Source organism: Tauraco erythrolophus, chromosome 6 (assembly GCF_009769465.1).
Source record: "Tauraco erythrolophus isolate bTauEry1 chromosome 6, bTauEry1.pri, whole genome shotgun sequence".
Classification (NCBI taxonomy): Eukaryota; Metazoa; Chordata; class Aves; order Musophagiformes; family Musophagidae; genus Tauraco; species Tauraco erythrolophus.
In genome coordinates, this window is record NC_141470.1 from 70,356,349 (window position 1) to 70,426,529 (window position 70,181).

Consider the following 70,181-nt stretch of genomic DNA (forward strand, 5'->3'; position numbering starts at 1 on the left):
CACCCGCAGCCTGGCAAATTCATCGTTCCTTGGAAAGGTTTTTTCCATCCAGATAACTTCTCTGGTCTGGTTTAGACACCCACTGCTACGAAATCCACATGCAGAAAGGTTTCTGTCCTCAAGCCAAGCTGGAGTCAGTACCTGCGGTGGTAAACAGGACAAAGCTGGTCTCCAGGACTAACAAAAACTGGTCCTGCTGGGGGTTTAAACAAACCAAAGGATTTTTTCACCGTTCTACGACATTACACTGCGGCACAGTGGGAGGAAGCTGAGATACACACATGGAGGATAGCACTGTTCAGCTGTTGAATACGACAGCCTGGATGTACCTTCTGGGTCAGGATGTCCCTACACAGCTGATGGCCGGAAACTGGGAGGATGTATCTGGACAAGGCTTGTCCAAAACCTGCCGTATTCCCTGTGCAGGTCCAGGACCTCTGCTCCGAGCTCACTGGGGAGAGCTGGGCTGACCCCATGTGGTCACGGCCTTGTCATGGCATGATTTTGGTTTTTAGAAAGCCATAACTTTTCACAGTTACTTGGGAAAAACGCAAACTCTACTTCACATCCGTAAAATCTTCCCATCAAGGAAACAGCACTGTGGAGAGAGTTAAGCTAAACTCCCATCAGTCATTTTTCAAGAAGTGGAAATGTGTCTGTGCTCCCAGTTTCTCCGTTTAACCAGCCAAAGTAGCGCTTCCCTGTTTCTCTTAGTGCATAGTGTCCGTTTTTTAGCACAGATGGGACCTTCCCACTCCACTTAATCCCTCAAAACAAAGGAAATAGAGAAGGGACAGGAGGGGGAAGCTCACAGCCACCGTGCTCCTCTCCCTTGCAACAAAAGGTTAACAGTCGTGGTGATTCACTCACACAGCCCCCAGCCCTGGACAAGCTTGAGGGAAGCATGGCCCCCAGACTTTGGGTGTGCCTGAGCCCAGGGAGGCTGGTGTGTGTCATCTGGTCACTCTGGGCCTGAAGAAGTGAAAAACTAAGTAATGTTGATTGTTTCCATGGTTACAGAGAGTGATTCATTCTGAGGGTAAAGTAACAGGGGAAGAAAGATGGAAAACGAAAATCATGTCTCCGAGCACGTTGTGCAATTCTCTTGGTCAGCAGGCCCAGAGCTCCACGCATCTGCCTTGATCTCAGCTGTTTATAAAACAGCCTCTCAGGATGATCTCCCAGTTGATGTTTTTAACCGAAAAGGAAGAAAAGCCCTGACTCATGCCCCCTGCCAGCCTGGGAGGCTGAACGACGCCCATCCCAGCACAGGACTGCAGGTCTTGTCCAAGGGGAGTGACGGAGCCTTCAAAAACAATCCCCCAGAGATGAAAATCATCAAAGCGAGTGATGCTTTCGTGATGAAAGCTGCTGCCACCTGCAATCCCTCAGGAGAAAGAGGAACCTTTGTTTTGCTATTTCATCCGAGCCATCCCTCCACGGGTACCTCTGAGCCTCTCTCGAGCTGTGGCCAGCTCCGGATTAAAGACAGCAGCCCTCCAAAGCCACCAGGCAGCTTCCCAGAGGAACTCCAGAGGCTAAACCCCAGTGAAAACACAGGGAAACATATGGGGAGCACCCAGCGATTACACCATGCGTGGTGATCTGTTGCTTCTGCAAAGCATCACACAGACCTTCGCTGACCTCAGGTGGTCCGGGCCTCAGTTTTATCCTCCCCCTAGAAGAAAGTCCTGCCATCGGTCAAAACGAATACCAGGATCTTTACAGGAAAAACTGCTAAAACCAAAAAAACAAACCACCAAGTTGTAAAGAGCAAGCAGGTGAGAGGAAGGCGTGAGGCAGCACAGACACCAGACACACCGCGCCGCAGAGTTCTCCCCACACACCCCTGCAGGAGCCATCACCCCCACGCTGAGGGTCACCGCCTGCTTCCCGCCACCCGCCTCGCTCCTGGGGGGACGGCTGGCTCAGGGAGACGGCGGGATTTTCTCCCAGCTTTCCAAAACCCTGTCAGGGAACGGCAAACGCCTCAGGCTCTGCGGCTCTGCGGCCCTGAGGCGGAGTGGGGCGGTGGGGCAGCTCGTGGTCAGCCTCGCCGCCCTCAGCCTTCCTCCCGCCGAGCCCACCGCAAGCGCCGTCGGGGCGAAACATCCCCGATCACAAGCGCCGCCATTTTGTGGCGGGGCTGGAGCGGGGGGCGGGGCCTCTGTCAGAGAGGGGGCGTGGCCTCCCCGCCCACCGTCCAATCCGCGCGCGGGGGCGGGGCTACCCCGGAGGTCGCCAGGCCGGCGCGGGGGCGGTGCGGCGTTGCGGGCGCGCGAAGCCGGGGCGGGGCCGGCCAGCGCGGCGATTGGCTGCGCTCCGGCGTGCGTGCGTGGCGGGCCCCGCCCCCTCTGCCACGTCCGTGCGGCGCCTGCGGCGGAGCCGGTGCGGGCGGCGCGCGCGGCCTCGTGCGCGGGTGAGTGCGGGCGGGGGGACCCCCTGGAGGGGTTTTGCGGGGGGTCGTGCGTGGGGGTGTTGCGGTCTTCCCCCCCCCCCCCCCCCCCCCCCCCCTCCGGCCGGACCGTGGGGAGCCGGTGGCGGGGCCGTGCGGGCGGTCTCTTGCTCCGCCACCCCGTCCTCCGCAGCTGCGGGGCCGGCGGAAGTCCGGCCGAGCACCCGCCGGCCCCTCCGGCCGGGGGACTGTGTGCCCCGCGGGCGGGCAGCTCGTCCCGGGGGGACCCCGCGCGTGCGGTGCTGCCTCCCCGCCGGCATCCCGGGACGGAGCGGAGGGAGGTGGGATGGGCGAGAGGGGCCGAGCGTGGCCCGTGGGCGCTGCCACGGCCCCGTCCCGCTCCCGACGCGGGTGGGGAGCACGAGGTGCTCCGGGGGGCGACTTCGGGACCAGCGCCTGGTCTAGGAGAGAGCCCGGCAGGCCCGGAGGGGGAAGGAGCCGTCGGAACAGGCCGGAGCGCTTCCTTCCCGTGCATCGATCCTGTTCCGACTTGGCCAAGGCGTGTCTATTGAGCAAGTCGTATTCCTGACTCCAGGAAACGCGTGAAGCTTCAGACTTCTTCCTGCTCCAGCGGTGCCAGATGTAGGTGGCAAAATAACTCTTAGTTTGTCACTAACTGCTCGAAAAGCATCCTAAATGTTATTTCCGTCATGTGCTTTTCTGCCGCTGTGTGTGCTTGGTATTCAGTAACTCTGAGCCGAGATTAATTAGATTGGGGTTATTCTGTACAGGGGCACTGTTTGAATGTTGTTATGAACGGTCATGCATTCCAGGAAGGCTTTGTGACAGGACAGGGTGACAGCAACGTTGGAATAATCAAGATCCAGGAGCAGAGATGCCAAATGTATTGCTGGAACCAGGCAGGCTTCAGTTTTTCTAGCAGTGCCATAATTAATGTGCCGGCGATGGGCTCGCAGTCCTTCGCGTGTATCAGCGCGATCCCATCGCTAAAGCTCAGGATTGGGACTCGGAAAACCTCGATTCTCACTTCTGACTCTCCCCATCTATGGAAATGTTTTTCCCTGCGCTTCGTTTTTCCCGCTGTTCCATTTTGAAAATTCGTGTGAGATGAGAATTTCTATTGCTGTTTAATTGCTATAACAGCGTTTTTTTCTCTTTTATATGCGAGATTGAGATGAAAATGGGGATTTAAAGGCCAGTATATAACAGCAGGTGGCATAAAAAGAGATTTTTGTGCTTGGATTTTGTTTTTTTTTTTTAAAGAAGCTTTTTCAGTTGGGTTTCCAGAGCTACCATCAGTTTTGAGGCTCGCGTGCCGTGGTTACACTGAGGTGCTTCATAGCTAACATCCTCTCTGGGCAGCTTAGCAGGACTGTAAGATGTCTTATTTTAAAAAATATTCATCCCAAACGCATTTTCTGACGTTCGTTTGGCTGCTCAACAGCGTGCAACCACTGTATCTTTTATGGTGCAGCCAAGTTAATTGGAAGATATGTAAAGAACTTAGTCTCAGGAGAAGTTCCCATGAGATGCTCTGCTCATACCGGAAACCTGACCAGGTATTCCACAGGTGACAAAGTAAGGATTATTTTCCTTTATCTAGCAGTTAGGAAAACACACCCCTTGGCTTCCTCTTACTCTGTATAATATACAGTTCCCAAATATCTCTTTAATGATTAACAGGCATCTCATCATCACCTTGGCAGTTCTGTTTTACCTGTTAATGGACAACGAGGAGCTGTGCCGTACAGCTGAGGTGGCATTAGATGTTGTAAATACACCGAGCAAACATGACCACGGGAGAACTGCGCTGCGGGCTGTAAGCGTGCGTGCAGGCTGTCGTATCATCTGTGATGTAGTGCTGCCAGTTTAAAATGGGAAAATTTACATTAGTATTTCCTCTATAAAACTGTATTTTCGGGAGGCTTCTTGAGAGCGTGAGATGCTTTCTTTCCTTTTCCAAGGGCTACAGAGGTTAAATATCCTAGTCAATGTCTTATCTGTTGTTTTGTTGGGTTTTTTTTCCAAGAGAAAAAACTTCCCAGATGAACACCAAAGTGCCACACATGTTGATTTTAGATAACGTGCACGGTGTCAGTGTGTGTGCTCTTTGTTTAACCAGCTGGGTGAAGGTTGAGGACCTTAAATTGCAGATAAAGTGAAGAGCAGTTTCACTCACCTTTCTTTACATCCCTAAGGAACATGACATGACAGTGTGATATAACCAGGGGAAATAGGATATTTAAAAATTAAAACAAGAGCAAACCAACATGTTCCTTACCCGTGTGCATTCTGTTCCAGAACACCTGTTGCAGCCATGATGCCTGTTGCAACCGTGATGCCCGATGACACACCGATGTTTGACCCAAGTATTCTGCATGAACTTGACTGGAGTGAGAACACGACGACGTTTTCTCCTGCTATTTCTCCTCTAGATCCAGGAGATGGCCTAGTTCTGAGACCACTTTGCACAGCTGATTTAAATCGAGGTAGAATCCTGTTTAATGATCACAGCAAAAGAAAGCTGGGTGCTGTACTAGATAATCTGTATTTCTGCATGATCTCTCAATAGATTAGGATCGCTCATTTTATCTGATTTGGGTTATTTTTGTGGGAGTGGAGCATCTCCCTTATGAGGAAAGGCTGAGGGAGCTGGGTCTCTTTAGCTTGGAGAAGAGGAGACTGAGGGGGGACCTCATTCATGTTTGTAAATATGGAAAGGGTGACTGTCATGAGGATGGAGCCAGGCTCTTCTCACTGGCATCCAATGATAGGATAAGGGGAAATGCATATAAGCTGGAACATAGGAGGTTCTGCTTAAACATGAGGAAGAACTTCTTCCCAGTAAGGGTAACAGAACACTGGAACAGGCTGCCCAGAGAGGTTGTCGAGTCTCCTTCTCTGGAGATGTTCCAAACCCGCCTGGACGTGTTCTTGTGTGATCTGATCTAGGTGGTCCTGCTCCAGCAGGGGGATTGGACTAGATGATCCTTTGAGGTCCCTTCCAATTCCTAACATTCTGTGATTTTTATCAGTTAGGAATTCGAGCACTTGGTACCATGGATTAGGTGTTGGGTGACCCTCAAAATTGGCTTCACTGCTTTAACCTCAAAAACAATCTTAAAATTCAAGTCAAGTCTTTCAAATAATCCACAGCTTCCTATTCACCCCACCTTTAGAGAGGGAGTACAGTTGTTCACACTGTTCCCTTTTACATTAAAGTAATGAGAACCCACGTATTCTTAGTGCGTGGAGATTTCTTCAATTCTGTAACTTGGCCAAAAAGTTTGTTCTGAACATACAGCTTAATATCGCATAATTTCAGGCTCATGCTTTCCTTGGTAGGACGTACGCATCGTCTGCACTCGATCTGCAGTGTGCTGCTGCTGCATTAGCTGATCCTTCAGCATTGCTGGAGGTGGGAGTTTGATTTTAAGATTAAGGTCTAGTTCTATGACATGCAGAGCAGAGGCTTTTACATACAACTGAACTGGATGGTGCTATGGGGATGTTAACTCTCCAAACAGCTGTGTCGAGTTGTTCTGTGCTATTAGGAGCTAATTGTTTGTCTCTGTCCCTCACTGAGGATTTGTGTTGTTTTTTTTTTTTTTTTCCTTCTTTTATAACAGGCTTTTTTAAGGTTCTGGGTCAGCTGACTGAAACTGGAGTTGCAAGCCCAGAGCAGTTTATCAGTGAGTATATCATTGTTTCTTGGCACTTCCACAGAGTTTGCTGGGAACCAGAGGATACTGATGCTGACAGCAAAGCTGCTTGAGTGCGAGGCTCCCGACCGCCTGATGCCAGAGGGATTTATTAGCTCAGCTCCCGAGGCAGCCTTTGGCAATAGGATCCAGTTGCAGCTATCCCAAAGGGCTTCTTGGCTAGGACAGGCCTAAATCGTATACCTGCTTTTGAGAGTGAGCTTTAGACACCTGGTGGAAGGGACTGCTGGGTGGTGGCTGGTTTTGGCTGAATTATTGCAGCACCGGTAGTGAGGCAGAGGCTCAACAGCATCCTGAGCTTGCTTCGCTGGTTTAATTGAGATATAAGAAGGCTTAGAAGTACTGCCACCTTCATCGTAGTGCCCATCTGCAGAGACACTGGGGAAGGAGGGTTCTCTTGGCAGCTAAGGAAAAGGCATTTGTTTCATTTCTGCTTTTTCCTGGTTCCGTCTCTGGGTTAGTCTGACTCTGGGGCTTTCAGGTTGTAGGGTCTTGGACGCATCTTCCTGGTGATCCTGAACCCTGCAGTGATCTGCATTCAGAATCCGTTGCAGGTGTTAGGCTTCGAAGCAATTTAATCCGAGATTAACGGTGACTGTTCCACTGTCTGTCCACTTCCACAGAAACCTTTGAGCACATGAAGAGATCTGGAGATTACTACGTTACCGTCGTAGAAGACACAAATCTTGGACAGATTGTTGCTACGGCAACGCTCGTGATAGAACATAAGTTCACTCACTCCTGTGCAAAGGTATGTTCTCTCGCTGCAGCTGTAAAGTGAGGAAAAAGATCCTGTCCCCAGATCCTGCGTGGTTTATTTTTATGGTGCTACTGTATGATGATGTACCTTCTGCTGAGTCAGTGACAAAGGCATTTTAAAAATATCTCCCATCCTTGGGCGCTCAGCTAAATAGTAAAAGGAAGCTTTGGCTTTTCCTAAGGAAAAAGAGCAGTGATGTCTGTCCTGTTCTGCCTCCCAGTGAGCTTTTGAACTAGTCAGACGTGGTTCTGACGGAGCAGATGGCTGAGGGTCTCACTGCTGTGGAGTCCCAGCTAGACGTGTGACAACAGGGAGCTGCAGAGATAGAAATTCCCCAGCGGGGAGAGGCTGTGGTGGGACTGCAGCTCCTGCTGGGTGCTGGAAGGGGTGTTACGAGCGTGTCAACTGCTGGAGGAGTTGTATCGAACTAGAGAGCAGAAAATCCAAGCATGAAACGTAGCGCGGTAGGAAAACTCACACCACGGTGTCCTCATCAACTAACGCTTGCCTGTGTTTTCACAGCGAGGAAGGATAGAAGATGTAGTAGTGAGCGGGGAGTGCAGAGGAAAGCAGCTTGGTAAACTGTAAGTATTTCACCACCTCTGCCATTCAACACCAGGCAGGCAGCGAGCCCTTACCCAGCTGGTTTATGTCCTCCCCTACCTTACCACGCTGATGGGTGCCAGCAAAAAAGCTGGCAAAGATCACTCACCAGACCTTGGAGAGCAGGAGTTGAGCTCTGCGGGTGAGCTGCAGGGCACGTCCTCCCCAGCCAGCCAGGTTAAAAGAATTTAGCCAGAAGGTATCACCAGCTGAGGTTCTTACAACAGCGATCCAAAATCGTCTGCCAGACGCTGGTGATTTCAAACTTTAGCATTATAGGTCTGATAACTCCAGCTAATTAAATGTTAATTGACCCAACACGTTCAGGGCAGTTTCATTTAACTGCTGGTTTTCTGTCTTTTTTCAGATTAACGTCCACCCTGACGTTGCTAAGTAAGAGACTGAACTGTTACAAAATTACGCTCGAGTGTCTGCCAAAAAACGTGGATTTCTATAAGAAGTTTGGTTATTTGGTATCTGAAGAAAACTACATGTTTCAACGGTTCTTTAATTAAGAACTTCTAGTCGTTTTTTTGTAAAGACTGTTGGTGGAGGAGCTTGTGCTACAAACATTCTCTTCGTGGAAAATTTATATAGTTTATTGCTGCAGATATAATGATCCCTATAAATTAATGAACATGAAATGTGTAAATCCTGAAAAAAAAACAATGTTACTGACATTTTAGAAGGGTCCTTTGGGTTAGGAAATAAGCGCCTCGAACTAATTTTTACTACTGTTCAGTCTTAAGTGAAGCTTTTTTGTTCTAGCTGAGTTACAAAGGACTCTCGTTAAAGGGATGGTTTTTAACCAAAGGTATATATTTTTATCTCAAATTTTTTCTTGCATTGTATTTTTCTAAAGGTTCGCGCTTCTTTTCTTGGTAGCCGGAGTACAGCTCGCGGGATCGCTCTCCTGTCTGTACTTCAGGGAAGGATGACGTAGCTCGGGTGGGGATGCTTCCCGTGTGGAATTAGCGATACAGAACGAGCGTTTGTTCCGTTCTTTCCATGAAAGCTCACTGAAGTGTTGTTGATGTTAAGCGTACCTAAAGTTTTATAGGCACTATTTTCCAAAACTGAGTTTGTTACTGTTCGTGCAGGTAGGGGAGAATCCTTACGGGCTATGCTAAAGCTGATGTTCTGAGTCTAAAAATGGATGTGTGCTTCTCACTGCAGGGGTCCTGCACTTTAGCTGATAACTTACTTTGTTTTCAGGATAATTACTTGTTTTTCTGACAAAAAAAAACCCAAACAAAACCAAACAAGCTAATGGCTTGCGACAGGGCAAAGGTAACTGGGAACTGGAATGTCTGACAGGCAGAATATAGCCCATCTTTAGTGGGACTCCGGCTCGTACTCAATGGGAATGTGATTTGGGATTGGCAGTAACGCATTCAGCGTCACCGAGCGCGCCCAGCCGACTCGCTGCACTTGAACTCCTGAGGGCGAGGCTGTGGTTTTACTGGTAATGGCTTATGCCTACGGCATAGCAATCCCCCATCCTGGTCCCGAGGGATCCTTGCTGCTGTGGAGCATCCCTCCTGCTGTAAGATTGGATAAATGATTTTAGCACTTTTGCCAGTGATGGCAAGCAAATGACGTACAGAGCCCTGGTTTCCACAGTGGTGTTTTGTGCGAAGGGAGTGACAAATCCTACATCTGTGAATAGGGCATTATAAATACGCGGAGGTTCGTACAGAACAGCCAGTCTCGTTCCTGAACAGTCAGGCCTTACAAAACGTTCTTTCATTGTGGTGTGGAGAGCTACTTTAAGCTGTGGTGGGGGTTCTATTTAATGTTCCTGATGGTACTCCACTCAATACAGTGTTTCCTTGGTGATGTCTGTTTTATTTATTGATTATTTTTAAGAAAAAAAAAATAATCTTTGTTTAAGTTGAATAAATGAAGACTGCCAGAGGTATCTGGTCTGGTTTCTGTATTGCTGTGTTGTGCCTAGCAGTGGGTAAGCATGGACCTCTTGTCTTTCAGAACAGTCCCACCTGCTGGAAATACCTTTGTTTTCCTTTCCCTAGACTGAAAAGAACACTTTTTGAGACTCCATGTTGACTTTAAGCATGGGTCTGATGCCCATTTGAATCTTTACAAGTATGACTCTTATGAAGCAGGTCTCCAAAGGACATTCTCAGCTTGTTCTGGTGGTGGGGCCTTTGCCTGCAGGCACCAGCCCCAGCCTGAGTATCTCTCCTGCAACCAGAGCTGTGCATCCAAACAGCTTGATTGCTTACAGACATGGACACAAGCCCAGGGCTACCAGGACTACTGAGAAGACACATCTCAGAGCCAGGCTGAAGTTTCTAACCCATTCATACCCCTGCTCTCCACAGCACATCTGCAGTTAGGCCTGGGCACCCTATTTTCTTAGGGGTGTTTGCCCCTGAGGTAGAACTGGGCTTCTCCCAGGTGTGCTCTGCTAACAGAGCATCCAAGCGGCTTGAGCCCCAACTCTGAACTAATTGTATAAAATCAGCCACTGATTTATGCTGAGCTCCAATGACAGAGGTGGATTTTCTTGCCTTTCACAGTTTTAATTTATTCTGAATTTCCATTAATTTAAAGTGGATTATTTGAATTCCATGATATCTACACCATCTAAATGGCTCCAGGCCCTTATTAAGACTTAATGAAAAGATTAGTACAAGTGAGGAGCAGGTGATTGTGTACCCAGCTTAGATCATTGTAAAACAAATGAATTAAGTTGAAAGCTTGGTTTTGTGGCTGCATGACAATGCCTCTGCTGGGACGGAATCCAGCTCATCAGCATCCCTTTAGCTTTGAAGAGCTCTTTGTTCAGTACCAGAGGTGACATTCCCAACCTTGGCAGACTACCACCCCTCTGGAAACAGCAGTTACAGCAGGGCTGTGTTGAGAGGAGACAGCAGTTACAGCTGTCACCTCCTGTGCCACACTGGGTTAACTGCTGGGCTGCCAGCAATTCCGGTGGAGGAAGAGTGGGCTCAGTGTACAGGTTTTTTACAGGAGGAGAGGGTTGGGGGTGGGAGCTGTAGGGCAGAAGCTGGTCCATTACCAGCAGGGGCCCTGAAGTGTCAGCTGGCAAACACCCTACAAACTGCAGGCAGGTGCTGTAGAGCTGGTACTACCCAGACTGAGGACTTAAAAAAATGCCCCCAGCCAGCTGGAAGAACACCTAGTACACAGGTGTATGTATTTTAAACTGTTACAGGAACCAGGAAAATGCCACAAATAACAGCATTTAACAGCAACAGGTGGTATCAAAATATATTACACATCTCCTAAACTGAAGAAGCCCTGTTAATTTATCTACAGTACAATGGGCTCAACAGGAAAGAGCAAGACCTCCTCCTCCTCTCAGGGAACAAAGGAATCAAGGATCTTGTCAGAAATAACCACAACATAACTACCAGTTTCTCCAGAGGTTTAATGTTACCTCCTCCTTGGGATTTCATATTTTGGGTAACAGCTCTCCTCTCACAAGGAAAAGATCTCAAGCTCCTAAATTCTGCTTCCCCTAAGCTGGAAAAGGGAACTTTAGCACCTTAATATACAGGTGTGAATCCCAAAGATCTGGGTACTGCAGCTGTGTCTGACCTGGAGAAGGGGGAAAAAAAAAAATTCAACCTCCAAGGCCACAGTGAGGGACTCCTGCTGCCAATTACCACCTTTGATTTATGCCCAGAAAGCAAACACTAATTGAAATACCTACTGGCCATAAGCTAAAAGAGACAGATGTCAAGAAGTTTTAAATAAAAGGATTAACAATAGATATGAGAACAACTAATGTCAGAATCCCTTAGGATAAGAGAGGCCGTTATCTGCAAGGCAGCAGACAGACCAGAAGAATGACTGTAGAAGGAAGCAGTAGGAGGTAATGGCATAAAAAAAAAAAAAATTGGTGGAAAATCCTTAGTCATGAAGCTTGTTAGTTTGTGAAACAGTCTCCCCAGGGAAGCATCAGGACCCCAGTGAGGTAGCAGAACCAGACTACACATGAACAAGCCTTTCTGGCAGGCAATAGTTGGATGAATCAATAGCGTTTTTCCATCTCTACCCCTTCCCAAGGGAGCTGAAATAGAAAGCAATTTTATGCAGAAAGTCTGGTTCCCCTTCTTGTTTCGTCAGAAGCTCGTAGCTGGCAGAGAGGGACATCCACAAACCCCACTGCAGCCATGTCACAGACTCGTGGGGTAAGTGGTGAAACATCCGAGAATGTATTTCCCAACAGCCCCAGAAGCATTCTTCTGAAGAGAGTCAGTTAACAGCACATCATGAACCCTGCAACTGCAAAACCAGCACTGCATGCTTAGCCAGTCACCTGAACACTGGTGACTTGTAGTTCTTAAGGAGGTAACAGTAACACCATCTTTTTTCAAGCTGAAAATTCCCTAACGAAAGCATCATACATTTCTTTTCTTTCCTGAAGGATTTGCACGGCTCCATCCCCAACGTAGGTGGCAGAGGACAGGGAAAGTGCTGAAAATGGCTGAACACTGGTTCAGCTGCACTGAAGCTGTGAACCCTCCCCATCCACAGCACTCCAGGGCCTTCACATTCCACATGAGAAGAGGTTATTAGGCTGTAAAGCCTCACCCAGGTGTCCTGGCTCAGCTAAAAGCCCTGACTTACTGCAGGATTTCCTCCTCAGGTGTCACCAACATCTCTTGTAGCAGCACACTTTCACCCAGGCAGTAGTTTTCAAACCAGAATCTGCTAACTATTTGTAAGAGGTTGCTAAGTAGCCTTGACACAGGCCAAGAGGGCTCAGACTTGCCCTGGAAGGACTGCCCCTCAGCAAGCCTTCCGAGGAGCTGCAAGACAAGGCAGAGGATCAGTGACTAAGTAAAGATGAGCAAGTCACAGGCGTGGTCAGCTTGCCTTGAACACGCAAAGTGAGGCAGAACTCCTACAAAGTAAACAAGCTGCTGGACATCCTCCAGCACAAGGCAGCATCAGAAGAGATCCTCACAGTAGAAAACAGCTTCACTCTTTAGATTCATGCCTTCAAATTCAAAGACATCTGCCTTCAGAAAGTGTCCCTCAGAGCAGGTTGTTCATTCTGAGGCCAACTGAGGACATTGGCCACTCGCACACAGCCACATCGAAGCACAGGGAGATCACTGGATGCTCAGATCCCCAAATGTCTTTTATACTGATTCAACTCTTGAGCCCACCTGTTCCTTGTTAAATAGTCTAATTCCGAGCTCAGATTTCCCAAATGCACAAGTTCTTCTCACAGTTGTGTAATTTACTCAGTCACCACGGTGCTCCAAAGGAGCCACCATTTCATTCACATCTTGTATGCAACTGGCTGATTTGGCAAATAAAGCAGAGATGCAGAGCTGAGACTGTACTTGCACAGCCCGTGGTTATCACCATGCTTCTGAGAAGGGAGAAGAGTTAAAGCTGTGCAAACCGCCTCGGCAATTCCCAGTTTGAAAACTTTAAAGCACTGGTACGTGCGTGGACTTAGTTGAGTCTAATGCTTTAGAAGAGTGAGGTGAATCCTTTAGGTCTTGATGCTATTATGGCCAGTGCTTTGGGCCTCAGTTTTTAAACACAACCCAAATGATGCAACTATCGTCTTACAAAGGGAACTACTCCTTCAATACTAGTTTGAAGATGCACTGTTGTAGTAGACAGATGGATCATACTGGCTTGTTCAACCAAAATCAACCTATACGTAATTTAACAAGCAGCTTTTTCATGCTAGCTCAAAGAATTCAGTCTTGATGTGTCTCGAATTGGTAGCTGCCCTCTATAATTAATTCAGCACATGACTGTTTTATTAAGTAATTAATCAGTACTCTGCTTAACTTGCATAAAACAAGGTAAGATTTTTAGAACAGTACTTTGTCTTAAATTGGTCTCAGTGCCAGTCTCAAAATAATTCAGTATATAATGAGGTTTTATAACAAATAAAAGAGTTAAATACTGATTAGATCACTGCTGTGGCTCAGCTGCCAGTAGCAGTGCATAGTGCAGTTCATAAAGCACGTTTCTACAAGTGTAGCCATAATATATACTGAGAACAAGGTGAGTTTTAGCAAACTTTTTCTTTACTAAAGTCTCTTGTTATAAATTACACAAATAACTTTATAAACAAATCCCCCCAACTTGCATTTTGTTTAAAGTAATAACTTTATATCATACAAATAAAGAAATTTCAAGTATGAAAAGTGCATTATTGCAATAATACCTCTTTGCAAGTCCAAAAATCTTGGTTTAGAATAAAACTGTAAAGTGTAAAAAAGGAGTAAAACAATCAGTGCCATCTATTCATTCAAGAAGTCCAACATCTTAAAAATGATGCTTAGTGTGTTGCAGAGGCAGATTTACATCTGAAAGCAACATGTAATTGAAAAGAAGCTATGTGTGTTCATTGTTTTGCATTATTAATTCTTTTTTTCCCTAGTTTTCTTCACCTTTCTTGGCAGGAATTCACAATACAAACAGTGCTTGTCCTCAGGTATCATCCGTTCTGTGCTGCCGCCACTTGCATGGTTCCAAGTTCTTCATCCTCTTCATGCATTCGCTTTAAACTTCCTGCAAAAGGCAAGAGGAAGGAGGATACATCTGAAAAGATCAGCTCTAACAACATACAGGTGTCAGTAGGACTACAGGGCAGTTATTGTCTTCTGGCAGGGACTCTACCCTTTGAAGACATTCAGCTTTTGGACAGCCAGTTGCTGACAGCACACTTCTTCCTTCGCATTTCTCCATATGGAAGAGAAGTTTCCTACAATCCACTGGTTTTTGCAGTCCCTTTACACATCCCCCCAGACTCCATTTTCACTGACTCCATTTTCCCTGACCTTTAGCAGGGGTTGCTCCTGGCACTCCTCTATATGATTAAGGTAACATTTTTTACATGCCTTAATCCTGTTATCTGTTTAAAGACACAGCAAAACATTTTTTCAGAGCAACTGCCTTAAAATTAAGGGCAGCAATTATGTCATGAACATTGGCTGCCCTCAGCCTGTAACTCTTGATTCTTCTAGGGAACTCAGGGGGTTTTTAAGGACCAGGAGAGGCAGGGTCCTTCTCCAGTATGGTATGGAAGTGCAGACAATATCACAGGAAAGTTAAATATTCTGTTCTCCTGTGATTGCAGTACTGCATACTGAAGTTTGAACATAGCTTGCACACCAACTGCAGCCATCCCTTTCCCGAAAGTTTGAGATTTGCTGCTGCTGGAGGTTTACTCAGAGACTACAAAAGTCACCTCACAACACCAGGTAAGATAGGAGGCATCACACCCAACAGGAGGGGCTTCTGACCTGTAGTACCAGGTGGAACTGAGAGGGATCTCTCCAGCTGCAGTGGTGACATCATCTGGATGGTTAATTTTGCTAGATAGATGGCTTCATATTCCTGAAAAAGTTTAATAGTACATATTGCTATTAATGTGGCATAACGCTTTGTAAGGACGAGAAGGACTAATTCAGAGTTCACTAGCACGAACTAGAGAGTATCTTATAGTAAGGCAGAGATTTTAGAGGAGGAGAGTTCTTTTTTGCTTTGACATGAATGACAAAAACTGCCAGGAATACAGAGCAAAAGAAATCTTAAAAGATGACAAGAAATGGCTTTAAGGAAGAGAGTAAAATTTAATTAAAAAAAAAATAATCTGTGAGAATGTTCAGAGAACTCATTGTTGCTCCCAGAAGGCCATTCAGATAGTAGAAACAAACTAAACTTAGAATACAGTGCTTCAGAGATTTGTTACAAGGACAAACTGTACATGGCCTTCGAGTTGCATTCTAGTGACCTGTTGTGCTTTCTGTGCTACACAAGAACTCCTCACAGGAGTTACTTTAAAAAGGAAAAGCAAACAACAAGCTCAGGAGATAATCATCTTGCTACCAGCCAGCTAAGTAATAGCAGAGACCCTGCACATCTGTTTCAACATACTGTCCTGATGTTTGCCCACCATTCACCCAATAGATTGCTGGAATATGATAAAGCAATGTCATGATACAGCTGTTTGCTGTTTCAGACTTGTGACTGACTCGTCACCTATAAAAGCAAGTGTCAAGAAGCATCACTGAGTGTGCCACAATACTCACTTTGCAGTTTCCTTAGGTACCAGTTAAGCAGCTTCAGAGCCTCTTAATCACTGCACAAACCAGGATTTTTATCTCTTCTCCATTCCTGGATTTGCTCAGTCTAAAGCTTAAGCCTGATCAACTAAGGTACCCACTCCTCTTCCTCTACTATAGCTTCTGACATTACTTGAAGCATACCTTACAGTAATGTTAAGCCTAGCTAGAAACAGCTGTTTTGCAGGAAGATGATTCATCAAATGGCTTTTGAGCTACTACTAGGAAAAAAAAATTACCTGAAGTTGATGGACAAATCCAGCATTAGGATTAATACAGAATCTTCTTTCTTGAACATAAGTAAATGCGTCCTTAAGAAGAGAAGGGAAGAGAAAAATATTTCAGTGGAAAACAGACTATGACAAAAGTCTTTTCTCTGTGGTTTCAGGAGCCTTCCTTCCAATTTTCCTTTCTGAGGAAACATACAGCCTCTAAACGCTCCTGAGAACGGTTGGTATAACTGAAATTGTTTGGGCAAAGTAGGCAGCAGTAGCTGCAAAATACTATTTGCCCACCTACAGCTTGCTGGTCTGTTTTCAACACACTACTTACAACAACCTCTTGGGGCCTCTTCTATAGTTTTACAGCAAGGCATCAACCTATGTAGGCTGGTATCCTGCTTCCATCAGCAGCAGGTACCTACTCCTTCTTAAAGAAAGGATGTAAATGACCTGCAGTGAAGTGAAACGGAACAATCTGCCCCATGTAAAGTCTTCACTCAGTCTCAGTAGGCAACAACTGGCTTATGCGTCAATACACAACTGCGTATGTTTCCTCCAAAATTATTACTCATTTACACCACTTGAATTAAAAAATTAGTACCTCAAGATGTATCTGACTTCTTATCTGTACTAGATACTCTCTCACTTCAGCCTTTTCAAGACAAATGGTTAATTACATAACCAGGCTCTGTTCTTACCTATACTTCACTCCAAACGTTTCCATTATGTACGCAATAACTAAGGCAGCACTAAAAAGAAACAAAAAAATTAGTAAAATATATTGCCATTGCTTAAAAAAATTAGTAAAATATATTGCTGTTGTTTAAAAACAATTAACAAGCAGGATGGATAGTTTCTTACCTTCTAGAAATCCCTGCATTTCCATGGACAAGAACTTTTCCTGAGAAGGAAAAAAGAAAACAAACAAAACCACCAACCATACTTATATAGTCTGAAGAAGATTCTTTGAAGTGTAGTTTTCAACTAGTAGTCCTTGTTATGGAGGAGAACACAGGAGCAAGGTACATCCTAAGAGTAACAGGTGTCTTACTTCACTCTGGATTACTAACTGCACTCTGTCCCTCACTGCCCTGGGATACAGAAGCATGGATTCCAGCTCCTCTGAGGATTTTGAGTAACAGAATCTGCGTTTCAGGACCACAATGCAGATTTAAGGCCCTACATTAGAGAAGGGACAAAAAAAACCCCAAAACCCCACAACCTTCATGCACAGTACACAGTTGTGTTAAAGTGGAACAAAACCCCAGATACACAAAAAGGTTTGTTTTCCAGTTGGAGGCAAAAGGAAATAAGAACTCTTTGCTCTGAACTTCCATAATATAGTCCAAATCAAGCACAATAAACCCCTAAATTTAAGAAAATCTCATACTTAAGAGCCTCTAATACATACCACTAAGTTTTAAAGCTTAACAACAATGTATTAGTAAACGAAGGAAAAACAATATGACATTACCTCCACTTTGTAAACTTCCATCAATAAATTCTTTAGTCTAGAAAGAAAAAAAAATTACAAGACTCAAAGTTTTAGATTAGTTTAGATGTTACTGCTACTTGGATTTAAATTTGGTAGATTTTTTTTGATCAGTCTTTATATACAGTGACAATAATGCACAGACTTAGATACCATTTCGACTGGACGTTTATATTTCTTTGGTACTTTTAACTAACCATAAAATAGTCAGTGAAAAACTAGTGCAAAGCCAGAAAGAAAAATACATAGAAATCCAGTATATGTGCCTTTTACAATCATTATGTCACACATTATGCCACTATAGTAAAAAGTAACTTCCAAACAACTTTTCATTAACAGCTGGGGGAAAAAAACCCAAAAACAAACCCAAAATGAAGCCACAAACAAAAACCCACAGGCATTAACAGCAATACACGCCTGGACCACTTCACTGACATCTGTGTATTCCTTCCTTTTCCTCAAAAAATAAGTTCTACAGGCCAAGTTCTCCAGCATTCTCCCACAACCTGATTTCTTTGTTTCAAGACTAGACTTTTCTCTTTTTTTTATATGATAATAAGATACAAATCTTACGACTCTGCCTCAGTTTCTGTATTTGTTAAAAGGAGTTAATTACACCTACTGAAGTGGCAATAATAAAGTCACTTAAGAGTTCACACCCCTTCCAGGTGCCTCAGCTGAGTATCCCAAATTTGAAACTGGTATCTGTTCATTCAGAAAACTCTTACTGGGCAACTCCATTCCCAACCCATTCACATCAACACACAAATACTTACCATAGGGAAAATCGTATTATATTCTCAACTGGATTATCTGCAATATCCAAGACTAAATACCTACAACAAAAACAGTTGCTATGAGTACACGATAACACCAAGTTGCTGCCACCAGGATGTGTACAGCTAACCCAACCCCATTATGATACTCATCTACTGGATACTCACACCGCTCCCCATCAGTTCGTAAATACAGACCAGCGTACTTTCCTGGGGCTCTACACAACTTGTTCAGAGGTACACATGTTCTGATTAAGTTACCTCGAATGTTTTATGAGCAGGACAAGCCGTACTCAAAACTATACTTTAAAACTGAAGACAGTTACTGTAAACTAATGGATACTTCTCATTTGCAGACTTGCCTACGTCGAGAGTTTAGCAGGATGAATAGAATCATAGAATCACAGAATGGTTTGGGTTGGAAGGGACCTCAAAGATCATAGAATCATAGAATGGTTAGGGCTGGAAGGGACCTTCAAAGGTCATCTAGTCCAACCCCCCTGCAAGGAACAGGGACATCTCCAACTAGATCAGGTTGCTCAGGGCCTCGTCCAACCTGGCCTTGAACGTCCTCCAGGGATGGAGCATCCACCATCTCTCTGGCAACCTGTTCCAGTGTTCTACAACTCTCATGGTAAAAAATTTTTTCCTAATATCCAACCTGAATCTACCTCCCTCTATTTTAAAACCATTACCCCTTGTCCTATCACAACAGGCCCTCCTGAACAGCCTCTCCCCATCTTTCTTGTTCCAACCCCCCTGCCACGGGCAGGGACACCCTCCACTACACCAGGTTGCCCAAAGCTTCATCCAACCTGGCCTTGACACTTCCAAGGATGGGGCAGCCACAACTTCTCTGGGCAACCTGTCCCAGTGCCTCACCACCCTCAGAGTGAAGAACAAACTTCATGGTTTTGATTTAGAGGCTTTCTGTGCCTTCGCACATTTTTCAAGTAGTTTGACAATGTGAAAGTATTTGGAAAGGACACTAACACCAAAAAAATGTTGTTAACACAGAATAAGTTATTTAAAAGTAAGACCTTTCATTCTTTGCAGGTCTGCATATTACGATCATTTCTCACCTAAACAACTGTTGGAAGTTTGGTTAATAAAATTTGCTTCAATGTTTTGCCGTATGCATACGACATGGGTTATTCCATGTTTCTGAAGTATAGGTAGCTGTGGAAAAAGAAAACAGATTTTTTTTTTAATTACTGAATCAATCTACTGCACAATAATAAATGAAAAGTTATACTTAAATACATAATAGGGCTATAGGACATCCTCGAGGAAAATCGGAGCTAGTTTTCTAATATTAAAAGCACAGTACGAAAAATTTTGTCTTTCAAATAGAGAAACCTAACTATTAGGAGCTGCAAGAAAAAACATTCCTAACTGATAAAGAGAACAGGCAGTAAAGAAATCATTCAATGAACTTGTTTGTCTCTGCCCACATTTCCCCTTGCCCGAAACTGCAAGTCCCTACATGATGTAGCAATTTCCTGCTAGCACTGGAGTCTTGCTGGAATCAGACCATTTAAAGACCATTTAAACTGAGGTAAGTTTGCAGATACAACTTTGTCTTTGCATCTCCGACCAAGAACAGCTATTTACCTTATTCTCCTGCCTATGAGCGAGTTCCCAGTTCTGATTTGTGTTGCAACACTTTAGCAAAGTAAATAAGACTGCCTGATTAGTAATGTGCAAGTCTCAAATGGTTTACCTTTCTAAGAAATCTATATGTGAGCTTAACCATAAGACTCAATTTTAACAGAAAAAGCTCACACATGGATGGTCACCGCAATTAATGTGCAAGTCACTTCAAACTTTTCTCTGGTTTGTAAGGAACAAACTGTAAAGGTAAAGCTGACTGGCTCAACTGAGAGAGCACACGGCTGTGTGAACGCATGCAGAACTTCGAGGCATGTGAAAAATTAATCATGGCTCTTTTTTTTCACTTTTCTCCTGAAGTAACCCTTTAGCTTACAAAATTGTTAAGGAAAAGGCAGTCTTGCAAGCGTCAGCTGCCCCAGCAGATGCCTCAGGTGGCCGTTCAGATTTGCTCTGGAAAGGGGAGGCACCAACAGCAGCCCCAGCCAGATACTCCTGCAGGCCAAAAGGACCATCTCATAAATGCACCGTGTATTACTGCTACTCTGGCATCTCTCATGTTCCAGTTCGGGGTAACGCTTGAACGTACCGCCACAGTAACAAATCAGCACAGCAGAGTTTCCTTCTGAGGCACTATTCTGAAAATCATACCTTGCTTTTCATAGCTGAAGAATACGGGCCTAAAAATAACCCAGGTAAAATTTCCTAGGGGAAAGAAAAACAGATATTTAACACCAACTCAAAATTATCTGAAATCATACATCGCACTCAACTTAGGCTACAGCCATGGAACAAATAATTTACATATTAGTGAGAGATGTGTCATTTATAACAGGACAGGGGAAAAAAATTGGTTTGGCAAAATAAAAGAAACATGATCTTTGCACAGCAGATCTTGTTTTGGAACAGGAATCAAGTCCTTATTTGGACTAAGTTCCAGTTTGATTACCGCATCTTACCCAGCCCCAGATCAAATGAAGGGAACTCTAACTTTGTATAGAATCATGTCTTGTAATTAATTCCAAATTGCTCTCATGGAAAAAGATACATGCATGGTAAGTCTTCTAGCTTTGTCCTAGTAGTAGGAAAATATCAATTTTAACCATTTATCTCTCCACCAATAAAGACATGTAGGTCTATAGATCTTATCTTGTGCAGAGGTTTGGCTGACACCATGGTAGGAAAATTTTATTTGTTCATCCTTCTCAAGAACACTTATTTCTGACCAAATTTAAGTTAAAAAGCAAAGCTCCAACACATTTTAGCAATCACTTCCTAAAACATTCACAAAGACAAAAATGTAGTATTTTGGGGATTCTGAAGAAAAGGACAAGATTACCTTTTTTTTTTTACTTTTTTTTTTTTACTCCCCACAACAGAGATTCAAGCACATCTGCACTCTCAACTGGCAATCCTCACACATTTCTCCCATGGTGCTGCCTGACGCTTTCCCCTAAAGACTCATTGTGATATCAGCTCTTTCGTGGGGCAAAAGACTTTTTCTTACTGAGCACACCATGGGTTTTGACTCAAATGGTAAACGAAAGTGTGTCGTACCTGCATCTCTCTCCTCATGGGATAGGTCCAATCCTTAAAAACAAAATAAAAAAATCATTACACATACAGAAAAAGGGAAAAACACATTCAGGAAGAGATCTATATGTGTGTGTTATAAAGAAGGATCAAAAGCTATTCCCTGCAGATTGTACAAGCTACCTGCTACCCAACAGCACACTGCTTACACCGCTAACTCTCCGTGTGGATACCAGTGACACTCAAACATATGCTACTTTGAAAGCTAACGTGAAGAAACCTCAAGTACTCTTCACCATCAACGATGAAACCTGTGCAGAATGGCCAGTGTGTTGCACATTCACACCTCAGTGCTCTGCTTAGAAACTTCCCTCTAGAGTGGGGAGGGGGAAAAAAAAGAAAAAGGAAAAGAGCTTTAGAACATTCTGTACTAAGCACAGAAGAAAAAAAAAAAAATCAAAATCCTTTGGTACATTCCTACAGCCATTGAAAAAACAGTTAGAAGATAACAAGTACAGCAGGTAACTCCCTTAAAATCTACACTGCCTCACCCAATACACTCAAACTAACCTTATTTTTAATATTCAGGATTTAGCTTTAACAATTCTAGAAACTTATGTTCTCCATGAACACAGCAAGGCATTAAAGTGAATTTCCACTCTTCTCCATCCTAGACAGGAAGGATCCTCACACAGTAACACATACACTTGGGTTCAACCACAAGGACAGGATACTCCTCATCAGTTAATTTACAGCTGGCACATGGCACCCTTCCACAGAACCTCAGACCCACAAGTTTGTGAAGCTCCACCGCTCGGGAACCACCCCTTCCCAGCTGACTATTTACTACCATCCAACTCGATCCATCAGAACCATCCAGAGCAAATGCCAGGATCAACATTTTCATCCTTTGCTCTGTTTTACAGAGCTGCCAAAGCTGAACAGAAAAATGCTCAGGCAGACTCTGTTCCTGTCTCTCCTTCTTTACAACTCCCACTGTCCTCTATTAACAGGCTCTTACTCATTCTTTGACCCTCACACTCAAGGAGTCGTATCTAAGATCACAGTTACCAGCTGGAGGAAAAAAAAAAAAGGGAAATAGTCAAACATATCAAACCAACTAGAGTGCATACATTTATTTACATAACTTTGTCAGTCGCTCCACACACAGCACAGCTAAGAAAAAACTTTGCCATATGTCATTTCTGTTATGTTCCAGTCTCCTCAAAACTAGGAGAAAGTTAAACTCCAAATATTCCACCCCTGAAGGGAGGTCAGGATTGCACCAAGAAAGATCCAGGCGCTCCAACTGCAGCATTGTCCAGCTTAGCACTCCAAGTTGTACCAGTGGCATCAACCTCACGTTAACCCTGTTTTTGCCAAGGCATACAAGAAAAACCCCAATGATTCCCTCAGACACACACACACAGCCGCACAGTGAGGTTTCACTAGCTCTTAGTAGTGGAATTAGAAAGGATTTTAGTATCAGTAAAGTTATTCTGGAAACCACTTGAATTGAATCTGGGACGCATTTCTGAGAAAGCAAACAACATTAAGCCACTCAAAACAATTCTTTGAATACTACCTAAAATGGTAGTACAAAAAGGGAAATAAACCATACTGAAATGGTCTTTGCTAAAGATCCAGAGAAGTAGCTCAGTTATTTCTGCATGTTCCAGCTATAATCGTAAAAGCTCCTGGAAGCACAAAGTAGAAATCCTGTGACAAAGGATGATATTATGGAACTGTATCCTTTGAAGGTAGACCTAAGAGTGGTTTAGCATAATCCTGTTGCCCTCGCTGCATATACAAAAGCTTAATTCACTCAAAAAGCAAGAAAAACAGTTTAGGTCCAAGTATAAAAACAATATTACAAGTAACAACTCTGAAAAGGTTAAGTTACACTCCAGGAGTATACAAGCGCTTAAGTGGGCTTATTACTCCATTTATGTACTTGCAGAATTTAAAAGTTAATCTGGACCATAATGAAAACACAAATTCATCAGTACTTTGGTCAAGGGGACTTAACAATTCATTACAAATATTCCTTTCAAATGCATTAGAAGCAGAAAATTGTGACAGTCCCAACAGCTGTAATCTGCACAAAACACGAAGGCAAGACTTTAGCAATATACAGTCCAAAGGAAACTAAAACCCAAAAGGCAACAGATGCCACAGGTGTTCTGAACAAGAAAAAATGTCAGTATTGGTCCAGATATTAGTCTTCAGTGTTCTTCAAAAAGCCAAAAAAGGTACAGTTTCCACTGGGATTTAGTCTGCAAAATAAATCTCTAAAGACGATGTCTCAGATTAAATGTTTTCTTTATACAAGTATACGAACAACTGAGACAGGGATTCTGGTGATTTCCTGACAGCCCTTCAAGGTTTTAAAGCAAACAATGCAAGATTATTCGAGTGTTATGCAAAATTATGTTAAAAATAACTATTAAGGTAGACTGAATGCAAGCAGAAGTCTCATTTTAGAGAATTCATTCATCGACCATGTTTTTTCCACAGTTTGCAGCACTCAGCAGACAAACGATACCTGAAAGTGTTTTTTTATCAGATCAAACACAGGAATTTTGCCAAGAAAACGACTGATGATGCTAGAGTTGGACAGAGAAACAGCACTCCTTGCTGCTAAGTATTTGGTACTTTCTACAGAATAAGTGACAACTCACTGGAAGAAGTGATCTTCAATACTCACAAGACAAAAAGTAAAGAGAAGGAATGCAAAACGCCCCCACAATCCCAAAATTTTGAAGAGAAGCTACTCACCTCTGACAGATCTTCCCAAACTAGACTGTGATTCATGGAAAAACAAGTTTAAAAAGATACCTCAGCTGTTTTGCTGAGGGTGTTCACAGCACACAGCTGCTGTGTTTCGTATTTGAACAATGAAATGCCAGCAACTATCCAAGCACTTCAGCTACTGCCCCACAACGAAGTGACTGTCAAGAGAAAAGGGAATAAAACACATTTCCCTTCCCCACCCTACAGCCCATCTCTAGGTGAAATAAATTGAAGGTATGAAGGAATAGGCGAGACATGTCTATGCTACAAAGAACTTCTTGATAACCAATATCCAAACTGCATCAAGAGTTACTTGATGCCAATGGTTACTGTGATTTTGTTAATATTTTTGCCATAGATACACCTGTTTCTTCTTTAGAAGAGGAGTTTAAACGGCAAAAAACCTGACACCTTACATTTATGTGTGCAAACGCACATACACGTGGACTTTTTCCTGAAAGAGTGACCTTGGCTAGGACTTAATATAAAATTCATATTATGAATTTTGTAATTAGTTCAACAGCCCTGACGTGGAGACTCATCTATGCTCGAGGTCTGCACAAAAGCCAAGACTGTGGTTTCCAAACGCAGCACCACAACGTACCTCATGCAACCTGCGTACGCCTCACCAGAGGGATGCAGTGAAATGGATACACGTGACATCCCTCAACTGGTCGCTAACCGACAGCTTAAGTCTGAAGACCCATCTAATTTTCACGTATAAAAGGTATATCCTAGTCAGTCTTTGCTGAAGCTCAGCTTTGATTGAAAGGCAATCCGCAGTACTGCACTTCCATTACTATGGTTAAACTCCTGCTGTCTCATAATTAGTAGAGCCTGCAAACCACAGACTGCTCTAGATGAAGGGAGAAGCTCTCAAAAGGTGCTGAAAAAAGACACGGGTAAAATAAATCAAAGCAGTAGTTTAAAGAAGGATAAATCCAACATCAAGAAGTATATTTTCTAGATTTTAGCTGCTGCCCCTTGTCTGCTCAGCATCACCGGGCATCAGCCACCGTTTGCAATGACTCTCTCCCTGCTTTCGAGACTATCGCTCAAGCCCTTTTGAAAAGCTGCACACAACTCCCAGTAAAACCTTCCTGACCACTCCAGGTTTCTGACCCTCTTCCAACACTCAGACAGCTCTTTTCTTGTTGATTAATAGCAGCGCTTATCTCTCTGTACAGATTTCTCTTCCCATCGCCATCCATCACAGCAAGACTTCTGCACGATTGATCGTTCCTCATGTACCTCAAGAACCCAGGGCTGTCAGGATCCTCTTGCCTAAATTTGTTTCCCTGTCTAGTGGAATATTCATGCAGGCTGTAACGCTCTAAGTCTCTCCTCCAAACCTGGTACAACATTCTTCCCCAAGCTGTGAAATCAAAGCTGAAGACAACTGCTACGGCAGCGACAGCCGCATGTCCTGCTGACCCGCTTCAGTTCCTTCCTCTCCTCCAGCCAACTGGTCTCTTGGCTATAACTGTGCACCACTCTGTATAGGAAATTGAAATTACAGCTAAACAGTGTTATATCAGAACAGCCAGAGGATGTGATCATATTAACTGACAACACCACTATCAGGCTCCCTTAGCAGGCTCCAGCTTGGATTGTGGATGGGTCCTGATCCCTCAACAATTACCTTGACACAAAAGTGTTATGCTTAATTCTGAGGCAGTTTTAAGTCTAATTTACACAACAAAATGAGATCACTTCTCAGTTTTGAAAGTATTTTAGACAATATTTTGGAAAAAAAAACACAAGAAAAACAACCTCCCGGCTGATACAGCCCAACAAAACGGGGTGAAAGGGGACGTTATCATTAAAGAGCTGCACAAAAATAAAGCTAGTTACACCAAAGGACTTTGTAAGATGGAACAAACAATTGCGAAAAGAAATCATGAAATACTAAAGTAGTAACAGAGCACAGTCATTTGCCATCTTTTAATAAGAAAACAGATAAACGCAGTGCTGAAAGCGTTCAAGAAAAAAATATTTGCATCTTACTGCAACCTGTCATGTCTATCACTGTGAAGCACGTTAAAGGGACTCAAAATTAGCTACAAACAAGAAAAAAATGAAAGGCTGTGTCTTCAGTTTCAGTCATGCTTCATGTTCTTGGACAGTTATTCCAGTTAGAAGCATTTTTTTATACATATGTATTTTTTTATATATATAGATAGATAGAATAGAATTATTTCAGTTGGAAGGGACCTACAAAGACCACTCAGTCCAACTGAGGCTATATATATTTCCCCCCCCCCCCCCCCCCCCCAGTAGAAGCCCTAGGGCAAGTATATAAAATATAAAAAAATAAAGCCAGTCTTTCTGTTCACCTCAAGATGTGGGCATGCCACTAACAAGAACAGAGCTGTACTAACAAGGTTAAGGAAGTTAACCCTGGTTAAGGTTAACCTTAAGGTTAAGGTTGGACAGTACTGCTAACCCCAAGCAGCAGCTGGTTAAAGGGAGAGGTTACATTCCCACCCAGCAGAGCTCTCTCGTCCCGCGGTGATCACGCTCAGGAATCTGTAATGGTCCAAAACTAAGAGCTTTTTTAGCAAAGCTGGTTGTCTACCGAGTAAGCTCCCGGCTCCAGGTCACCAGAGGTCAGATAAGCACTGGGACAAAACCGGTGACAGCACTGGGCGGTTGGCAGGACGGGTGAAGCCACTTTTTAGCAAAGGCAGCTATTCGATGGGCTTTGCTGTAACGACAAGTCCCCCCTCGGCCACAGATCCCGCTTCGGCCGGTCTCCACAACAGTAAACACGGGCTGGGAAGCAGCGTTCAACAGCCTTTTCTGTGTATTTGTAAAGAGCACTCGGATAACGGGATGTTCCCCTCATGCAGACAGTATCGCTTTTGAAAATACAAAGGAATACAAAAGCGCGAAGGTGGAGAGGAAAGAAAACAGCAGGTGGGGATGACAGAGCACACAGAGGAAGGAAGAAGCGTTCAACAGGAAAAGAAAGGTTCTTTTGGCAAAGAGAAACACGAGCTATGGAAAAGGATAAAAGGTAGACTAAGGAATCAAAATGGAAGGCAGAAACATAATAGAAATAAGAAACAAATGTTCTGTAACATGGGTCCAAAAGCAACCTCTACTAGCTTGTTAAAGATCTGTTAGCACACGGGATCATCAGCGTTGGCTTTTAATCATAGAATCCTGGAATGGTTTGGGTTGGAAGGGACCTCAAAGATCATCTAGTTCTACACCCCCTGCCATGGGCAGGGACACCCTCCACTACACCAGGTTGCCCAAAGCCTCATCCAACCTGGCCTTGAACACCTCCAGGGATGGGGCATCTACAACTTTTATTTTTTTATTTAAAGCACGATAAAGCAGCGAAGGCAGAACTTCAGCCGATACGAAGCACGTAGCTAAATGGCAAGACTGCCACGCTTTTTGTATCGTTTTCTTTTCAAATAGGCTTGCACAGAAGCTGAGACTCATCCAAATTTTTCCGAGTAGTATTTCTCCTGCGTTCACCCCACGGCAATCCTACGCACTACAGTAAAAGGTCCTGATCCACTTTTTACGAAGAATCTGTAGAATGAGCACTATGAACAAGTTTTACTGCTAACCAGTAAAGGAAAAAAATTGTATTCAGATTATTATTAGAATTGTTTATAATGGTGTAAATATATCCTTTTACATGCCTTTTTTTTTTTAACTACAGCCTAGTGAGCCGGGCTATAGAGACAGCCAAGGACCATACAGGTCTCCTTACAATCCTCGTTTAGATATAAAACCCACACTTGAAGTCACCACTTCTACAAACTGCTCCAGCTGTGAGCCACCTTCACATCTGTGCGGATGCCTATGGACTTCCACAGGCTTCTCACGGATGCAAGGCACAAGTTAGTCACCACTGACAATAAATCCTGCAACTTCAGCAGCCACAGTGCGCTTTTGGCGTATGCAAAGTAGTCTGATAGTATCCCACAGAGTTAGGATCAAAATCTGTCACCTGATTTACATTTCCCAGCATGACATCGCATTTCTTTTAAATGTCTTTTGCTCTTATGATGTGGGCAGGTAAAATAAATAGTATAATACAGGTTTCCAACTTATTTTAGAGAGTCTGCAGAGGAAGGGAATCAATTTCTATTTAAGGGGGTTATTTATGTATCCTATCAAAAGGAAGAGTAAAAAAGCTTAAGAAATGCGTTCCACCTTTAGACAGACTGCACTACTGCATGGTTTTAAAAAAAAAGTAGTCAAAAATATGTTAGCATTTCAGACTAAATATAGCTCAAGAAATGTAAATTTCTTCAAAAAAAAATCATGTGCTAGAGAGCTCAGTTTTTACACACATAATAAAAAGGCAAACATGACTGCTTAGTCAATAGCTGATAATTCTATTACGAAACCATGGAGAGTCTTTAAAAAAATCTAAATACATCATGGATACTCGTTTACCTCAGCCTGCTCGCAAGTAAATATGCTAACGTTTTAACAAAGGATTGAACTGGTAATTATTGCTGTGTTCCTGTTATATATATCCTAATACTTTTTTTTTGTTTAAAATTTCATGGGAAAAGAATTTCCATTAATTTTCTTGAATTATTCCAGTTCTTATTTACCATCTTTCCAAAAGCAGTAGGCTGAAAGAGCTGGGGCTGTTCAGCCTGGAGAAGAGGAGGCTCCAGGGTGACCTTATAGCGGTCTTCCAGTACCTCAAGGGGGCCTACAAGAAAGATGGGGAGAGGCTGTTCAGGAGGGCCTGTTGTGATAGGACAAGGGGTAATGGTTTTAAAATAGAGGGAGGTAGATTCAGATTGGATATCGGAAAAAATTTTTTACCATGAGAGTTGTAGAACACTGGAACAGGTTGACCAGAGAGGTGGTGGATGCTCCATCCCTGGAGATGCTCAAGGCCAGGTTGGACGAGGCCCTGAGCAACCTGATCTAGTTGGAGATATCCCTGTTCCTTGCAGGGGGTTGGACTAGATGACCTTTGAAGGTCCCTTCCAGCCCTAACCATTCTATGATTCTATGTCTCAGTACTAACGCACCAGCATGCACTAACTGTTGTTAACTGGACTCTCTCTGTAACAGGTCTTTAGCCATACGTGTTCATACTGGGGAAAAAAAAAACCAAGACAGCACTTAGAATCATAGAATCCCGGAATGGTTTGGGTTGGAAGGGACCTTCAAGATCATCCAGTTCCAACCCCCCTGCCATGGGCAGGGACACCTTCCACTACACCAGGTGCTCAAAGCCCCATCCAACCTGGCCTTGAACACTTCCAGGCATGGGCCAGCCACAACTTCTCTGGGCAACCTGTTCCAGTGCCTCATCATCCTCAGAGTGAAAAATTTCTTCCTTATATCTTCTTTGAATTTACGGAATTTTTAGACCTCATCTTGGAAAACGTGCAATTTTAGAAAATGACATATAAATCTAAGCTTAGACATGGTTTCCGTGCTGTGTACAATCATTATTACTCATAAGACTTTGACATATTCCCTATCACCAATCTGTGAAAGAACACACAGAGGTTTACAGGCATTCATGGCATCTACCTGAAAAGCTTCACGAGAGCGATGAGTTATGTGTTGAATATTCAAAAATTAAAATCAGATAACGCTCAGACGGCGCAAGGACCTGTAAAAAGGAGTTCAGCTTCTAACTGCCAAGGACTCGCCAGTGAAAGATGGAAGCTGGTTTATCCCAGACTTCATTAGCTCCTCTTGCAGAGCTGGACAACTCACCCAGACTGCAGCCACAGAAGAACAGACTGGAGGAACGACCACAACTGACACACGCTTGTGAATACCTGCCTGTGCTTGACCTACAACAAACACGGTTTCACCACCTGCATGAACCTGAAGGACACAAAGTGCAGGAATAAAGCCTGACACGTCACTAAGAACTCAGAAGAACAAACTTCTGGTCTGACACTTGCTGAGATGATATCAGATGAGGAATGCAAAGAAGGTGCAACTGTCTCCAGCAGGTAAATATCACCAGCGTTTCTTGGCATAGCATTTCACAAGCTCCAAAAAATACCAATAGTCAAACAGTTTAAAAATCCAGCTGTTTGTAATACTATGTATGGATTAGGGACATAGTAAACGATCTACAGACCAGAAAACTGACTTCTTTATCTAGAGTACATTTCTGCAGTCTGCCCAAGTCAACCCAACCGCAGGCTGCTGTCACCCCCCTCAACAGATAGCCTTGCCCGCTCTGACTCTTCCTCGTGCCAGCACTAGGGAGTGGGAAGGTGAGCAAGTCAACCAGCTCTCTAGTTTGGCTTTTTTTTTAAAAAAATTATTATTTAAGCTGTCATCAGTCACCACCGTCAGCCCAGAGAAGGGAGCTGGGGAGTGACAGATCGCCTTAAAACCACCACAGAGTCGCACTTACTCGCCAGCAGCTTACATCAGGAAGTAAACCAGAAATTCCCCAAGTTCTCTGTCCTTCCCTTCCCCTCAGCAATGTGTTGAAATCAAACCTACCAAGACAGCATTAAACCATACACAACCAACTTCCTGAAATAATATTAGAGAGCACTCCTCGTTAAAGAACCTCCTCACAACAAGAGATGTTCTTCAGCTTTCTATGAATAACTGCATTTTGGAGGCAGGATGATTTTAGTTTCCTTACGTTGTTTTTCCAGAGCATCTTCTTACAGATTGAGCTGCAAAGCCCAAGGCTGAAGCCTCTTACGCTTTGCTTCATAACTCAGCTCCACAAGAACTTTGACATTCTCACGCTGGCTTTAACTTTTCTGTTTCTACTCCAACTGAAGTGTGTTTAGATCAATGTAAGATGTTGAAAAAAAAAAAATTAACCTACAGTTTTTTAAAACAGGCCTTGAAATGCTCCATTATGATCTTGCTGGATGTGAAGTTCCAACATTCTATACATTGGACTATTGAGAGATAGAGCATAGGGAAAAAAAAAAATAAAATCCACTCTGAAGGACTGCCCTGGGTTTGGCTGGGAACCGGCCGGGCTAAACCACGACAAGGACACTGTATTACAGTTTCAGTTTTCACCAGCTAAGAGTTGTTAGACTGGCAGTAACCTCTGTTTTTTAAAACTATTTTAACCTTTTAGCCACTCTAGTTACAAACAGGTTCGAAAAGCCATCTAATCTAATTTTACTATTTTCAGAGGAAAGTGTAGATACTATGATTGGTTTCTCCAGAAAGAAATCTTAAAATAAACATATTATAAACCTCAAAGGGGAGTATATAATTCGTGTTCAGATACAAACTAAATACAACTTTCTGAAAACAGCCAAGATGACTTGTAAAGACCTCCATAGCTCTGAAGATGGTATTAAATCTTGACAACAAAACCAAATAAGAAAAAAACACAGTAACTTCCATATTTCATCAGGTAACTTAGCACAATAAGAGCATTCAACAATAACTCCACTAAAACACAAATAATGCTGATGTTTACGAAACATGCAACGATTTACAGACTTCTGAGGAGCTCAGATACTATCAGCTTCCCGCATGAACACCGTGACATTTTGCATTAAATATTTTTACGCTATGGAAGCGGGACAGTTCGGGCCGTTCATGACACATGAAACACACCACCAGCACCCAGAGTGAGAAGCCAAGTCCAGAAACCAGACACCACACCGACCCGACTCCTCTGACGCCGCGCAGCGTAGCCTCAGCAGATATTGCCACCTGTCTTAGTTTGCAGAGAAGCTTTGGCTCTCCAACACCATAAAAAACGCCTCCCCAGTAGACTCACCAGAGCGCCAAATTGTTTCTGGAGTATCTAAGAGCTCGTAGACACCAACTACTTGGAAGGGGACATGCAGGTACTCACTGCTAGCAGCTCATGCCCTTCTGCACGCACGAAAAAGGGGCAAGCAGGCAGCCAGCAGCAGATGGAGGACTGGTGACCATACAAAGGGAGAGGAAAGCAAAAGGGTGGCTGACAGGGACATGCCGAAGCCACCACCGTGAGCCCACGCCACACCGAAGCACACAAGAGGGGACACCAGAGGCAGCGACCAGAGCGGGGGTCACTACAGGGGGGGAAAAGCCGAGCGAGCGGCGGGCAGGAGAGACGGACGGCGGGGGGCTCCTGCGAAAACAGGCACAGCCCCGGGAGCGGGCCGGCGGAGAACGGCCGGAGGCGCCCGAAAGGGGAGAAGCAGGAGGGAAGGGGGTCTGCGAGGGCGATGGAGACGGCGAGGAGCAGAGGACGAACAGGCGGGACCGGAGGATGCGGCCGGTGGTCCCCGAGGGGTGCGGACGGGGGTGTCACCGGCGCGGGGGAGGACAAGGGGGACCCGCGGGGGCGGCCAGCGAGGCCCGGGCCCCCGGGGGAAGCGGGTGGGAGATACCCCACGGCGGGAGGGCGGTTAGCGGGGACCCGCCGCGGGGGGACAGGGCCCCACAGCCCGGGGCGGGGGGAGCGGGGGCGGACCGGGACCATCCGGGCCACGCGGGGCCGGGCGCGCACGAGGCCGGCGCGGCAGCTGCCCCCGCGGCCGGCGGCTCCCCTCAGGCAGCGACCGGAGCGGCGGGGCCGAGCGGCGGCCCCCGGCAGCTCCCCTCCGCCGCTCACCTCGGAGTCCTCTTTGGCCTGCGGCAGCGCGGGGAAGGCCGGCTTGGCGAGCTCCATGGCCGGGCGCTCTCCGGGCGGGGCAGGACCGGGCAGGGCGGCTATTTGGGCAGCGGGCCCGCGGGCTCCGGCTCGGGAGCGGCAACGGAGGAGGAGGCGGCGGCGGCGGGAGGAGGCGGAGGAGGCGGCGGCGGCGCGCTCAGCCGCTCGCGCCCGGCCGCCATGCTGCTGCTACTGCTGCTACCGCCGCCTCTTCCCTCCTCCTCCTCCTCCGGCTGCTACCGCCGCCACCGCCGCCGCTCCCCCCTCCCTTCCGCCCGCCCCCGGGCTCCGCTCCAGCGGCGCCACCTCCGCCCCCGCCCACAACGGCTGCCTCGCGCGGGGGCGGTGCCGCCACCGGCCCGAGGGGCGGGGCCCGGCGCGCCGTCCCCCTCACGGTGCGTCCGCCGGCGGAGCGCGGGGGGCGCCGTTATCTCCCCGAAATTCGGTGATTAACTCCTCGCTGAGAACTTCTCCCACAGCCCCTTTTCCCGCCCCTGGCGGCCGGCCATGGAGGTCCGGCTCTCCGGGCCGACTCGCGGGCCCGAAGCCCACCGCCGCGCCTCGGGCGCGCTCCCCGCCGCGGCGCGGCCGTTACCGCTTCTCCTCGCCTTCTCCTCGCCTTCTCCTCGCCTTCTCCTCGCCTTCTCCTCGCCTTCTCCTCGCCCTGCCGTTGCCTGCGGTCCCTCTCTTCTCGCGCGCAGATCAAACCGCTTCCATTTCGGCCGGCAGGTGCTCGTTCTATCCGCCATCACGAAGATGGTGCCTGCCTCAAGTTCTAGCCGATGCCACAAACGGGGTCGTTTTCAAATGGGTCCTCTTTGTGCACGGGAGATGCCCTCTGACACACCAGTCTTGGGACAGGAACCGATTTTCCTCCTTTTTGAGATTCCCTGTCCCATGCTCTCCTGGACTGTAAGATGACAGGCTGAGAGAGCTGGGGCCGTTCAGCCTGGAGAAGAGAAGGCTCCAAGGAGACCTTCCAGCAACCTTCCAGTACCTAAAGGGGGCCTACAGGAAAGCTGGAGAGGGACTTTTTACAAGGGTGTGTAGTGATAAGACAAGGGGCAATGGCTTTAAACTGAAAGAGGGGAGATTTCGATTGGATACAAGGAAGAAATTTTTCACTCAGAGGGTGGTGAGGCACTGGCACAGGTTGCCCAGAGAAGCTGTGGCTGCCCCATCCCTGAAAGTGTTCAAGGCCAGGTTGGATGAGGCTTTGAGCAACCTGATGTAGTGGAGGGTTTCCGTGCCCATGGCTGGGGGGTTGGAACTGGATGATCTTTGAGGTCTCTTCCAACCCAAACCATTCTATGATTCTGTATCACCCCAAAACGTTTTGCCTTGTTTGCTCATTTCCCCCTTGAGAAACCTCCAACAACATTTCAGCAACCGTTCTTCCAGCACTGCAATTTCCTTACAGCGAAAGATGAAAAATGAAACAGCAAAAGGAGAAAGCAACAGTAAGATTGCAGCCCCCACTTCCAGCTGGCGCCTGGAATAGGAACAGGGATGGGTGTCAGTAGCCTTCACTTACAGCCTCAACTTCAAAAATGAGCTCTAACCACTCCCAGGGCTTCAGGAAACAGTTTGCCATCTTTTACCCTTCTCCAAGGTAATGCCAGAAGCTCAGCTAGCTGTTTAGATCGCTGTAGTGATCAGAAACTGACTTTTATTGAATTTTCTAACTGTTCCAAACATGCTGGCTGTAGCACCCAGACCTAGCAGCTCTGTATGAGCTGCACTCAAAAGGGCGTTATGGTAAACTAAAACTAAAACTGAGATTTGCATCTTTACACTCCTGTCACAATCACAAAAGGAAGTTTCCATACTAACCAGTAAAAAGGTCCATAACAACCATTAGTTGTATAAACGTGAAAATATTGTTGCCTGTCCTGTTGTAACTGGTTTACGCCATATGCTACCTGTTTTGTCTCACAGTGATGGAGAAAAAAAACACAACTGTGGCTATTAAAACTGCCAGGGAGATGCTGTTAAGTGGTGTGTTTCCTGGTGAGTCTAGAGTTAATCTCATGTACTTGTCTGTAAGCTGAGCATGTCCAGAGTAATCCAATTAGGATAATTAGAAGTAGCTAGAAGTACAGTCTAGTACACTACTGTTCCAGTCCAACATTTAGGTGAGTTGCACAGTGCAGTCAGTCAGTCTGCACCCACAGATGACTACATTCCAGCCTCGTTAAGGTGCACATCAAAGCCCTGTTCAGAGCTCCAGAAGTATTAGGTACGTCACTTGACATGCCTAAAGCAGCTCAGGTTCAAAGCATATTGCAGAGTTCATGTCTATATACAGCAGCCGAAATGGGAATTTGGAGAGGAAATCCATCTCGCCTATCTCCCTCACCCTCCCAAAAGCTGTAATCAAAACTTTTACATATCAAACCGCTATCAGTTTCTCCACCTCCACTTAGATGCTTTTGTCTATAAACTGGCACTCAGGATAGGATTTATCCCAGCGTAAGAGAAGACAGAAAACATTTTAAAAGACTTGTTTACTTCTTGCAACAATTAAATGGTAACACAGCTAAATAGTCTTCCTGGACTTCAACAGCAAAGGAGTAAATAACACTTGTCCCTCCTGTGTCTGAGGGAAAGGTTGCCTTCATTTGGTACGTAAGACATAGGACTTCAAAATAATCCCTGCACCAGAGAAAAGGTGCTCTTCAAATTCTGAAGACACATAATTCAACTGTCTTTGGGAGTTACAGAAAAGGTACACCAGGATAAGCAGATTTAAACAAGTTTTATTCACAAACTGTTCGGGGAAAGGAAATCTACTGATATAAAAAAAGTCAAGAAACGAACTGACTTTCTTAGTTTGCTAATCCATTTCAGGCACGTTTATAAATTCACAGCATAATTGTTAAGAGAGCGTATCTCCGCACATTTTGCTTAACCTGGGCTGTAACGAGTATTATATTTTGGAACTGTACAGAAAACACACTTCTGTAGCCAACTTGCAACTAGTGTTATCAAATTACTAGCTACACGTTACACAAACATCTTACAATAATAATCAAGAGGTACATTATTTCTGTTTATACATTAACCTAATATGACGTGTGCAGTCAATCACAATTTATATGGTTAATTTAAACAGGTTTGTAGTCAAGCTTGGACTCCAGCTTCTTAGAATCGGCCACTTTTCTCACAGCTTTCATGAAGTCTTCCTGAACTACGAAGTCATGATCAGCACGGATCGCAAACATACCTGTGGAGAATAATTTAACAGCAGGAATAAGTTGGGGCTCCTTGCAGCAACACTACAGGGAAGACAGTGCAAAAAGATTCACTCAAATGAAAGGGAAAACGGATCCATGTTACAACATCTGTATGTAGGCTTCTACATGCAGGTCTTGGAAACTGGGAAAAGGACTTAAATGAGGTGACTTTTCTGAACTAGCTGATCTCTAAGAAATGTTTAACTTGTTTTAAACTACAAGTGTGTAGTTACTGTGTTACTCAGTCTTCCCATGTAGGCAAACTCTAAATGTCCGATGAATTTATAACATGGAAAAAGCATAAAATTGTATTAACTCTCCAGTCATCCAGGTACTAAGAGACTTCTCCACAAAATTCTCCACAAAAAGGAGGAAAATAGGTACCATCACTGTTTCTGGAATGCATCTAATTGTTACGAGACAGGACGACCGATCCTATCCAATACTCCGCCAGTAAGTGGCCAGAGGCCAGCTCCAGCTCAGAGATGTTACACCTGTTTTTTTCCACCCCTCGTGCTGAACCTGAACTACAGAAATCTTTCATAGCACACATGTCACAAGATAGTGTCCAAATCTGCATAACCCTGTGAGGATCCAGCTCCTATGGTGGGGGATACCAGCAGGTGTAACGTCACATGGATGCAGCGCTACTGCTCCTAACTGTTTTTATGCCTGGCTGCTTTATCCGCAGGCCCGGTAAGAGGCTTGTCTGAAACCTCAGCAGCAGGATGTGAAGAAAAAAGTGAGTGTTAGTGAACACGTGCTGTGTTCCAGCAGAACATTTCTGACCTCCTGATTTTTTTTTTCCTGACCCTCCTGAGGGTGGTGAGCCACTGGACCAGGTTGCCCAGAGACGCTGTGGCTGCCCCATCCCTGAAAGTGTTCAAGGCCAGGTTGGATGAGGCTTTGGGCAACCTGGTGTAGTGGAGGGTGTCCCTGCCCATGGCAGGGGGGTTGGAACTGGATGATCTTTGAGGTCTCTTCCAACCCAAACCATTCCATGATTCTATTTTAATCAATTGACAGAAGTATCGGAGAAACAGCTCAAACGTTTAGCAGTTAACAAGACTCAGCACATCAAAATTAAGAGTTAAGAAAATACCTGCTTCAGTACAGACATTTCTCAAGTCTGCTCCATTAAAGCCATCTGAAAGCTTCACAATTGCTTCATAATCTATTCATAAAACACGAGTGCCAATTAGAAATAAATTCACACTTCCCGTTAGATGCCAACAAAATGCACATCCAGCTAACAAAAGAAACTTTAATTTGATTTCAGTGCAAATAGATAGCTGTCCAGTAGACTGACTAATTAACTGAAGTCTTCAGCTGTGTTAGCCCTTTTCATTAAAACAGCAATGTACTGCAGCCAAAAGCTCATATTATAATTAAATCCCAAAGTTACTTACTTGTGGTTACAAGCTTCAACATGAAATGCGAGAAGAGCTACATCAAGGCAATGTTCTAATCATCATTTAAATGATGGAAAAAAAAAAAATCCCAGAAAACTTATCTCCAAGTGATCGTAACTCAGCTCCTTTCCGCTTACAACAACTGCATCTACTAAAGGCATGTAATGCCTTGATATATTAAGCCTGGTATTTTATGCACATATATTTACTAAAAAAAGTAGCTACGGTTATAGTTTCTACAATCATTTTCTGAAACACTGTCTGGTGAGCCTCCAGCAAGTTCTGATTTTTGCAAGACTGCTTGGTCAAAACGATCAACTTTCTGCAAAACTTTTTCAAAACAGTTTACCTTCTGTATGAAATTCAAAACACTTGAACTGAAAGTTTTTATCTTAAGTATCAAAAAAACCCCTAGAGATTAGAAATTCTTCAACTGTGTTTTAATTTCATGTCCTATAAAGAAATCTCCCCATAATTGGAAAGTAAAAAAAAAAAAAAAAGCAAGAGGACTAAGTGATGTCAAGCCTGGCAATGTTTGTGAGTTTAGAGTGTTCAGCAGATTCCACTACTAAAGCAGGAGAATCTCATGCTGGAACTCGGAACAGGTCATTACCTTAGGATTTTAGTGCAATTTGTACCCCACCTTCCTGGTAAGTTCTGGACTTCCCTTCAGGATATCAAAGCTGATCATCAGTCTTCCCAAATCACGTTCAGAAATTCAGCCAGTACCCACCTGACAGCTCCCCTTGCTAAATGGTGTAAAGGAAGGATCCTACTCTGCTTTCACTCCAGTGCCCAAAGATAAGAGGAAAAGGACTAAGTTCTTTACCTCAGGTTCATGATTCGTTTTGGAGCTTTTTTCTCTATCTTAGGCTTTAAGCACGCGTGTTTAAGCCAACATTGCTACTAAGAAAGGCAATCCTGATCCCTCTTGCCCTCCTCCTGCTCCCCGAGCCACCCCCTCTGTTGAGCCGCAGCTGTTTACGTGGCCAGATGGTGAACGGGATCAGTTCCATGATCCAGATCGTGCTGCCTGAATAGCTGGTGTCAGCACAGGGGTGGGGGCGGGCCGCACAGGGCTGGGAACACGCAGGAGAGGCTGTGGGGCCTTGCTGAAATAAAGGGCATTTTACAGGCAAATCACAATGCAGTTTTCCTGAGGAAAGCTCTGAAGCGTCACTGCGAAACTAAGACTCTGGTCAGCTTAGAGTAACACAGACATTAAATGAACCTTCCCCTGTCTGACAAGATAATTCTCCCCCTTGGGCTTTGGAGAGAGCTCTCGACACCACTGACCAAAGACAAGCGTTGTTTTAGACAACAAGGTTTTCATTTCGTCACCTCCAAACTCCAAAGCAAGTTTCTCTGTGACTTTTAAAGTTTCCTTATTGTTTCCAGACTTCTACCGTAACAATTTTTCTTTCTTTTGAGGGTGAGGAGGAGGGGAGGCTGATGAAAATGCTGTTTACTTGCATTGAGCTGTTCCTTAGAAACAGGAAACTACCTGATGAGAATCATGATGATTTTCCAGTTCACAACTGTGCTCCAAGGGTTTAGATTCAGTTTTCCTTTGCAAAGGAAGCCTTAGCAACAAATCAGGATGCATTAAACAACAAAAAAGTAGAATTCTGAGAGAGCGGAAGCTGTGTGGCCAGTGTAAGGAAGAAATTAGGTGGGCAGAGTCATCGTAACAACTCACCCTCTTCACATTTTCACCAGGAAAAGCTACCAGGAAGCTACTTCCTGAAAAGTAGGAAGGATACCCAGGTAGCTTCCTACTTACCTATTTCACCATGTTTAGTGATAGGACCTGCATGAATCTTCAAAATGTCTAATCTGGCTTGTTCGTTTGGTAGATCGATATCTAGAAAGAATTACAGCTTTAATAAAAACAGAAAACCACAACTCATACGGGTAACATCCTCCTTCCAGCCACTGTGAAGGAGTAACTCACGGATTTTCCTGTCCAGTCTTCCAGGCCGCAGAAGCGCAGGATCCAGCGTATCCGGTCTGTTAGTAGCCATGATCATTTAACTCTGTGCAGAGTATCGAATCCATCCATCTGATTCAATAACTAACAGAAAGCAGAAGTTTGGTTTTAAACAAGCCAAAACCTTCCTGGCATGAGCTGTTGTACTTATTTTCTGCGTATTTTCCGAGACATGAAAGCAGTACAGATGAATCTGAAAAAACGGAAGGCCACAGCTTCCTGCATATTCCATAGGCAATAAAGGAGAGCTTAACAGAGACACTGAAAATGCTTTGCCTGGAGAAAAAGATATTGAGCAAAGCAGAGCTCAAACGTGAAAGACTTGGCTGAAACAAACAGGCAACGAAAATGGTGCAAGTATACAGGAGCCAATGGTTGGCCAACACATTTTGATTGTAGTGCATTAAGCCCAGGACATTCAACTTGGAGAACAGCCTCTGGAATACTAATACACCCACACGAAGACATTTCATTGTGAAGATTCACAGTAGCTGCTCTTTGATCACACTGATTTAGTTCTCCATGTAAGGCAGACACATTCTTTTGAACCAGGCAAACTGTTTGCAAACACAGGCCAATGAAGTTTCCCATTAGCTTCAGAGTTCTTAATTCACCAGTGTTTTTAAAATTCTCTTCACACAACCTGGTTTACCAGAGCAAACAGTCCAGAAACAAAGAAATACAACTACGTCTCCTTCTAGCTTTGAAAATGGAACTGTAACGGTTCTAAAATTTTCTAGGATAAGCGTGTTTGGGACTAAAAGAGCCAAGCTCTGCTTTCCCCTCTAAGAAAGAGAGGGCCCCTCAAATCTTCAAAGAGGATACAGTAAGCACCAGCGAAGTCCAGTCACGGCAAGAAGAGAAAACATCTCAAATAATTTTAGCAATTTTAAAGATTCTTTCCGTTAGTCTCCAAGTTGAATTCATGGCTGAGTTATCCATCTGTTTTTTGTAAAGGCAGCATCTACTTCACTTTTAGCTTAAGATCATTAACTCACAAAACTTCTGACAAGCCACATGACAGCGTAACAAGTCACATCCATATTATTAATTAATAGGACTGTACAGTATGCAGTCAGTGTTCAGACACTCACCTCCATCAGAGTCCTCTGAATTTCTCTATCAGCTGAGGTGCCTTCAGAAAAACGGCGACCACCTGCAGCGTATCAAACTCGTAAGTTACAGTACTTTATTTCTGCCTTCACGTAACACTAAGTCTGAAGACAATTAGGTATCCCTTTTAAAGTGCACGGAAGGAGGGGTGGTATTTCAAGAGTTAAACGCACACATTTTAAAATAGCTTTTCATGCAGTCAAAAATCCACACGCCTCATGCAAACAGGTACAGTTCTAAGCCAGCTGCAACAGCTCCAGGAGGAAGCTGAACCACTTGTCCCGTTATGTTTCTTCTGAACAAACGTGCACTGTTTTTTGGGAAGACAGACTGGCGTTACAGCTAATTCCAGTGTTAAAAGGAGACTCCAGCCATCCTCCAGGCCGATAGCCTTACCAATAGCATCGATCTCATCCATGAAAATGATACAAGGCTGATGGTCTCTGGCGTAATTGAACATCTCTCTGATCAGCCGAGCACTTTCACCAATGTACTTGTCCACTATGGAACTCGACACCACCTTTGGAAAGACACAGGAGTGAGGAGACCGGAGTGCAAACGGATTAAGGACGTGTGCATGCGCGCGGGCTCAAGAGGAAAGCCACGCTACCTTTAGGAAGTTGCAATCCAGCTGGCTAGCAACAGCTCTCGCCAAAAGTGTTTTCCCTGTACCTGGACAGACAAGAGACTGAAGCTGTTTAACCAGTAACTCAACACTGCACGCTAGCAACTTTAAAAAGAAAGAGAAGAAACAAAAAAGAAACCAACAAGGCTCTGCCACAGTTTAACAACTAAGCATTCATTACCCTTCCATGAGACTCACCAGGGGGGCCGTAGAGCAAGCAGCCTTTTGGAGGAATAATTCCCACACGCTGGAATAACTCCGGGTTTGTAAGTGGCAATTCTATTACCTGTGAAGAGACAGATAAACAAAGCGAGACTCTGAGTTTTAAAATAGATCAGCAATCCCAGGAAGCTAATGGTACACTTGTCAGTTTGTTTTCCAGACACCTGCATTCTTATTTATCTGTGCAGCACAGTTTGTTTGAGAAACAGTTGAGTAAGAAACCGTCAGATTCATCTAAGGGATCAATCCAAAGATCAATCAACATGTTTGTTTCTCTTGATGCACTTTGCTCAAATCATGTTTTGCTATTGTCGTAATACCACTACCCAGAGTGATTCCAGCAGTTTTTGTGCAAAATTCACGTTTGGTTTGTTGGTCGTCAATCCTACCTATTCCTTCCCACTTGACTTTATGGCACTCCCTTAGCCTAAAGGGTCTGGGATCCTTCAAACTCTCTTATTTAGGGGATTTTCTTCATTTTCACCTTAATCCGAGCTTCTGTAACAGCAGAGGTAAACGATAACCTGTTCTGAGAACTGGGCTTTGGTGTTTAGAATAATCTCTACTACTGCAAGGAGCGTGCAGAGCACCAAACAATCTCTGTCAGGGTCAGCTGGCTCACAGCAGCACGAGCTCTGTCTTCCAAAAGCAGCACTGACGCCCAAACTAACGGGATTACTTCACTACGAGCACACCAGTGCCCCGATCACACTGCTGTTTGCCATAAAGACAACGCCAAAGCTGGAAAACATTCAAACGACACCTCAGAAGTTATCTTGTCTTACAGGAAAACGTAGTCTGAGTTAATGAAACATGGAAATCACTCATCTGACAGGCTGTGAAAGGATCCCGTCTCATGATAGTTCAGGACAAACATCCATAAGGTGTTTTTGCACTGAAAAACTTCACTCAGAACACATCCCACAGTTTGGCAAGTGGCTTTTTGGATACCAGATACCTCTCGCAGCTCTCTGATTTGTTCCGACAACCCTCCAATCTCAGAGTATGAAACATCCCCCGGATCTTCGTGAGACATGTTATAAACCAGTGGATCCACTTCCCTTGGCAAATACCTGGAATAAAGAGTGGAGTAGATGTTTTTTGTTGTACAGACACATTTATAAAGTTATTGCAATCAATTTTAGAGCAAGTATGAAATCTCCTCCCACCTTAAGTATATTAATCAAAAAAACAGAATAAACTCCAAACCTAGCAAAGTTTTTCAAGTTTTAAATCAACAGAAGCTTAAAAAAACGGCTGAAAATGCTGAGTTGTAACTGAAATTTTTTTTAAAGAACAATTGATTTTTCTTTTTAAACAATATATAATAGACTTAACAGAATAAGTCTTCCCTCCAAGTAATCAATCTTACTTAAGCACTGCTCTGCAGAAAACATTTACAAAATATTACAGAACTAATTATTCAAACCTTTGTGTAACCTACTCAGATCACTATTTTCCCCCCTTTATATGCTGAAGAGAAGAGCAGCTGTGGAGTAGAAACCTACCTCATGATAGTCAGAGTGGTCATATCCAGAGCAACTCTCGTCCCCGGCTTCAGCTTACTTTTGTCGAGCTAGTCACAAAGAAGGTACTTCCATTAGAACCACACTCCAACAGTGTTTGGTTTTAGATCTTTGGAAAAAGCGATCCAGGAGCTGGCCTAGACCAATGAACCTGTTGGTTGTCACAAGTGGAGCCCAACAAAGCTAAACTACACCACAGGAAGATTTTTTTTTTTTTTTGAACCTTGAAAGAGATCTCGCACAGCGAGTCATTACCTTACCTCTGCCACTTTTGAAAACAAATACTATTTTCTAGACTATTAATTATTACTAGACTAGTAATTATTACTTTTTTTTTTTTAATGCTGTCATTCTGACTGGATTAGTGGGAGATCTAATCCTGCCCTCTGCTCGACACAGGGCAGACACAGCTGTTTCAGAACAAGCAAGCAATCCTCGTTAAGGACACAGAACAGCTTGCCCATTTGACTATGAACTCACTCTCCTTCTACTCAACAGCCTTCTCATTTCTGGACTGACAGAAAGGGTGAACAGATGTTCATAACCTATTTCCTCCAAGCCTTGCACCGCGTGCACATCGTCCCATATCCAGTTATATCCTCCCATCTTCCAAGTCAGCCAATTCCAGTTGTTGTCATTCTTTTGCTATCATTTACTTCAGATGCCCTAATTATCTGCCTCAGCAGTTTTTGTCTGCTTACTCCCATTTTTATGCGATTTTAAACCACATTAGCAGTCCTGCTCCAGTACACCCTACTACTAATTAATTTCTGCTGGGATTAAAACTATTAACTTGCGTTTCTCACTTTGTTTTTTAGAAATCTGGTCTAGGAGAGGTCTCACCTCTCACAACACAACCTTGATCATAGAGATTACTTTGCCACTCTAATTTCTTTTCTTGCCTTTTTTTTTTTTAATATGAGGTACTCAATCCACATTTGAAGAACACAAAACCTGTTTATTCTGAGGTTTATCGACATGGCATTTGAACAACAGGAATTTCAACAACAGTTTGCAAGCACTGCCTGAAGCTTCCCACCGTCCCTGCTGGGGGGATTTACAAGGCCCCTTGCCCACAGGGGCTCTTCAGTCTCCAGTATTCAGGATCAAGCTGTCATTCCTCCTTACTGAGGTCACTAACAAGACCTCCTTCCAGCTGCCTAATCTGAAGAAATCTGTAAAAGCTTGAAATTCTATCAGATTCAACATTGACCAATAGATTTAAGTTATTCTGCAGCGGGAAGAAAACAAAGAGAAACCACTTGACCTTGAATTCCTTAGGAAACACACTTTAGATAGGGAAGTAATTCTGTTTCAGTTTAAATGGTGTCACTCCTCTTCCTCAGCAGCCCAGCACAGTCACAGGGACTCAAATCAAAAACTAGTTCTAGTCTGTGAAACACTCCATAGGAAATAATTTCAAAACAATCATGGATGTTTTTGTAATCTCTGGTATCAAATTCAAGGATCTTTTAAGAACAAAGACTGTTTTTACTGAAGAATAAACCTGAAAGTACATGCTGCAATGACCATCCAAGCACAACCTACTCCTGACCATTTATCTCTGTTTCGACACAGAACCTCAAGACTACCTCATGTGCCCCTAAGTGGAATTAAACACACTTACGTTCCAGAAAAATATTTGTTTAATCCTGGTGAAAGAAAGTAGTGAGTTTGCATCACAACATCTTGAAAAAGATGAAGCTTGCAGCCCAGAAAGCCAACCGTACCCTGGGCTGCATCCAAAGCAGCGTGGGCAGCAGGTCAAGGGAGGGGATTCTGCCCCTCTGCTCTGCTCTCATGAGACCCCCTTGCAGTGCTGCGTTCAGCTCTGGGGTCCCCAACACAAGAAGGACATGGAGCTGTTGGAGCGGGTCCAGAGGAGGCCACAAAAACGATCCGAGGGCTGGAGCACCTCTGCTATGGAGACAGGTTGAGAGAGTTGGGGCTGTTCAGCCTGGAGAAGAGAAGGCTCTGGGGTGATCTTATTGCAGCCTTCCAGTACCTAAAGGGGGCCTACAGGAAAGCTGGAGAGGGGCTGTGGACAAGGGTGTGTAGTGACAGGACAAGGGGCAATGGATTCAAACTGGAAGAGGGCAGATTTAGATCAGTAATAAGAAAGAAATTTCTCACTGTGAGGGTGGTGAGGCACTGGAACAGGTTGCCCAGAGAAGCTGTGGCTGCCCCATCCCTGGAAGTGTTCAAGGCCAGGCTGGATGAGGCTTTGAGCAACCTGGTGTAGTGGAGGGTTTCCCTGCCCATGGCAGGGGGGTTGGAACTGGATGATCTTGAGGTCCCTTCTAACCCAAACCATTCTGGGATTCTATGAAACTTAAAGTTAAGCATTTAAAGAACATATCAATACTGGCAATTTTTGCACATTTTACACAAGCAAAAAGCCTATGACATCTGTATGCTCAAGGAAAGTAAAGCCTATCTGTATATAAACACTACATGAACTAACAAACTTACTGATATCCACCTCTCTCAAACAGTTTGTCTCTAAAAGAAGGAGAAAAGGTCCTTCCTTACTGAAAAATACGCTATCCACTGACGGAGTCAATACCATAGGAAAATACTTACTGCAGGAGTTTAGTTCCCTGCTTACTGCTAAGTATTGTTAATTGTGGGCCTTCACCAAGAATTCCTCTGACAGCTAGAAACCCCCCCTCTATCCTTTTCTTTTTTAAAAAACTTCTTCCAAGTACAGCAGGCTCCTTGCTCTGCCCCATGCTTGTTCCCTCTCGGCTCCTGCAGCCACCATGCCACCATTACAGATGAATCCCCTAAACAGAGTTGGGTAACTTTTTTAACTTTTGTATGCAGAAGTTCCATTACGCTGTTTTCCAGTTTAACTTCCAGGTACAAATCTTAAGCTAATCCAGAGATTGTGGGTATGCAACACATTTGTACGTTGGTCTTGCAAATACATTTTCTTTCTTTACATAGAATCAGTAAGAGTTCAAAATTCTGTAAAGAACATTAGTTTCTCTTCAGAAAGACAAAGAAAAGCACCTCTAACATCAATACCACAACTGCGCTCCTTTTACTGAAGGAATTTCTGTTTTTCACAACTTCCATAACACAGAACATGCTACAATCATGAAGTGTTAAAAGCTCAACTGCATTTATCCTTCTCCACCATAAAGGAATCGTAGAATCCTAGAATGGTTTGGGTTGGAAGGGACCTCAAAGATCATCCAGTTCCAACCCCCCTGCCACGGGCAGGGACACCCTCCATTACACCAGGTTGCTCAAAGCCTCATCCAGCCTGGCCTTGAACACTTCCAGGGATGGGGCGGCCACAGCTTCTCTGGGCAACCTGTTCCAGTGCCTCACCACCTTCTGAGTGAAGAATTTCTTCCTTATATCCAATCTAAATCTCCCCTCTTTCAGTTTAAAGCCATCACCCCTTGTCCTATCAGTACACACCCTTGGAAAAAGTCCCTCTCCAGCCTGACCAGAGATTCCCTTTTGCTCCCTCAAGAGCTCCACGGTTGCAGAACACGTTCATTAAGTGTTGTGGTTCCTACTTAACAGGCAGCTGTGGTAAGAACCAGCCGACCTACAGGTTTTAATCACTCTAAGTGGGTCACGTTCCGTGCTCAATTAACCAACAAGCAGCTTTTAAGCCATGTCTGCACCACATCCCTTACACTTTTGTGTAAAAATAAAAAGCAAAGAGTACCTCTTAGTGGTTCTTGCTGACTATAGCAGAAGGTGGACGATGCTGTAAGCAAGGGTCTATATTAAAGTGTCTAACTTCTACAGAATTCAGTGTAGGTAAAAAAGCTGTTGTCTCATAGACCAGAAGTGACCAGGCTTTTTTTTTTTTTTTTTTTTTTAAGATTATTAAGGACAATTAAAAATCCATCAGAGCACTTAGAGCAGGCACCTTGACTACCATAATTTTTTACTGAAGTGTAAAAGCATTAGGAAAAAAACCCCGTAAGGATAAATACTTATAAAACATTAAACCTAAAGCTCAGCATTATGGTCGTATGTTGTGTTCACAACACAGCAAGGGAGACTTTCCACAGTTTATTCGTTTTCCTAGTGATGATGAATTTTCAGAGAGTTCAAAATCAGGCAAAAAGACAGAGCTTCAACTCAATGAAAAGAGTAAAACACATGCAAGGTTCCAGGAATGTTTTGGACTTCTTTGTCTTTACTAGGAAGTTACACCACTACCAGCTTCGAAGGGAGAGGGCAAGCAGATACTGGTATGAAATAACCACATACACCTTGAAGAAGAAAATACTCTGTCCCACTAAGAACCCAGTTTACAAAAAGAAACACTAATATTCAAGACCAAAGCAAAGTTCTAATGAATATTCACATAGATCAGCTACCTGACGACGACAGCCAACCACATATCTTGGTCCATTCGTAGCCTTCACAATAACTGGAGAGAAAAATCAAAGAAAAAAAAATCAAATTTACTTGATTTACTGCTCTGAGTTACGCTTCTGAACTGTCCAGTATTTTTTTTTCTGCCGATACTCAATCACTGATACTCTAATTCTTTACTCCTGCAAATCTTTAGCCAGATTTTAAGCACTAAAGTTTATTGTCAAGATTTCAAAGACCATTAACAGTCCAGCACACTTACATTTCTCTTCTGTCAGCTGTTTAAGAACCTCGCCAACAATCTGCAAAAGAATAAAGGCAGTATTAGCCTGCGGATGAATTACCACACAAAACATTTATCGTGTTTCAGGACATGCAAGATGACTGTCACTTTGGAAATCCCTTCTCCTGCTTCACGCTGTTTGGGGGAACTTTCACATCTTTAACATCTCTGTCAACCAGGACAAACACAGAAAGCCTCTCTACCCCGTATGCTCGGCGTGCCCGCTCCTGATGGCACGGCCCCTGTTTCTGTCAGCTGCACCATTCCCGCTCACTCTTTCTCCACACCAAAAATGGACTTAAATGCCACTTCCAGGCAAGTTCCCTGCCAACCATCACCACAGGTCGCTACGACTTCGTTTTTCTTACGTACCTGCCCAACACTCTGCAAGGCCTTGAGATCATTTTCTGATTTTTCATATTGCTTGGTGAGCTCTTTCAGCTGTTCCCTTACTAGGAGAGGAAAGAAACGCAGGATTTTGCCAACGTTCAGTCCAACAGTAACCCAGGACGAGGTCCTTTTAGAGCAGAAAGGTGGAGCTGGGCTGATCCGCGCGCCAAACCAGTCACCCTCCCGCAAGCACGGAGGAGCCTCTGCCCGCCAACCCCAGGGCCCGCACACCTCACAGTGGCATTCCAGATGAATTCCTCATCTCTTATCAGGAAAAACACCCTGCAGAAGGCGCCTAAAAACCCGATCCGGAGCTTAAAAAGCCCAAATTCAAAGGCTTCGGTACCTTTGGGCGGCACTGACATTCGCGCGAGGGACCGCGCTACTGCCACAACGGTGTAACAAAGAACGTTTTCCACAGGAAAACAAGCGACCGACAGGAAAACCTCCCAGGGGACACGGCTGAGGGAAGCGAACCGCCGGGCTCAACGCGGAGGCGGCAGAGCCCGACCCTCCCGCCCGCCACCGCGCACGGCGGTGCCGCGGGCCCGGCTGCCCCGCGGGGCTCTCCCGAAGGGAAGGAAAACCCGCCGCGGCGCTGGCAAGGGGAGCCACGGCGTGAGGCCCTACCGCCGCCCCCGGCAGCTGCTCGGACCCCCCCCCCCACCTCCCCGCCCGCCGGCCTGGCCGGGCCCGTGACGAAGCGCAGCAGCCGCCGCGCTCCCTCCGGGCTCGCCGGCGGCCATCCCCACCGCGGCAGTGCCCCCCCTCCCCGCCCTGGGGCCGGCACTCACACTCCTTGAGGCGGCCATCGATCTCCTTGTGCTCCAGCAGCTTCTTGCGGTAATCCTGCAGCGCCTTGTCTCTCGGGTCCGCCATGATGAGCAGCCGCCGCTCATAGGGAATGCCGGGAAGGGCCATGGCCGCCGGGGGCAGGGCAGGGCCGCGCGCCCGCCCCGCCCCCCCGCGCGCGCCCCCGCGCGTCCTGCGGCGCGCCGCAGCGCCCCCTGCCGCCGTGGGAGGGGGGGGGGGGGGGGGGGGGGGGGGGGGGGGGGGAATGCGCGGAGCGAGGCGCATGCGCATTGCGACAGGCGCGAACGGCCGGCCGGCGTACGAGGGACCCGCCGGTGTTTGTCGGTGTGCGTACGTGTGTGCCCGCGCGCGACCGTGCCCCACGGTGCCCGGCGGAGCCTCCTCAGCTCCTCTCCTCAGCCGCCGTGCCAGGGTTTCCTGTCAGAGGCGGCTCCTGGGGGGTGGGCCGTTCGGAAGCTTTGAGGACGTCAAGGGGAGAAACAAAAAGGCAAATCGCTGGATTATTGGCAGCCGAATTGCAAAGTTCATTAACCGAATTAGCAAAGGTTCGTTTTCAGCGCTGACGGGTGCAAGTTTGAGGATTAAGGAGCCACCGCGGCCTGGGACACACCTGGTGGCGTCTCTTGTGCCGCCAAAAGGCCCGTGGGACTGTGAGGAAACGGGGGGGGTGTGTGAGCGGCGGCGGGGCCGCCCCGCCCCGCCCCGTCCCGGCACAAGTGAGTCACCGCGGCCCAGAAGTTGGGCCGCTTCCCCGGGCCACCCCCCTCGCTGCCCGGCGAGGAACCCGCACGCCCTTCCGCAGCGGGCAGCCCCGCAGGCCGGGCTGGGCCGCGCTGCGTGCGGCGCGGCGCGTAGCCGGCGGCGGCCGCGCCCCCGGTGAGGGGCGGTGCGCGGGGCCCGGCGCGGCTTCTTCAGCCGGCACTGGCTGTGTCGGCCCGACGAGATGGCGGCGGGCAGCGCGTTGCTGCGGGCGCTGGGGTTCGCTGCTCTGCTGCTGCCGGTGGTGCCCCGTGGGCCGCCCGGCGCGGCGGAGCGACGCTGCTTCTGCCAGGTGAGCTCTGCCGGGGGAACGGGGCAGGGCAGGCGGTGCGGACCCTCCCGTGAGCACCCCTGGGTGCAGGTGCTTCAGTGCCTCGACTCCTTTCCGAGCATCGGAGAGCCTGCTGAGAGTTGCCTAGAGGAAAGGGTGACTTCTGCCCGTTGAGCAGCCCTATACTCTCTTCCTCACCTTCTTAACTGTATGCTCTCCCTGCCCCTAGCAGGAAGGGTGAGTGTTTCAGCTAGGGGAGCAGTTCTTCCCTAACCACCCAGCTGCCTCTCGTTGGGTGTTTCAGTCATGTCTGGGAGCTGCTTCATCCCTTCTCCTGCATGTCTGCCTTGCTGTTCTTCCTACTCCTCTGTCCAGGAGAGTGTGGCTGCAGCATGGGTACCAGCACCTGCTACCCTACCCTACTTGCCATGCCCAGGGGTCTGCAGAGCTGCCCTGCTTGTTAAAGCTCTTCCAGGGTTTGTTCTCCTTGCTGATATGCCATGTGTGTTACTGTCTGGCCTGGTGGGCTTGGTGCACCTTCTGCTGATGTATAGTTAAGAGAGAACCAGGTGCAGTCAACCAAGAGATCAGACCAAGCAGCTGGATCTGGGGGAACGGTTGCTAATGCAGATTCCTTTTGACTTAGGTTTGCACGATGGAGGAATGAAGATGGTAGAATGTGTTCAGTGCTTGATTTTTGTTGCTTTTTTAAAAAGGAAGCTATTGTAGAGCCTGCTCTTGCTGTATGAAAATTCCAGTAGTTAAATGCAAGTCAGAAATTGAGACTGGAGAAAGAAGGTAAATGCAATTGTGCACTTGGCTTTCCTGTCTGCGCGGCTCTTGAGGCTTCAGTTTCAATGGAAATAGTAAACACAAACTGTGCTGTTATAGAATGGAAAAACACACATTTTGATTCTGTATCTATCTCTCTAGGGTTTTTGCTTGTACACCTCCTGCTTAACAGTGAAGTTTGTCTCCTAAGGACTGAAGTCTGAGACAGGAGCGTTGTATGGGATAAGCAGCCCTAACCAGTAAATGAACTGGCATTCTGGCATAGTAATGTCTGGCAGGGTTAGGAGGAACTGGCGTTGTACTTCCTACACTGTTAGTTTGTCACAGTGCACTTCTTGTTCATGGAGTAGTGTGTGCTTTGGTTTAGTCTTCAGTTTGAGTGTTCAGGTTCAAGATTTTTCCAGGCTTTATTGCCTTTGGGAAAGCATGTTGTGTAGGGCAGCATTTCTCAGCCTTACTGGCCACTTAACCTTTTAAAAACGTACCCGAGGGCTACCTGATCTTTTTGTAAAAAACAATCTGCTGATCATCTTGGGGAGAACTGGTCTGGTGGTTTTTACTTACCACCAAATGAAATATAGGGCAAGCCTTAAATGGCATGTTTTATGCTCCTTTGCTTATGCACCTGAAGCCCTGGGTATGGCTTTTGGTTTCCTCCTGCAAACGTCTCTTGCTGTCTCACAAGCCTGTCAGATTAAGAAGCCTTGATGTGGGGTGAATGGAAGAGCTTTGACTTCACTACATGCCTTTTTACAAGGGCTTGTAGTGATAGGACAAGGGGTGATGGCTTTAAACTGAAAGAGGAGAGGTTTAGATTGGATATAAGGAAGAAATTTTTCACTCAGAGGGTGATGAGGCACTGGCACAGGTTGCCCAGAGAAGCTGTGGCTGCCCCATCACTGGAGGTGTTCAAGGCCAGGCTGGATGAAGCTTTGGGCAACCTGGTGTAGTGGAGGGTGTCCCTGTCCATGGCAGGGGGGTTGGAACTTGGATGATCTTTGAGGTCCCTTCCAACCCAAACCATTCTGTGATTCTATGACTTGTCCATTGCTGCATGTTGGGACAGCTGACGAGGGCCGCTTTTGAGAATGCTCACTGTAGCAATGTTTCAAACGCTGAATTAAGCAGGCTGTAATTCTGGAATGGGTGTTGCGCTCTTGTCTGTCTGTATTACCAGGAGCAATGCCTCACCTGCGTTTTGTGACTGTTATTTTAACTCCTTGTTTACTTAGGTTACTAACCAGTCCTGAAACTTTTGTTGGAAGCATAGAATCGTAGAATGGTTTGGGTTGTAAGGGACCTCCAAGATCATCCAGTTCCAACCCCACTGCCATGGACAGGGACACCTTCCACTACACCAGGTTGCCCAAAGTCCTATCCAACCTGGCCTTGAACACTTCCAGGGATGGGGCAGCCACAGCTTCTCTGGGCAACCTGTGTCAGTGCCTCACCACCCTCTGAGTGAAAAATTTCTTCTTTGTATCCAATCTAAATCTCTCCTCTTTCAGTTTAAAGCCATTTCCCCTTGTCCTGTCATTACATGTTCTTGTCCAAAGCCCCCTCTCCAGCTTTCCTGTAGGCCCCCTTTAGGTACTGGAAGGCTGCTATAAGATCATCCCGGAGCCTTCTCTTCTCCAGGCTGAACAGCCTCAACTCTCTCAGCCTGTCTCCGTAGCAGAGGTGCTCCAGCCCTTGGATCATCTTCGTGGCCTCCTCTGGACCCGCTCCAGCAGCTCCATGTCCTTCTTGTGTTGGGGACTCCAGAGCTGAACACACTATTCCGGGTGGGGTCTCAAGACTCCAGGGCATCTGCCTGTTACTAAAACCACTGAAGTTTCACATACTGTTTCTGCTTTCCCATCTGTCTCGTTAGCACTGAATGACGCTTCAATATCAGAGTTCCCCTGAACTTTACAGACAGCTTGCCCCCCACCTGGATATTCTTGTTTGCATTAATGCTTTAGTCAGCTATGAATCAGTTCTCCGTATTCCTAGTAATTATTGCTTGTTCCCTGTTTACAGACTGATGTAGCTGCATTAAGCTGATGTGCTGCAGGTGTTTGGCAGACTGTGATTTTGATTAGGTTTCCGGTCTGGCAGAGGACTGATTCCCTTCAGGGGTGTTTCTGTGGCCAGTGTGCTGTCATTAGGGGTGAGCCTGGGCACTGAACGTTACCTTGTCATTACCTGAACAGACTTTCAAGCCACTCTTGTGTTCTCGTTGAATTGGTGTTCACCCAACAGCCTTCAGGGCTGGAATTCATACCTAGCACAGTTTCTGATCTCTGCAGGGTGGCTCAGGAGGTGGCTTCCCAGTGCAGAGCAGCTGCAGATCCTTTGCTAGCAGATGCTTGGAGGTGCCATCTGGCAGCACTTCAACCTCTGTGGTTTAACCCTGTTCTGAGGCTCCCGTGTGAGGTTTGCTTCTGTGTGATCTCTGGAAGCTGCAGTCCTTGTTTGCTGGGCAAAAAATGGGGAGAAAGCACCTGGGCTGGCATATACTGCTGCCAGGGCAGATGCTGGGCACGACTGTCCTCACCTGGCTGCTGGCTACTTGCTCCAAGTGCACTGGCAAGGACTAAAGGGAGACCAAGCTGGACTGAGTGCTGGCAGAGCCGCACATCACTTGTGCAGGGTGACTGCAAGGAAGCTTCTGCTGGGCCAGCGTGGAAAGCAGCGTTTGCTGTCAGCCTGGGACTGATGCAGCTGCCAGTCGAGTTGGTACAGTCTAAAAGCAACTCCGCAGCCACTGTGGTGATCCCTTCCCTGTGCCCTGTTGTAGCTGCAAGTGGGAGATGCAGAAAAGAGTTGGCCTTTCTTCCTGCCCAGTGTGGTGGCACGTATGTCTGGGATGGAGCCTGTAGCAAGAGAAAAAAGCCCTAAATCTACTGCTTAGGGGATGTTTCTGTGACACTGGAGGAAGCAGAAAGAGGTGGGGAGAGCAGACTGACAGGAGCCTGGGATGGAGGTAAAGGAAGATGGAGCGAAGGCCAAGCCCAAGGATCATGCAGAGTCCACGTGTGGTGGTGTTTCAGCCCGTGTTACGCACACGAGGTGGGTACCTCAGCATTAACAGATGAAGAGCAGCTCTTGCAGGTGGCCAAGCACCTTCCTCGGTGCTTACTCAGCAGCCTGTGCCGCGTCTGTCCCGGCGGCTCCGTCGCATCTCTTCCCACTGCACAAACCCAGCCCTGCCCGTCGGTCTGATACCAGGCTCTCACACCCTGGCTGGGTGGAGTGCCACCCATCGCTGCCGCTCAGATCAGTGATTCACAGATGCCAGCAAGCACACGGCACACGTTTGGGACTGGATCAGTTTATGTTTTCATCTTAAACTGCTCTAATTATTGCAGGCCGAAGATGTAGATAAATATTTTAGGGAGGTGGGGAAAAGTGTTTTAAGGCACCACCCATGGCAGGGCATGTTTGACACATGCTGTAGCTCAGCTGCAGGAATTGAAGCCCCACACAAGTGAGTCTCTGGCTGCTTGCAGGGCTGAAAGAAACGGGTTCTGAGGTGGCAGATGGTCATAGAGCAAGAGGGAACTTGTGGGGTGAAGACCATGCCCTGCCCAGTGGTCTGGTACTGTCACTTCCCTATGTCTTTAAGTGGGTCAGTGCTATTTGGCGTGGCATCACTGGGGCTTCCACGTTGGGCTCTGAGAAGACTTGGCTCTTGGTGCTGCCTGTTCTACCCCTTTGGCTGTGAACTGTGGTAGGTTGGGCACATACAGGTGTTGTCACCAGGCCTGGCTGAGATTTTTTTTCCTAAGCAGCCCGGTGGCTTAGGAGGCAGAGCAGGAGGGTAAGCAGGCCAGCAATACCTTATTAGCCATGTGCAGGCCAGAGAAACTGCCTATTTCTGGACAGTCTGACCGAAATCCTTGGAGGAAGGAGTTTTCCCTCTACCTTGAGCAGAGCTTGAGTTTCCCCAGCCCTTCCCTTTTGCCTGTGCTGCCCCACAGGGATGTTCTTGGTGGGATTGTGGCTGATCTTCCCACCAGTGCTTTTCTAAATCAAGCAGTGGATATTTGGAGATCTCCAAAGCATGACCCCCGTCTGCTCCAGAGTACTGTTGGGAGCATCTGCAGTGCTTTACCCTGGCTTATTTTCGGGATGATGTTTTGCCAGATTGGTTCTGGTTTGAATTGGTTGCTAGATGTAGCAAAGACAGGCCTGGTACAAATCATAGAATCACAGAATGGTTTGGGCTGGAAGGGACCTCAAAGATCATCCAGTTCCAACCCTCCTGCCATGGCCAGGGACACCTTCCACTACACCAGGTTGCTCAAAGCCTCATCCCACCTGGCCTTGAACACTTCCAGGGATGGGGCAGCCACAACTTCTCTGGGCAACCTATTCCAGTGCCTCACCACCCTCGGAGGGAAGAATTTCTTCCTTGTATCCAGTCTAAATCTCCCCTCTTTCAGTTTGAATCCATTGCCCCTTGTCCTATCACTACACGCCCTTGTAAAAAGCCCCTCCCCAGCTTTCCTGTAGGCCCCCTTTAGGTACCGGAAGGCTGCAGTGGTGTGTTGTTTCAGTTGAGGCCCTGCTGGATTCTCCAATGTTATCTCTTACAGGGATGTCACTCCCGTGGAATGACATGTTTGTCTAGCGTGGATACTGAGAGCAGCTGAAGATCGAACTCAAACCATTCTGTGATTCTAAGATTGCCCACAAATCCTTTTGCAGGCCACTTTCAGACCCAATCTACAAGCTGCCTGCCTCAAAGGATGCCAAGTTTCCAGGAAATAAACACTGTGGTTGGTTGGGTTTTTTGTGGTTTGTTTGTTGCTGGGTTTGTTGCTTTTTTTTTTAAATTTTGAAACAGCTTTAAATTGGGTAACTGGATTAGCAAATTGCGGCTGTTTTTTTTCAGGGGTGACTCAGGCTAGTGGAAAGCTTAATTGCTGTGCTGTTAATCTTCATTACCACACAAAATGGATGACAGAATACGGTACGTGTGTGAGGATGAGGCGGGTGGCTTCCATGCGTCCAGGAAAAGTAGAACTGGGTCTCTAAATAAGGTGTCTTGACAAAAACCACTTGCTGAAGTGGAGCAGGGCGTTCTGACGTGCTCTCATGGATTTCCTGTCACTCCCCCTTAGATCAGCGTGGCCAAGTCCAAAATATCAAAGCCCTTTCGAAAAAAAACTGTTTCCGAAATAACTCATTCCTGGTATGGAGCAGGCTGGATCTAGAGCCTGGATTCCTTCCCGCTCTGGCTAGGGTGGCAGGAAGAAACTTGCACTTGCCTTTAAGGTGCTCTGTGCTTAATCCACACTGGTTTTTTTCCGCCTTCCTTGTTTGGTGTGTGTGCTCTGAAGGCAAGAGCTCCAGTTCTGCCTACCTTCTCGGAAGGAGGGCAGGGAGCTTCGTTTCCACAGTAGTAATTATAATGGTTTTACGGAAGTTGATGTAGCTCTTACTAAATTATCCGAGAGCTCTCCAGAAATGCATCAAGGCAGGTGGCTCGTGTTTCTCACATGGCTCGTTCTTTTCCCTCCGTGCATAATAACAGATATTGCCCTAACTGTGAAGGCTGGAGTAGCACCTTTGCTTTGGAATCGGGCAGGCGTTTTCTTGAGGATTGCAGGGTTTTATTCCCTTTTCCTGGGTCTGATTGCCGAGATGCCTCCGACTTTGGTCATCTGCTGCCTTCCCTGTTTGCTGTTTGTTTGCTGTCCCACAGTGTTCAGCAGCCCTTGGGCTGGCCGAGTGCTTGTAAGTAAGAAAAGGGGGAGCCCCTTAAAAATGATCACGTACCTTATTGGGTCTTGTGCATCCCACATCTGCCTGTTTGTTCCTGGCCTTTCCCAGGAGCTTTTATGCCAGCACTCGGCAGTGCTGTCTGTCACACTTTGCAGGAGCTGCCCGTGCCGATGTTTCCAGACTTATTCTGTGTGTCTCTGCTTCCGGCTTTCTTGTGCACAGAGAGAATCTGGCAGAAATTTGGCATAACCCCCTAGAACACTAGCGTGGGGTATATCCTTCCTATGCTGTCTGCTTCCAGGCTTTTGTAGGCTTTCTGGGACAGAAGTGGCGAGAGGGTTTCTTATCACAAACTGTGACAAACATCCTATTCTTTCTTCGTAAATCAACAATATTGATTTGCAACAACTCCCTGATCTTAAAACTCTGGATTTATCTGATCCTGGGGAATGGTAGCTTGCCACGTGTTGTATCGCTACATCAGCATCCAGGGAAAAAAATCCCTGGTGTGCTGTTGAGAATGAATGAGTGGTAATACTTGACTTTGGCCGGGGTGATTTCCCCAACTACTCGTCAGGGGTGTGGGGGAAGGAAAGCTGCTTCTGCGTCTGCAGCTTTGTCATCCAGACGGTAATCTACGTGTCAGAAAGCCATAGCTGAGTTTGTGCTACGTTTTTTTTTTTTATTATTATTGTTATTTTTTCTTCAGGGCTTGCACACAGCTCGTTGAGCTGTTCAGGATGATGCAAGAAGTATTGGCTTTCTACATCAGATTTAGAACAAATGTTTTCTTGCCAAATGTGTCTCTGAGGCAAGGAGGGAGACTTGCAGTTGCTGTGGTTCTGATTAAATCCGACAAGTGGCTGCAGCGCACTAGGTGAACAACAAGGACTTTCTCCGAGTCCTGTCGTCTTGGGTGGCATTATTGCTGCCTGACTGCTCCCTGATGCAAACACCAGCTCTCACCCCTGTGCCATCCTGTCCAGAGTGACATTCTGAACCAGTAGCCTGAGCTGGCAGTGCATGTGGTGCTCAGCTGTTACAGCAGTCGATACCCAGTGTCTTGCTGGATTTGGCCCCGACAGAAACATCTGTGATCTGTGTGAGTGTCTCTGGTGTGTGGACAAGGGCTGTGTGGTTTTTGTGTGTGTGACAGTCTAGTTGAATGTATCTGTCACATCTGCCTTTTAAAGAGATGGAAGTGTCCGTCTGATGCCTGTTACAGAGTCACAGAAAGTGAGGGATTGGAAGGGACCTCAAAGGATCATCTAGTCCAATCCCCCTGCGAGAGCAGGACCACCTAGATCAGATCACACAAGAACGTGTCCAGGAGGGTTTGGAACATCTCCAGAGAAGGAGACTCCACAACCTCTCTGGGCAGCCTGTTCCAGTGTTCTGGTGCCCTTACTGGAAAGAAGTTCTTCCTCATGTTTAAGTGGAACCTCCTGTGTTCCAGCTTATCTCCATTTCCCCTTGTCCTATGATTGGATGCCGGTGAGAAGAGCCTGGCTCCATCCTCATGACAGTCACCCTTTACATATTTATAAACATGAATGAGGTCGCCCCTCAGCCTCCTCTTCTCCAAGCTAAAGAGACCCAGCTCCCTCAGCCTTTCCTCAAAAGGGAGATGCTCCACTCCCTTCATCATCTTTGTGGTCCTGTTACTCCGACATCAGTGAACTTTAATATATCAATATATTTTTAATATATTAAATATATTGGTTATAAATTACGTCAATTTAATATATCAATGTGTGTTAGAGGAAAAGTGTTCCCAACCAAAAGTGCCTGTCCCCAAGCAGCAGGTACAGGACACATCCTAAAGGATGCATCGAAAGAAACTCTCTGCCAACTCAGCAGAGCTGGATTTAATGTTGTTTAATTCTGATTGAACTTAACTAGTTGATTCACTGGTAAAAGGAAAGAAAATTGTGAATTGTTTTATTGTCTGCAGTGTTAAAAAGTGCTGGCTAAGTTGTTCATATTTGGTTGTTCTGTGTTTTTTTTCCTTTTTTTATCCAATAGGTTACTGGTCATTTAGATGACTGCACCTGTGATGTAGAAACCATTGATGCCTTCAACAACTACAAACTTTTTCCTAGACTGAATGAACTTCTGGAAAGTGACTATTTTAGATACTACAAGGTAATTTTCTCATACAAGAATTGTTTTTATTTTTGCCCTTTTTTTAATCTCCCTTGAAGTTATTGCTGATCTTTTTAAAATCAGATACCTACGTTTTAATTCTGATCTCTTAAGAATGCAGTCTGTATTATCAGGAGAATCTTAATGTGGTACAACATGCCTGTAAGATGCATGATTTTAAAGATATTTTCTTATTCATTTTTCCCTCTTAAGCAGTAAACCAATGAAATTACTTATTTTGTTGAGCTAGGGCTCAGAAATGTCAATGGCAGGGGATCCACATGGCATAATGAGAGTATTCTTAGTGTCTCCCTGTCAACATGGAAAGCCAGGTTTTGTTACCAAACGATCAAGTGAATTGGTTGCTGTTGCTGCCAGACAGTCGTTGTGAAATGGATTCTGCTCCCATTCAGTGATAGTGTGTGTGTGTGTGTGTGACTCAGTGTGGGGTTTGCTTGGGTTACGGGGCAGTGTTTGACTTGCTGTGTACAGGTACTGGACAGTGGCTGTTGCCTGATTGTTCTGCAGGCAAAAATAAGTATTCACTCTTCTGTAAGAACAGTTGAAAAAGTTTCCAACTTCACTGCTCTTCAAGTTAGAGCAGGTTCACATATAATATCACTGGAGTAGAGCTGCCTTTCCATGCTCCCCCTCTCCACCAAACCCCCAAAATCTTGTTAAGTGTTAATTGTTTAAGAAGAATGATACTTGATAGCAACTCACAGAGAAGCAAGACTAGGATTTGCTAAAAAAGTTAACGTCCTTCCTCTTGCTGTGTTGGGATTTGTAACAGAAGTAGTAAGATTGGTCTGAATGAAGCATGAATGGAGGTGTCTGTGTGTGAAAGCACCAGAAGAAACAGCGAAGCAAGGATTAAAAGACTAACTTGTGCTGATAACAAGGACATGAGGGATAGCAATCAGTCTGGTAAACACCAAGGAATTATTTGTTCCCATCGAGCGCAGAAGGCTTGTACACTGACAAATCACAGAATCAGAGAATGGTTTGGGTTGGCAAGGACCTCAAAGATCATCTAGTTCCAACCCCCCTGCCACGGGCAGTGACACCCTCCACTACACCAGGTTGCCCAAAGCCTCATCCAGCCTGGCCTTGAACACTTCCAGGGATGGGGCAGCCACAGCTTCTCTAGGCAACCTGTTCCAGTGCCTCACCACACTCTGAGTGAAAAATTTCTTCCTTAGATATCATCTAAATCTCCCCTCTTTCAGTTTAAATTCATCACCCCTTGTCCTATCACTACATGCCCTTGTAAAAAGTCCCTCTCCAGCTTTCCAGAACACAGATGGCTTTACAGCAGAAAACCTGTGCTCTGGGCACAGGAGGATGGCAGCAAGGCTCCAGCACATCCTTTTCCTCCTCCTCTAATGGGCAGGCAGACCGTAGTCCGAAAATGCCCAAAGTAAGGAAATGAAATCAATGGGGAGCAAACTTCTAAGATTTGTGGAGAACAAAGTGAGCAATATCCCAAGGCCAAAGATTGCCCTGTAGTGACTGTTGGCTCCTAAAGGGTACAAACCAGCTGGCTAAAGCCTGGGTTGTCGTCGCTCAACAGGAGCCTCAGGATGGGATTAGGAATCGGTGGCCTGTGTGTCATGTCCTCTGTTGTATCACAAGCAGTCGTGGCCAGGCTTCGCGGGCACACACCTCTCATATAGTAGTAGTAGTGATGGGACAAGGGGCAGTGGCTTTAAACTGAAAGAGGGCAGATTTAGATTGGATATAAGGAAGAAATTCTTCACTCAGAGGGTGATGAGGCACTGGAACAGGTTGCCCAGAGAAGTTGTGGCTGCCCCATCCCTGGAAGTGTTCAAGGCCAGGTTGGATGAGGCTTTGAGCAACCTGATGTAGTGAAAGGTGTCCCTGCCCATGGCAGGGGGGTTGGAACTAGATGATCTTTCAAGTCCCCTTCCAACCCAAACCACTCTGTGATTCTATGGCTCTATATGAGAGACAACTGAATGCGTGTGATCAGCTTTGTTTGAGATGAACAGCGCCATCTGTTTCCGCTTTCACTGCGCTCAACCTCGTGCCAAGTTCTGTTATTTGAAGTCTTGCACTAAGGTGCTGAAGATGCGTGTTGGTGAACTGGTGTGGAAGGTTGGCTTGGCTGTGTGAAGGAAACTTAATAGGATCATGTGTTGTTTGTAGGTTAACCTAAAGAAACCTTGTCCTTTTTGGAATGACAACAGCCACTGTGGAATAAGAGACTGTGCCGTAAAGCCCTGCCCATCTGTAAGTACCAAATCCATTTTTTCACCTCTTTTCTGTGTTTGGCTTTTGCAGACTGAGAGGAGGAAGCAGGCAAACGAGTTACTCTTCTGGTTTTTGTAGCTGTGGCAACACTGCAGAGCTCTCTTAGATGCCTTAGTACTGGTGTCCATGAGAAAGGCCAACATGCTAAATTCTGAAAGTTTAAAGAAAGACTAGGTTTTTAATAGCTGAGCCTCTGTGAATGGCCAAAAACTTGTCCTGGTCCCTCTTATTTTTTGTATTAGCGTATTTTTGGTATTTGGGCAAGTCTGCTGTTGTTACAAGAAGTGCCTCTTGTGTTAATTGCCAGGATATTCACCCTGTTGGCCCAGAGCTACACCATGATTTGCAGTTTTGGCTGACGAATTTGATGAGGCCCTTTCCAGCCCTCTCTCTGTGTGAAATGGCTCCTTCCGAGTCCTCCGTTTCCCAGTACAAAAGCAAACACTCCTGGACAAAAGGGTTTTGTTCACTGAGCTAAAAGAAAACATCTTGACTGCAGGTGTCTCCTGGAAGGAAGGGATTGAGAAAGTGGGTGAATCAGAACTTGGTTGCTGGGTTGATAGAGGTGGTGAAAATGCCACCCAGCCTGTCTCACGCTCCCATTCCTGGGTCTCCAGAGCAGTTTGTGTGGTAACGCTGCGCAGGGGTGCGATGAGTACTTGCAGTGAGAGAGGCCTCCTCACCCTACCTGCTTGCATTTTTCCAGTTTATTTTGGTCTGTGGTTGGAAATATGCTGCAGTGGAGCAGGTGTCTGTCCCCCTCACCTGGTAGCTCCGTGGTAACCTGATGTAGCGAGCTGCTCCAAGCTGATACAACACCTGAGACAGTCGCTTGGGCATCGCTTGTTACATAAGTTCTGATATGTGTGTTAAATCCATTTGTCTTCTCAGCATCTGCCTTACCCCTCAGACAAGTGTCCTTTGCTTCCCTGGTCTTCAGTAAGTGCCTATTACGAACCCAAAATGGAATGATGATGGTTTTTTTTCCCTTCAAAATAACCCTAAACTTTGTTTAAATGCTTTTTTTCCCTAAAAAGGATGTTTTTGGTAATGAGTGTGACCAACGTGAAGGAGTAATGTTACAATTACGTTATTAGTAGCTAGAAGTTGTTCTTAAAATAAGAACTGTGTCACTGCTGGTTTTAATTATTGTGATTCGGGTCCATTTCATCCTGAAAGCAATGAAAATAACTTACTCATTGCTTAATTTTTCTCTCCCTGTTCTGCTTGCCGTCGTAGTGTTTGCTCCTGCAGTGTAGGAGTGGTTTTATTGCCTTTCTGCTGATGGAGGGAATGGAAGTTGAGAAGAATTTAGGGCCCAGTTGTCTTGTGTGTACTACTGGAGTGGTGTGGGGCTGCCAAGCCTGGCGTGACATGACGGAGTGGTAAAAGGGAAGTTTTTGAATGATGTGTATCAGGGGTTGGTAGATGCAGTGTCTGAGGAGGTGCCTGGGCTCCTGCAGGGAACACGGGCATCACCGGGGCACAGGATGCCAGGCATGAGCTGACCAGAGGCAATTCCAGCTCCTCTGAAGCTTATATATTGGCTTCCCCAGCCTCGTGCTTGGGTAAGCAAAACATAACCTGATGTAGCACTGGTGGAAGGCTGCTTGCTGACCTTTTGAGAAGAGGAGCCTTGCGAAAAATCAACCACCAAGAAGATGGCTTAAGCTTAGCCTGCGGAGGAGCCAGACGTTGGGTGTGTTGTAAGCTGAGCTGGGTGCTTTGATTCCTTCTAACTCCTAGAAACTGCAGTAACCTCCCTAATCTTTCTCGGAGACGAGGCTGAAAGAAATGTCTCATCAGCCCCACGTGTAGCACAGGCTCAATTTTGTCTTGCAGGACGATGTCCCCGACGGAATCAGGTCTGGGAGTTACAAGGTGGGTGTGCCTGCTTGCACAAAGTGACACTGCTTGTAAGGCCAGGCTTGTGCCACCACAGCTGATAACAGCTGCCTTAATCAGACAGGCAGTATTTGTTAGGATCACTTTGTGGGTAAATTCTTATCTTCTTCAAGTGCTTGGCGTGCTGTAGAGCCTTCGAGGTGGCTGTCCTGAAGTCAGGTGTTCCCCTCCACTGACTTAGAGCAGTTGGGGAGACTTCTCCAAGAGCAGCTATCGTCAGGCACAGAAGGCTCCTCTGGCAGTGCCAGGGGCTGCTGTGGGTCCCTGCAACAGCCATCGCTATTGCATAAGCCTCTGAATATCTGCAGACATCCTGTGGAAATACAGGGTGGGATGAATCATGAAAATGTTTCTGATGCTTCAACTGGTTAGTGCTTTAGAGGCAGAACTGCAACAACAGAAAAACCGCTTTGTAAACCTCCTCTCTCCCCACCCCTTTGCTCCTTAACCCAGTATTCAGAAGAAGCCAATAACCTTGCTGAAGAATGTGAAGAAGCCAAGAGACTTGGAGCTGTTGATGGCTCTTTGAGGTTTGATTTTCTTTTTTTTTTCCACAATCTTTACTTGTCTTGAAGGGAACTCAGTGTCAGTGCTCCTTCCTGATAGTCTTTTTCCACTTTCTTTGCAGTAAGGAAACCCAGCAGGCAGTGCTCCAGTGGACACAGCACGATGACTCTTCAGACAGCTTCTGCGAGGCTGATGGTATAGGAACCTATTGGATCTAACGAGTCTTAGGATGGAATTCTAAGCACCTCTGCAGAACTTTCAGGCCAATATGTAATATTTCAGCAAGCCTGGAGCATATTTAGCATTTCTTCTCTTTTCCACCTCCCCAGCCCTCAGTATTTTGAAAATACAATGCAAATATTTCTGACAAAGCTTCGTTGCTGGTCAGGGTCTTGCCGTGTTTAGCAAGTTAGCAGCTTGGACAGAGCATGCTCAGAATTTGCTTTGCCATCAGTGGCTTTGAGCTCTGGTAGCTCCAAAGGCCAGAGAGCTGTGCCCTGCTGCCACGGGTCGCTGTGCAGCAAATACTACGCACCTGCCTCTCTGGAGAGGGATGAGCTGGTCTCTCTGCTGGGAAGACTGTTCAGTGTGCAAAGGGGGGGCTGGATCAGCCTTGGAAGATGCCATTTTCCTTCAGAAGCTTTTCCCACTGACCCAGCACTCTGCTTCGCAGATATCTATTCTCCTGACGCAGAGTATGTGGATTTACTCCTGAATCCTGAACGCTATACCGGCTACAAAGGACCAGATGCCTGGAAAATTTGGAACAGTATTTACGAAGAAAACTGCTTCAAGTAGGTGCTTTGGGAGACGGGTTCCACAAGCTTGCAGGTGCTGAATTTTGCAGAGGGGCTGCATGTGCTTTAACCACTTCGTTAATCCCCATTCTCCTGTCATTAGAATCACAGAATGGTTTGGGTTGGAAGGGACCTCAAAGATCATCTAGTTCCAACCCCCCTGCCATGGGCAGGGACACCCTCCACTACACCAGGTTGCCCAAAGCCTCATCCAACCTGGCCTTGAACACTTCCAGGGATGAGAATTGCTGCAGTGTGGGCTGTCAGAGGAGGGGACAAGTCGTGTGGCTGCCCCGGGAGCCCTCCACGGTAGCCTGGCAGGGGGTGTGCAACTTTGGTGTGGTCGTGGGCACATGGTCCTGTCCCCCCTGGGCCTTGCAGAGCTCTCTCCCCAGTCTGTGTGCCAGTTTGAACTCTGCTGGGGGTACTGCATGGCACTGGTGGGCATCGGTCTGTTGTCTTGCCTGCTGTGATCTCCAGCGATTTCCTCCCCGTTCGTGCTAGTGTATCATGTTGCACCAAGGCCATGGGATAATCTGAGAATGGTTTGAGTTAGAAAGGACCTTAAGGATCATCCATTTCCAGCCCCCCTGCCACAGGCAGGGACACCCTCCACTACACCAGGTTGCTCAAAGCCTCATCCAGCCTAGCACCTGTGTAGACACTTGAGTTTCCCTAGCTGTTTTTTCCTAAAGAAACAAGAAGGAAACAAAAAAAGAGAAAGCCACCTTTTGCTCTGTCCTTTTCCTGTCTAAGCACAGCTTTAGCACAGAAGGGGTTCTTAGATCTCCTTAGGCTGCAGAGAAGTAACTATTTCTGCTGTGCTGTGTTTCTGTGCATCAAGGAGACAGTCACTTATTTACATATCTTATTTAAATGATTTTTTTTTTTTTCCTCTTAGGCCTCAGAATGTAAAAAGACCTTTGGCATCTGGTAGAGGTGAGTCATTTATTTATCTCACTAAGTGGTTTAGTAGTGTACTGATCCTAGCTTCAGGAACAGTAAATGCTCTCTGAGCTACTTCTGCTTCATGTGAAATGTGTTGTAGCTCGTGATCAAGTGTAGAATTTTATGGCTAATGCAAGGACACCTGGCAGTGTGGCTTTCTAGCTTCCAGGATGGAGAAAGGAAGTTTGATCCTCTGGTTCTGGAGGAATAGTGAGCTTTGGAGGGACTGGGAGAAGGGCTGAACCCGGAGCTCTTCCTGGGTCCCTGGTTTCCGTGCTTGGCAATGCCAAACCATCTGTGATGGATTGAAATGAGGATCCTCTGAGGAAACCATCCAGTAAAAGAAACTCTGCCCTAGAGGCTAAGGCTAAACATGTAAATGAAAGTAGGAAAGGGTTTTTTGAAAGCTTCGTGCCCAAGGCTGCTAAGAGACCCCGTGTCTCCCGATGCCCCATCCTGCCCAGACACCTTGAACAACATCCATCTCACTCCACCTTTGTTCGACCCGAACACTGCACTAGCAGTACCCTCTGGGGCGGTCTCTTGATTTTTCCCTGAACTGTGTCAGTGCTTTTCCCCCTCCTTTGACCCTTGTGCAAATGAGCAGCACTGGTGCAGGAGACGTACCATGTCCTTTGAAACAGCAGTGCTTTGCTGGACCACCTCTGTTTAGGGCAAGATGTGAAGGAAATAACAGCGGTACCTTGAGGGGAGAGGGAAGGACGGCTGTTTTGCAGATGAGGAAGCAGGAGGGCATGGAAAACAGAGCATTTGACCTGATACCTGTGAGAGTTGTTGTAAGTGGCTGATAAACCGCAGGAAGCAGGGATGGGGTCCTTGAGTATCCTGTCGGAGGTCGTACAGGAGATCTCTGGCAGAGGTAGACACCCGTGTGCCCTGTTTTCTGCTCTCTGCTTCAGCTGTGTGGTGGCTTTACTTCCTCTGCAAATATCGATCCCTTCTGCATTAGGTTGTTCAGGAGCATTACTCGTCTGATGTTCTCACTGCTGCAGTTGGAGATGATGTTTTCTCTGTTCAAAACATTTCTAAACCTCCCTGGAGAGGCTCGCTCTCCTGTCGGAGCAGATTAACAGAGAAATCTTAATGCTTGTGCTTTGGAGTTTTTAATTTTGGTCATGTGTAATTTTTATCTTCTCTTTTCTCTCCCTCCACCACATGCTTTTTTTTTTCATCTTTCATCAGGGGATGATGGAGGTGAGTGGCACTCTGTTTGTTTTTACTGATAAGAGAAACAAATGTAGTGTTTTTATCGTGCTGTCACGAGCTGTACCATTAGGTAATGCACCTGGCTAGCAAAATCTGAATTTATCTTGAAATTCTGCTGTGTTCAGGACCCTCTGAAGAAATCCCTCTGAGCTCTCTGTCCCTGAGGCCAGCCCAGCTTTGTATAGAGGCCTTTAAAAGTACCAGCAGGTTGTTTTTAAGAGTGCAAGTCCTGTTTGAAGGTAGTCACTGAAGTGTCATAAGCCTTCAGGAACAGGACTTGCATTGTGGGTTTTTTCAGTGCTTGTTACCGCTGAGAAAGCAGCTCTCAGGCTGGAGCTTTGAGAAGACTCGTAGTCCCAACAGCCTCTGACAGCTGGTAGGAGCCCAGCTCCCTTAGGCCCTGCAGGACTCGTATCTGGAAAGGGCCGTGCCCTGGAGCTGTTTCCCCTCTGCAGCACCAGGCCTGGCACATCTTTGTCTCCAAATTACCTCCCAGTCATTTTATGTTCTCCAGGTTACTTTCAGGCATGTAGCAAGGGTAGTGTGAAACGCTGACGTGTATGATTGTACACACTTGGTTGCACTATGTGGGGTTGGTTTGCTTGTTTTTTATAAAAATGCCCCTCTCCCTGCCCTGGCCGGCAGGAAAAAGCAACCTTTTAATGTTGTTTCCCCCTACACTGTGCTGGTCTGCAGCACTTCTGTCCCCCTGCCCCAGCCCTTGCCGAGATGGTTGGGAGGAAAACTATTTTCTTGCTCTTCTAACGCTCCTTTCCCGGCTTCTGCAAACTGGAGTGGGCAGAGGCCCTCTGGGGGATGACCTTAAAGGTGGGTTCAGGGCATCGGGCTTGGGTAGCACCCTCCCATGCCGCAGAGGGGAGGGTACTGCCCCGTCTCATTCATGTGTCGTCCTGTGGTGCTCTGAAAGGTGTGGCCAAAGAAGTAACCTAAAGCACGACACAGTGATTTAAAGCCCTCCTGCTGCTGTAAGGCATCTCCAACTGATGTGCTTGTTCTCCTTTTGTTTGCAGGGCGAACGTTTTACAAGTGGCTCAAAGGTAAATCCTTTTCCTACACTTGGTTGAGGGGATTGAATGTACCCTCAGTAAATTTGCGGACGACACCAAGCTGGGAGGCTGTGTCGATCTGCTCGAGGGTAGGGAGGCTCTTCAGAGGGATTTGAACAGACTGGATCACTGGGCTGAGGCCAATGGCATGAGCTTTAATAAGGCCAAGTGCAGAGTCCTTCACTTGGGGTATAAAAACCCCAAGCATCGCTATAGGCTCGGGGAAGAGTGGCTGGAGAGCTGCCTGGCGGAGAAGGGCCTGGGGGTGTTGGTTGACTACCGGCTTGATATGAGCCAGCAGTGTGCCCAGGTGGCCAAAAAGGCCAATGGGATACTGGCGTGTATCAAGAATAGTGTGACCAGCAGGAGCAGGGAAGTGATCCTGCCCCTGTACTCGGCACTGGTGAGGCCGCACCTGGAATATTGTGCCCAGTTTTGGGCCCCTTGCTTTAAGAGAGATATTGAGCTCCTGGAGCGAGTCCAAAGAAGGGCGACTAAACTGGTCAAGGGGCTGGAAAATAAAACTTATGGGGAGCGGCTGAGGGAGTTGGGGCTGTTTAGCCTGGAGAAGAGGAGGCTGAGGGGAGACCTGATTACGGCCTATAAATACTTGAGAAAAGATGGTGGGGAGTTAGGGGAAGGGCTCTTTACATTAGTGATGGGTGATAGAACAAGAGGAAATGGGTATAAGCTTAGTCAGGGGAGATTCAGGTTGGATGTTAGGAAGTATTTCTTCTCTGAAAGGGTTGTCAGCCACTGGAATAAGCTGCCCAGGGAGGTGGTTGAGTCCTCATCCCTGGATGTGTTTAAGAATAGGGTGGATGAGCTACTTGAGGATATGGTTTAATGGGGATTAGGGATGGTTGGACTCGATGATCTCTAAGGTCTTTTCCAACCTAGAAATCTATGAATCTATGAAATCTATGGTTGCGCTTCCTAGGATGAACGCAATGTGGCCAGGGAGTGGGTGGGAGTTACTGGCCACACTCAGGGGGGATTAGATTTCTGTCTGACAGCCAGGAGAGGAAAATTCAATGTTTGCTTTCAGTATCTTCAAGTGCCTGTTTCTTTTCAGGTGTCTGTGTAGAGAAACGAGCTTTCTACAAACTCATTTCTGGTCTCCATGCAAGTATCAACATCCATCTGAGCGCCAGGTACCTCTTACAAGGTAAATGCTGCTCTCTGCCTCGGCTCTCCTGCATCCATCTGGAGTTGACACTTCTGTGGCTCTGCCAAACGTTAGCTGGTGCCCGTTCCAGCAGGGTTCAGGCCACTTCTGCGCTCTTCTCTGCCCGCCCCCAGCACACAGGTTGTGTAACAGGGTCAGGAGTGCATAGAATCATAGAATCATGGAATGGTTTGGGTTGGAAGGGACCTCAAAGATCATCTAGTTCCAGCCCCCCTGCCATGGGCAGGGAAACCCTCCACTACACCAGGTTGCCACATGCCTTCAGGTCTGAAAATGGCTGGGCAGTGCTCTGTGCTGAGACATCCAGCAGGCAGTCCTTCTCTCTTTCCTCCAAGGTTATTTTGAAGTGGGTCTCTAACTGCACATTGAGGCTGACCCTTCCTAGCCTGTCTTTATGACAGTAACCTCGCCTAGCCTGTGCAATGCTTGGCTGGGCTTTCCCAAGACCCTGGATCCATCTCCATATGCCACTTCCATCTCCCTTGCGTGCCTTTGTCTGTAAGTTGCTATCTGAAGAATCTGCATTTCAAGCCTGGGGCTGAAAACCTGGGGTGATGTGGAAATGGGGTTTGTGTGTCTCACTGTGGCACACCACTCGTGCGGTGCAGGACGCAGGTTCTCACTGCCTGCCCCAAGGATTCAGCCGTGGTAGTTCAGAGTGGGACCTGTGGACCAAGCCTGCTGCCCTTATTCTTCCAAAAATCGAGTGCAGATGGAGAGACAGCTGTGGAATTTGGATAAGTAATTTAGATTTAACTAATTATATTTAAGTCTGTACAGCCCACGTAGGCCTCACCTCGATGTGAGTTAGACCACGTCAGAGTTGGGAGATTGATGCTCCTCTTGTTATTCCAAGGCAAGCGATGAGTTGGGACTGTGGAGAGGATTAGGAAAACAAGGCTGGATACAGCCAGCCAAGTAAGCGCCTTTGGCTGGCTTGTGTGGGAAGGGGTGGCTTCTGCTGGTGACAGGCTACGGAAGATGAGCTCTGCTCCGAGGTGTTCCTCACCTCAGCTTGGCTCCGTGCAGGGATTCCCATCTGCGGGTGCCATGATTGTCGAGTAGAGAGCCCACCTCGGGTCGGAGCTGGGAAGGAGCCCTTTCCTGCTGGGCTGCTTATCCATTGGTGATTTTGAAGAGAAAGGTTCTCTTTTTTTTTTTTTTCATTTTTCCACATCAGCTTGATGTGACTATGTTGTATCTTCCACTACATACTTTACAGAAATATTCTTTGTGAAACCTGTGGCCTGGATAATGGAGAGTCGAGGCCAGTCTCCTCTGATCCTTGGCTGCTTTTGTTCTCTTGCATTTCCACAATAGATGGAATTCTCTTAAGATGCCCTTGTTCATTAGGGAGACTCCCGACCTCTGGCCCTGCACCGCTTCCCAGGGCAGCGTGACCAGGAGGCCGGCACAGTCTGCCTCTGCAGACGCTCAGACCAAAGCAGAGACCTTTTCTGAGTTCTGCAGTAAGTTGGTGGCTTTTGTGGGCAGGAGTGAAGGAATTGAGGAACCTTCACGGCCTGTCTGATTCTTCCATCCAGGCCTCTTCACTTGCAGACTTGCGCTATCACCAGCTTCCACGGAACTGCTCTCAGAATCAGCTGGTCTGATGAGAAACTCTTCAGCTGATTTAAAATGGGCAACCTCTGCTTTCTGGTTTGGCTTGTGAGCCTGGACCATGTTCTAAATCAAGTGACACAGCTCTGCAGGAATTCTGTGTTCCTTGGGGTTTGAGTTTGGTTAAAACAGGCCTCTCTGGAGCAACTGCTGGTTACTGAAAGGGCTGTGACTGTTGGAAAGTTTGGATCTCCCTGGTTGGAGTTACATTTTGCCTCTGGCCTGGGACGGTGGGAGGAGGTGACCATCCACCTCATGTCATTTGTTTCTTTTTTGTTCTCTCAGATACATGGTCAGAGAAGAAATGGGGCCCCAATGTTACTGAGTTCCAGCAGAGATTTGATGAGGTCATCACCAGAGGAGAAGGTCCCAGAAGACTCAAGAAC

The 70,181-nt window shown here is 46.2% G+C and overlaps 4 protein-coding genes across 4 annotated transcripts in view; 2 read left to right on the top strand and 2 right to left on the bottom strand.

The window, feature by feature from the left end:
- Window positions 1–2,401: 2,401 nt before the first annotated feature.
- On the top strand, window positions 2,402–9,333 carry GNPNAT1 (glucosamine-phosphate N-acetyltransferase 1). The gene is made up of 6 exons (XM_086613412.1): window positions 2,402–2,419; window positions 4,718–4,905; window positions 6,046–6,108; window positions 6,762–6,889; window positions 7,421–7,482; window positions 7,869–9,333. Exons 2-6 carry the CDS (start codon window positions 4,734–4,736, stop codon window positions 8,014–8,016), a joined length of 573 nt encoding a protein of 190 aa, XP_086469538.1. The 5' UTR covers window positions 2,402–2,419; window positions 4,718–4,733; the 3' UTR covers window positions 8,017–9,333.
- A 4,199-nt stretch (window positions 9,334–13,532) lies between these two features.
- Window positions 13,533–32,678, bottom strand: STYX (serine/threonine/tyrosine interacting protein). Its single transcript, XM_086613198.1, is given in 12 exon segments — window positions 13,533–14,041; window positions 14,776–14,869; window positions 15,837–15,908; window positions 16,501–16,567; window positions 16,680–16,719; window positions 17,293–17,329; window positions 18,077–18,146; window positions 19,169–19,193; window positions 19,196–19,265; window positions 20,349–20,402; window positions 21,255–21,287; window positions 32,581–32,678. Coding segments are annotated over 12 exon segments (693 nt in total). The 5' UTR covers window positions 32,638–32,678; the 3' UTR covers window positions 13,533–13,967.
- A 2,684-nt stretch (window positions 32,679–35,362) lies between these two features.
- Window positions 35,363–48,708, bottom strand: PSMC6 (proteasome 26S subunit, ATPase 6). The gene is given in 15 exon segments (XM_086613108.1): window positions 35,363–35,845; window positions 36,958–37,029; window positions 39,051–39,131; window positions 39,222–39,299; window positions 39,302–39,341; window positions 40,352–40,413; window positions 40,767–40,890; window positions 40,981–41,042; window positions 41,194–41,281; window positions 42,176–42,290; window positions 42,726–42,793; window positions 47,096–47,148; window positions 47,356–47,395; window positions 47,749–47,828; window positions 48,561–48,708. Coding segments are annotated over 15 exon segments (1,209 nt in total). The 5' UTR covers window positions 48,688–48,708; the 3' UTR covers window positions 35,363–35,726.
- Window positions 48,709–49,522: 814 nt separating this feature from the next.
- The window catches only part of ERO1A (endoplasmic reticulum oxidoreductase 1 alpha), a 25,609-nt gene continuing 4,950 nt past the window's right edge, over window positions 49,523–70,181 (top strand). The window contains exons 1-12 of the mRNA XM_009987633.2: window positions 49,523–49,630; window positions 58,142–58,261; window positions 60,431–60,514; window positions 62,378–62,416; window positions 62,894–62,970; window positions 63,069–63,142; window positions 63,621–63,741; window positions 64,646–64,683; window positions 65,896–65,907; window positions 66,951–66,977; window positions 68,062–68,154; window positions 70,081–70,181. The exon at window positions 70,081–70,181 is cut by the window's right edge and continues 146 nt beyond it. Coding sequence (XP_009985935.2) covers window positions 49,523–49,630; window positions 58,142–58,261; window positions 60,431–60,514; window positions 62,378–62,416; window positions 62,894–62,970; window positions 63,069–63,142; window positions 63,621–63,741; window positions 64,646–64,683; window positions 65,896–65,907; window positions 66,951–66,977; window positions 68,062–68,154; window positions 70,081–70,181 — 894 coding nt within the window. The remainder of the gene's footprint in view (window positions 49,631–58,141; window positions 58,262–60,430; window positions 60,515–62,377; window positions 62,417–62,893; window positions 62,971–63,068; window positions 63,143–63,620; window positions 63,742–64,645; window positions 64,684–65,895; window positions 65,908–66,950; window positions 66,978–68,061; window positions 68,155–70,080) is intronic.

Excerpts from the sequence above, each read along its gene's own strand:
- GNPNAT1 (XM_086613412.1), top strand. The coding sequence starts at position 4,734 with ATGATGCCTGTTGCAACCGTGATGCCCGATGACACACCGATGTTTGAC. Across the intron at positions 6,109-6,761 it reads AAGCCCAGAGCAGTTTATCA|AAACCTTTGAGCACATGAAG; the intron begins GTGAGTATATCA and ends CCACTTCCACAG. Across the intron at positions 6,890-7,420 it reads TCACTCACTCCTGTGCAAAG|CGAGGAAGGATAGAAGATGT; the intron begins GTATGTTCTCTC and ends GTGTTTTCACAG.